This window comes from Scyliorhinus torazame, chromosome 3 (assembly GCF_047496885.1).
Source record: "Scyliorhinus torazame isolate Kashiwa2021f chromosome 3, sScyTor2.1, whole genome shotgun sequence".
NCBI lineage: Eukaryota > Metazoa > Chordata > Chondrichthyes > Carcharhiniformes > Scyliorhinidae > Scyliorhinus > Scyliorhinus torazame.
In genome coordinates, this window is record NC_092709.1 from 257,952,664 (window position 1) to 258,024,752 (window position 72,089).

General features: G+C 46.6%; 1 long non-coding RNA gene across 1 annotated transcript; it reads right to left on the minus strand.

Annotated features, from left to right (window-relative positions):
* Positions 1 to 20,293: 20,293 nt before the first annotated feature.
* Positions 20,294 to 48,871, minus strand: LOC140409596 (uncharacterized). The gene is made up of 3 exons (XR_011940417.1): positions 48,748 to 48,871; positions 23,128 to 23,191; positions 20,294 to 21,236 (listed from the first exon to the last, which is right to left on the minus strand). It is a non-coding gene; the product is annotated as an uncharacterized lncRNA (long non-coding RNA).
* Between the last annotated feature and the right edge of the window lie 23,218 nt (positions 48,872 to 72,089).

Below are 72,089 nucleotides of genomic sequence, written 5' to 3' on the forward strand. Positions count from 1 at the left end.
ATCCCCGCTCATCCTTCTAAACTCCAACGTGTACAGACCCAGTGTTCTTAACTGCTCTTCATATGACAAACCCTTCATTCCCGGGATGATTCTTGTGAACCTCCTCTGAACCCCTTCTAAGGCCAGCACATCCTTGGGGCCCAATACTGCTCACAATATTCCAAATGGGGTCTGACAAGAGCATTATACAGCCTCAGCAGTACATCCCTGCTCTTGTATTCTATCCCTCTCTACATGAATGCTAGCATTGCATTTGCCTTCCTAACTGCCAACTGAACCTGCACATTAACCTTAAGAGAATCCTGAACTTGGACTCTTAAGTCCCTTTGTGCTTCTGATTTCTGAAGTCTTTCCCCATTTAGAAAATTGTCTATGCTTCTACTCTTCTGACCAAGTGCAATACCTCACACTTTTCCACATTGTATCCCATCTGCCAGTTCTTTGCCCTCTCCCCTCGTCTGTCCAAGTCCTTCTGCAGCCCGCCTGCTTCCTCAGCACTACCTGTCCCTCTACAGATCTTTGTATCATCTGCATATTTAGCAACAGTGTCCTAATTTCCTTTCTTCCAGATCGTTAATGTATATAGTAAAGAGTTGTGGTCCCAACACAGATCCCTGAGGCACATCATTAGTCACCACCGGCTGCCATCCTGAAAATTATCCTTTTATCCCCACACTATGCCTTCTGCCAGTCAACCAATACTCTATCCATGCCAGTATCTTGCCTCTCATGCAATGGGCTCTCATCTTATTAGCAGCTTCCTGAATGCCACCTTGTCAAAGGCCTTCTGTAATACAAATAGATCATGTCCACTGTCTCTCCTTTGTCTAACTTCTTCATTAAATCCTCAAAGAATTCTAACAGATTTGTTCAGGCATGCCCTCCCCTTGACAAAGCTGTACTGACTCAGTCCTATTGCACCATGCACTTTCAAGTACTCTACAATCTCATCCTTAATAATAGACTCTAAAATCTTACCAATGTCAGGCTAACTGGCCTATAATTTCCCATCTTCTGCCTCTCCTTCTTAAACACAGTGTTGCATTAGTCATTTTCCAGTCCTCTGCGATGCTCCCTGACTCCAGTGATTCCTGAAAGATCACCGCCAATGCCTCCACAATCTCCTCAGCTTTTAGGACCCTGGGATTCATCCAGTCCAGGTGATTTATTCACCTTCAGACCTTTCAGCTTCCTCAACACCTTTCATTTGTGATGGCCACTACACTCACCTCTGCCCCCTGACCCTCTTGAAGTTCTGGTATGCCACTGGTGCCTTCCAGCATGAAGGCTGATGCAAAGTAACTATTCAGTTCCTCTACCATTTTCCTGTTTCCCATTACTGTAGTGATCTCTGTATATGCATATACATAATGGGTTGATGTGTAGTCAGTACAGTCAGATGATCACTAGAGGGCAACACTAATAGAGGGTATAAATACAAGCTCAATTTGTTTCCCCGCTCTCTTTGGGTGTGTTGTGAAGAGAGAACAGAAGTGTATGGTTAGTTCAGAGTGCAAGTATAATATTCATAGTTAATCCAATTCTATCTTGTTTAATTCAGCTGCTAGTAAAGTATTGAAGAATTGAACTCACAAGTTAATTGATTAGTTACTCAATAAATTAGTTGTAATCACTGGACGACTTTGAGTATTCATCATCATCAAAGTTGAGAACTTCTTGGCATAAACAAATGAGTAACATTTACTTTAAGTCATATAACAATTATTACTTCTCCAGTCTTATTTTCCACTGGTCCAATGCCCATTCTCGCCTCTGTCTTACTTTTTATATATCTCAACAAACTCTTGCAATCTTATTTTATATTACTAGCTAGCCTACACTCATATTTCATCTTCTCCCCCCTTATTGCTTTTTTAGTTGTCCTCTGCTTGCTTTTAAAGGCTCCCAATCCTATGGCTTCCCACTAATCCTCGCCACAATGTATGCTTTTATTTTTCTTTTACGCTGCCCTGAATAGACATTTTCACATTAAAATAATTAAATTGGTGTGGGAAGATTCTGCTACGAGGAAACACATATTGAATGAACCGAACAACTTATTGATTCAAACAAAGCATTTCTTGGACATAGCAAATGAGGCACATATATCTCTTTAAGGCCTGCAGTACAGTTCTTCTTAGTATTATCCTCAATACATTCTCTTATCAAAAATCGATAAGGAGCCTGTCGTAAAGAACAAAAAATAAATCAACTCAATCAGTTGCTTTTGAGAGAGCCCCTTTCAAAATCAGAACATTGTTCTCCCAGGATCGAAACATTTAAAACATTTGAATCTAGTTAATCAGTTGACATTAGTACTGAAGCTTGAATTTAAAAATAAATCTCTGATCTTTCTTGTGCACTGTGGTGTCTGTATCGATATGTTCAAGGTGACACTGATAAATTATTCTTGATAGATTGTAAAAATTAAGGCCAGACTAAGTACATTAAAAAAAATCGAAGGCAGTTAGGAGCTGACTGATAGCAGTGCTAGATTTTAAACTAAGTCATGCAGACATGGATACTGAACTGCTTATTTCTCTCCCTTGCATCTTCTGTAGATTGCTATCGTGCTAAGTTTGCTATGAGACATTTCTAATCTTTATGCCATTGTTTGTATCAAGTCAGTCAGAAGTGCTTCAGCAGTAGTGTTATTTACTGATAGCCTGGTATCTGCTATTGGACTGATATGGCTATCAATATCAGCGTAAGGAAGCATAAGCAAAATTAGGAGAAAGTAGACTGCTTATGAAGCACCACTCCATCCTACTACTGAGTTTAAATTGTTTGTATGATCAGTGCCATTGTAGTACAACAAAGACTGTGGGAGAAAAACCTGTGAGTGACTGGACATTCTTAAGATGAGGATTCAATTTTCTTTCTGTCCTCGAGTTATTTCAATGAAATTGCTTTCACGCAAGTTCTACTGCAGGGATAAACATTGTCCCAGGGATTCAATTGTGCCTGAATGAGGATGATGCTCTATTGGGTTCTACAACAAGCACAGGACGATATTAAGGTTGTTAAATTGTTTTGATATGTGCCTGTGCCATCAAGAACACGCCTTTTTGAAAGCCTGCATTTAGTAAACAATTCTGGCTCTAATTGTTGACTGGCATAATTTGAATTGGCCTGGATCTGCTAAAAGAGAGAAACTGCAGGTTTAATACTCAAGTGTGGACCAGATGGAATTTTATCAAACATTATGGGCTGGATTTTATTGGAAGAGATGGGTAGGTTGAGCCAGGAAACTCTCTAATTCCACAGATGCATTTCCTTGAAAAAGGCTCCCTGCCAAGAGTAGCATTGAGTTGGGCACACCACCTTCTGAGGCAGGTTCGAAGTGACGAAGGAGGCAGGCAGACGGTGAGGCTCACAGGCTGGAATACCTGCCTCTGTTCACTGGGACATCAACTGACTTGTGATGATCAACGTCAGGCCCTCAAACTTCCACCTCTCACCCACCCTACATACTCTCCATTCCCCTTATATCCCACATGCCCTTCATGCCCTCTCATACTCCTATTCCCTCTCCTTCATGCTCCCTCGTGCTCCCTATCTACTTCTAGGCCCCTCATAAACTGCATACCCCCTCAAGGGATGACACTTTGTCAAAGCTTGTTCATTCACTTCTTAAAACTGTCACTAAAAACATGATTACAGACCCCTAAAATAAGTGATTCAAAAGTTATTGAAACTCAGCCAAGAATTCATAAGGGCTGTCAAAACAAACCCTGGGAAATGGAATTTATTGAAACGGGCTATCCAGATGGTCATTTTTGCTCAAAGCAATCTAGGAGCATGTTTATTTCCTCTAAGTGAATGCTGCTGAAGATATTTTTAATTTAAAAGGATTCTGGACATTGAAAATACTTCAGAATAGACACTAGAGATCCCATACAGTGCTTTCTGCAATTCTTCATAAATAAGAGCACTTTTTCAAATGGGAGATGTACTATAATGCAAACCAGCATTTCCATAATGCTGATCAGTATAATGGTGAACTGAGCTTTGCAGGAGAGAGCCCTATAATCAATTCATGCAGCAAAAACACATCTAAATTATAGCACAGCATCTAACTACTGAAACTAAAAGAACATTATTTTCTTTTGCATTTTAAAGCCAGACAATTAAATAATTCCAGGAGCAGGTGAATTATTTATTTTCCTTCTCAACTTAACACTAGATTTCACACATTGTATGAGAGATTGTGAACCAAGTTTACATGTCGAAGTGGCCTGACTCAAATAGTATAATGTGTGGGATTTTGAATTGCCCACCCCAGCCATGGAGCCACAAGGAATGACTGCCCGCACTTTTATCATGCGCTGACAGAAATTGCCTCAAATTGGGATAGGGACTGGAATCCCTGCATCAGGTCCAACCCCTCCAAACCCCCAGACTTAATGAGCTCCCGAGTGGGCCCGACTCAGCAGAAATCCAGGCCTATATGTTGGCAGCTCCTCACACACACTTCAAGTGAAGGTATGGTGTGTTCTGGCAGGCACAAAATGGAGCATTGTGGGCTGGAAGAGGGACCAAAGGAGAGACAGCATGCAGATTTTCAGGAGCTGCACTGGTAGCCCTTGTGGAAGAGGTCCAGCGGAGGAGGACTTTGTGTCAGCAGTGTGTCCTCCTCTCCATCCTATCCTTCTCCCCATGCAGCAGCTGATTTTTTCTTTCATGGGATGTGGGCTTCACTGGCAAGGCCAGCAGTTGTTGCCCATCCCTAATTTCCCTTGAACTGAGTGACTTGCCACACCTTTGCAGAGGATCATTAAGCGTCAACTATCTTTCTGTGGGAGGTCATGAAGTGCAGAGGGTAGTGTCCTTGCCTCTGAGCCAGAAGCTTTGGGTTTGAGTCCCATCCCAGGACTTGGCCACATTCACAATGTGGTCAAACAGATTGAGTGCATCAACCTGCAAATCCTTCCAAACACCCTAATGGCTGACGTTAAGAATGGGACAGACTCCTAGCCAGCCATGCTTGATGTGGAATGGCGCGCCTCAAGCTATTAGTCCCTGATGACAGACGAGAGACCTACTCCAGGAGTTTCCAACTATGGAAACAAACAAAGGTCTGCCTTAGTGCACCAAAAAGTGCAGGAAGAGAATTGGAAAATTACTGTGAGTCTGGAGTCACATGTAGGCCAGGCCAGGAAAGGACAGCATTCATTCCATAAAGGGCTTTATTTGCCAAATATGCTTTTGGCAATCAGCACTGGTTTCATGGTCACCATTACTGAGCAGCCTTCTCCATTCCAGGTTATTACTTGATTTCAAATTCTACCACCCTAGGCTGGGAGGTGCGGGATCCTCTACAGGGGTGAGCGCCATGGGAGGGTGGGTGAGGGAGGCGCGGGGGGGGGGGGGGGGGGGGGGCAACCACTTGCGACTCTACCATACCAACCTCTGGATCATGTTTATCTGTTCCAGATAACTCTTGTCTCTACCCATCTGCCCCACCGATAACCCGTAACCCCCACCAACTGCCGAGGCCTCTGGCCGTGTGGCTGAAGGCTATTGCTAATAGAGAATTGGCAATTGTGGTTAAGTGAGCACTTCACACAACCCAAGTGGATTCCCTGTGGGTGGGTGGGCCATGTAGCATGTGGGAGTCATTGCCTAGCATCCCAATCAGATGCCTGGACAGTGTACCTGAACACTGCGGAAGGCAACACCACACACGCAGCAGCCAACTTCCAAACACCCAGGGGATGGGACACAGCTCCGGGGACATGTCCACAGCCGGCGGTTGGGTGGGTGCCATGGAGAGTGGACCAGCGCCCGATGTTATGAGCGTGTTCCCGGGGTAAAAGGTCTGGGATCCAGTGAGGGGAACCTGCTGCGGCCAGGAGTGCAGGGGGCGATCCGAGTAGAGGGGTGGAGGGGGTCTCATTGGGGGGAATGGAGGGTCCCAGGGTGGGAGCCACCGCTGTTTGTCAGTCTAGCACCTTCTCCCAATGCCGTACAGATATTGAACGCTATGGCAGGGATTTTAGACCCAGCAGAACTTACCATAGTGGTGCTGCTGCTGGTCCAGGTGGCCAGATGCGGAGACGGCGGCAGCACCATTAGCAGATGCTCGAGGCGGTGCCGCATGTGCTGGAACTAGCCCCACACCCCGAGGACCCAGCCGCCCATCAGGTCAGGGAGGGACCCAGAAGGGGAGTCGCGCATGGCCCAGGGTGTACAGGTGTCACTGGTCATTTAAACAGATGATGGACAGCACGCTCCGCCTCAACAAGGAGATGGTGCAGCATTTGTGCCATATCCTTGCGGACTTGGCACCATGTGGAGGAGGGTGACACCCGCTCCCGGTAACCATCAAGGTCACTGCAGCCCTGAACATTTACGCCTCAGAATCATTCCAGGGATCGAGCAGGGACCTGTGAGGCATCTCGGAGGCATCTGCCCACATGTGTATCCGAGAGGTCATGGATGCCCTATTTGCCCGGGCGGAAAACTGCATCATCTCTGACATGGACCAAGCCCAGCAAGATGTCTGGGCAGCAGGTTTCACTGCCATCGCCGGGATGCCATAGGTTCAAGGGGTAATGGATGGCATGCATGTGCTCACTGGGCCATCTGTGAGATACTTACATTAGCCGGAAAGGATTCCACTCCCTGAACATACAGCTCGTGTGCGAATACCAGATGAAGATCATGCATGTGTGTGCCCGCTTCCCGGGAAGCGTCCATGACAGCTACATCCTGGGGCAGTTGGTCATCCTGCCTTCTTCGAGGATCACCCCAGGATGGGAGGCTGACTCTTGGGGGATAAGGAGTACCCGCTTAGGACCTGGCTAATGAAGCCAGTGCGGAGGCCGGAGACTGAAGCGGAGACCTGCTACAACGAGGCCCGAACTGTCATTGAGTGGTGCATCACACTCCTCAAGTTGCAGTTCCGATGCCTCGACCGCTCCAGTGGTGCACTCAGTACACCCCCCCAGAGGGTTGCCCTCTTTGTGGACATCTACTGTGTCCTCCACACCTCGCACAGCAGTGGGACGACGAGACGAAGGTTGGTGATAAGTAACATGTGGCCACCTCCGAAGAGGATGAGGGCAAGGACAAGGATAATGAGGCAGTGGTGGACCAGTAGGGGCAGGAGGACAAGCCCAGGGAGGAACCAGAGGACCAGCTGGAGCCTGCAGGACTGGCGGCAGGGGTGAGTGTCCGGCAGATCCAGAAGGCCAGGCAGGCCCTCAAACTCACCTGATTCACTTAGGACATGGCCTGGTCCATCATCACTACCTTACCCACCCCCCACCTCCATCTCCCACCCTCCCAGGCTATGTCACTGCCATCCTGTCCCATGTGTTGGCTCAAGACATGGCCTCATCCGAGGGGTGAAACCTGGGCGAGCTGGTGGCCACTAACACCCCTCTATGGGACGGTCCGGGTAGCCACCCGCCTGATGCCCATAGGGTCCTGGCGTTCACCTTGCAACGGAGGGGCAGCTAGTATGAGGCCCGGCTGCCTCTGCATCATCTGGCTCTGCCAACCTTTGAGATTCCACATGCCCTGCAGCACAGTGTTGACGCCCTCGGCAATGCCCACCTGTGACAAGCTCTGCAACGCCTTGGCCATTTCCATCTGAGAGCGGGACATGTTCTGCAGAACCTCATCCAAGGTCAGCCTGGTACTGGGTAAAATTCCCCAGCAAGTCGGACATACTGCCGAAACCCTCAGCCATGCCCTTCATCAACTGCGCGATGCCTTTGTGACCTTTGTGGTGTTCTCTGCCTTGCTCTAACCTGATGGCTTTGATGTACAGTGTTGATCAGAGAACAGCGAGTCTTGTAAACTGACAAAACTATTTATTCAACACTACAATTGGATTCAACACTTATCCGTAAGAACTAACAATTGATGAAACACACATTAGCTATATTCATCTAACATCTAACTCACTAACTCATTAACTACTCTTTTGCTCTCTCACTATCTTCAGTACTCCTAGCTCAGCTCCTGCTCCTAGCACCTACTGCAATCTTCTGTCCCACAAGGCTCAGCGTCATCCCTTATATACCTCTAGGATGAGCTCCCTCTGGTGACTGTCTGTACACATTTCAGTAACCCTTACATTACCTACATTTTTTTTAGAAATATTTTATTGAGGCATTTATAATTTTAACAATTTTAAACATCAATTTTCAACAAAAACAAAAACACAATAATATACCCAACAAACCCCCTTGGGCACAAACCCCAGTCAACTTGGCTTACACAAACAATGCCACCTTCCCCAACCACCTCCCATGCCTCCCCTTTTCTCCCCCTACCCACCCACCCCACCCCCCCCGCCCCGCTGCTGACAGCTTAATTTTTCGCAAAGAAGTTGATGAACAGCTGCCACCTCCGAGCAAACTCATGCAACGAACCCATCAAGGCGAATTTAATTTTTTCGAGTCTGAGATATCCCGCCATGTCACTAACCCACAGTCCCGACTTCGGGGGCTCCAAGTCCCTCCACCCTAGTAAGGATCCATCTCTGGGCCACCAGGGAGGCAAAGGCCAGGACATCGGCCTCTCTTTAACCCCAGGGCTCTCGGGTCTTTCGACACATCGAAGATCGCCACCTCTGGACTCAGAACCACCCTCACTTGTAAGACCTCTGACATGACGTCAGCAAACCCCTGCTTGAAAAGCCTCGGCTTCGGACAAGCCCAAAACATATGGACAAGGTTTGCAGGACACCCCGCTCAGCGCCTATCCTCCACCTCCTCAAAGAGAACCTGCTCAGCCAGGCCACAGTCATGCGCGCCCTGTGGACCACTTTAAACTGTATCAGGCTGAGCCTAGTGCACGACGAGGATGCATTAATTCTCCTCACCGCCTCCTCCCGCAATCCGGCCGCCAACACCCCCCCCCAAGCTCCTCTTCTCACTTGAAATGAATGAAAATCGCTTATTGTCACAAGTAGGCTTCAAATGAAGTTACTGTGAAAAGCCCCTAGTCGTCACATTCCGGCGCCTGTTCGGGGAGGCTGGTACGGGAATTGAATCGTGCTGCTGGCCTGCCTTGGTCTGCTTTAAAAGTCAGCTATTTAGGCACTTTATTTTCACCTCCCCTATCGGGGCCCCCTCCCACTCCATCAGCTCCTTATAGATCTCTGAGACCTTCCCCTCTCCTATTCCTGTTCTCAACACCACCTTATCCAGTAGCCCCTGGGGCGGCAGGTACGGGAAGGTCGAAACCTGCCTCCGCACAAAATCCCTCACCTGCAGGTACCGGAACCCATTCCCCCCCGGCAACTCAAACTCCTCCTCCATCTCCGGGAAACCCTCATCAATAAGAAATCCTCAAATCTCTCGTTCCCTGCTTGCACCCAACCCCGAAATCCCCCGTCCAGCCTCCCTGGAGCGAATCAGTGATTATCACATATTGGTGCCCACACCGACCCCCTCTCTAACCCCATGTGCTGCCTCCACTGTCTCCACACCCTCAGGGCTGCCACTACCACCTGGCCTGTGGAGTACCAAGCCGGCGAGAACCATTGCATTACCTTCATGTATGATAATACCACAAACATCACTCATGGTGCCGACGCCGTGCACCAGGCTTTCCACTGTGGTTGCCAACCTAGCAGTGTTGGCCTAGTGTCACACATTGCCGGCGACATCACCTGCACCCATAGCATCTGGGACTTCTCTAATTAGCCATGGATCTGCGGGAGTGTCGCTGAAATCTCTCTCTGACTGTCCTGATCTCTCCCTATCACCTCCATCAGCTCCGAGAGTACCTCCTTCATAGGCTCAGCAGGGTGGGGATGACAGCTGTGATGCTTCGATCGTGTCTTCCTTGGAGCTCCCTGCTGAGGTGGTCCAGGGGAGGCAGGAGAGGGTGCCGCCTGGGATGGGCCGCGCCATCGGCTGGAGGACCTGTGTGAGAATGGACAGGTGGTCGGTGGGAGGGATGAGTCAGTCAGTAAGTCAATCACTACTCACATTTGACAGTCCTCCGGGTGGAGCCTGGTGGTTCCTCATCTCTGCGGCGTCCACCAACCTCCGCTTGGGTGACCACCCCAGTCACCTCCGGGGGCCGCTCCTCAAAGGAGTTGAGCTTTCTGACGTCTGGCACTCCACCGCCAATCTGGGCCCTCTCCCAGCGATTGTGGGAGAGCTTTTCCTGAGGAGACACAGAGAGGGCATCGTTAGCCACATGCATGGTTCAGAATGGTGGGACTGAGGGGGTCTGTGAAGGAAGGATTGGGGGGGTGTTGAAGGGAGAGGGGGGTGAAGGGAGGGTTGGGGGTAGCATGGAGATTTTGGGGGTTGGATGCTTGTGTGGGGCAGAAAGATCTCAAAGGGGGGAGAGGCATTCGTGTCTACACGCCCATGCGGTGTAGGTCGTTGAACCTTTTTCGGCACTGGAGGCCTATCCTCCTGGTCACACTCCCGGAGCTCACAGCTGCCGCTACCTCATCCCAGGCAGCACTGGCTGCCCTATGGCTCAACCTCTGGGGCCCTCAGGGACCAGGAAATCTCTCCTGACCTCCACTGCGTCTTGGAGCCTCCCCAGATCTGCACCCCAGAATCTTGATGCCGGTCTCCTGGGTGCCGTTGTTGCGAGCTGCCTGGGGTTGGCTGAGCAAGTGCTGCTTAAGTGCTGGCGACCTTGTTAGCGGGAGACTGGCTAGTGCAGTGCCAGCGAATTGGCTGGCAAACCTTCATCTGCGGCGAGAAGCCATGGGGCCTCATTAAATGCAATTAATGTTGAATAGCATGCCAGCCTCGCTGGGCCGAGCGCTGGGAAGCTCGTGGTAGTTCCCACTCCCTACCAATCTTTCCGGAGAACCGTGCCCAAGGAGACCAAAACTGTACACAATACTCCAAGGTTCTCCCCAAGGTTCTATAGAATTACAGCAAGACATTTTATTTCTACATTCAAACTCCCTTTTGATGAAGGCCAAAAACTATTTGCCTTCCTTAATTGCATGTTGCACCTGCCGGCTGGCTTTTAGTGACACATGAACAAGGACACCCAGACCTTAAGCATCAACACTTCCCAACTCCAGTCATTGAAGGGGTGTTAAAATCCACTAAATATGCCAGCAGTCTCTTCTGGAATTGATGAAGGATGAAGCAATACCACATACTCAGGGGATGAATTTGTGCCCGTGTTCACCACGAGCACACAGAGTGATGTGAGCGCAAAAGTTTGCAATAACCTACATTGGGCAGCGCGGGTGAGTAGACACGAACGCCCTCCACCGCCCCCTCCACCTCCCACCTTGCCAGTGAGATTTTCTCTGCGCCAGCGATGTAACAAGATTTCAGGAACCTCCTTTAAATATATTTTAATAAATTTAAATTCAGGGGGAATGTTGGGTTGGGTGCTCTGGGGAGTTCTCCTGGTCTTGTGGGTGGGTGGGGGGATTTCCCGCCATTAAAGGAGAGCGGTCCCTGTGCCCATGGCAGGTGGGAGAGCACCAAGAAACATGCGGCTAAACGCGTGCGCTCGGGGACTTTGTTTCCTTTCAGAACTGTTACGTCCAAAGTCATTTTTCGGGTGAATCGCGCCCAACAAATCTGATGGTTTTAAGCTGCTTTGATTGTGGTTAAAGGGATCTTTGTAGAATTAATTCATTCAATGAACTGTGCCACATTAATTTAATATGAATTAGTAGTGGGTTTTCTTCACATTTAAAAATGCAACCATACAAACCGGGTGAGATTCGACAGAAATGAAATGAAGTCCTATGTCGGGTGCATTTAGCTGGATGTAACCCGGCATTGGCAGTGCTGAGAATGGCTCCACTATTCCACTATTAAATGGGACTCTGCTTAATTCCTGGACTTCAGTAAGGAATTCTCTGCTGAAGCCGTAATTAGTCCCATTTCCTACACTAATGAGCGCCATTCACGAGTGCGAGAAGAGATCGGGGTGCCATTTAAAAATGGCGCCCCAAACTCTGAATCCCCCCACCATGGCCTCCAGATCCCCCAACACCCCAACTCACAAATGAAGTGCCACATGGACATCCTAGCAGTGCTAGGCTGGCATCTGTGTGGCACTGCCAGAGTGCCAGGGGACAGTGCCACGGTGCCTGGGTGGCATAGAGGGTGCCATGGGTCCATCCTGCCCACAGCCTGATCAGCCAGGGGCCTCCGATTGCCTGGGAGACTCTCCAATGCTAGTACGCCCAGTCCACATTGTAGGAGACCAGTGCTAAGCGGGGCTCACTCGGGGTATCTGTGGCGCGGGCATTAAATCCCGCGCCTTGGGTAACTCCGCGCGAACATATTCAAGTGAGTCTGACTGCACACATGTGGGCGGGATCCAATTTGCGACGCCTCGCAAGATCTCTTTTGATCTTACAAGGTGCAATGAGGCTGTTAAATCTCGTGAGTGGCCTCCTGAGTCGGGCACAATGCGGACACCGTCAGTTCACATTTTATACTCGGTGTATAAGTCATTTTAGGAAGGACCTTTGGCGGTTTCAAAGGTTGAATTGTATGCCGGTAAGTTCAGTTTTATAAATTAATTATCTGTGGGTTCAAGTCCCAGTCCAGGATTTGAGCATAAAATTCCAAGCTGACACTGAGGTCCAGTACTAAAGGAGTGCTGCACTGATGGAGGCTCTGTCTTTAGGATAAGACGTTAAACCAAGATCCTGTCTGCCCTATCTGGTTGGTGTGAAAGGTCGAATTGCACTATTTCAATGAAGAGCAGAGTCTTGTCCAATATTGATCCCTCATTCAACATCAAAACAACCAGAATATCTGGTTTTTATCACATTGCTGTATCTGGGAGCTTGTTGTGCGTAGATTGTTTTGAGACTGTGGACTATACCATCCTCTTCCAGTACCTCTTCCCTGTCATTCAGATGGGAGAGACTGCGCTTGCTTGATTCCATTCATATCTGATCATAGCACCTGCAATGTTTTCTCTTCCTGCTCCCACAACGTTAACTTTGGTGTCCTCCAAGAATCTAACCTGGGCCCCCTGCTACTTCTGATGTAAATGTTGCCCCTTGCCAACATGATCGGAAAACAGAGTGTTAATTTCCACAATGTGGGTCGATGACACACAGCCCGACCTCTTTTAACTCCTTCACTGTGTCAAAATTATCAGAGTTCTCGTCTGACATCCAGTACTGCATGAACAGAAATCTCCTCTGGTGAACTACTGGGGAGAAGTATTGGGAAGACCGAAGCCATTATTTTCAATCTCTGCTACAAGCTCTGTTCCCTCAATTTTTATTACTCTCCTTGGTAACTGTCTTAAAAGAACCAGATTGTTTGCAACCTTGGTGTCATATCTTGTCAAGATCGGTTTCTGATCACAAAGTCCATTTATTTCCACCTCTGTAACACCACCTGACTCTTTCCTGCCTCACCTTATCTGCTGCTGCAGCCCTCATTCATGTCTTTGCTACCTCTACACTCGACTATTCCAATACACTCCTCACACACATCCCACATTCTACCCTCCATAAAAATGAGGTCATCCAAAGCTCTGCTCCCCCTATCCTAGTACATAGCAAATCCCATTCACCCATTGCTCTTGTGCTCACTAATCTATATTTGTTCCTGGTTAAGCAAAGACTCCGTTTTAAAATTCCCATATTATTTTTAAAACATCCTCGTCTTTTGCCTATCTCTCTAGTTTCCTCCAGCCCCAAAACTCTCCTTGATCCCTGTATTCCCCTAATGTTGGCTTCTTCAGCATCTGTGATTTTAATCATTCCATTACTGGCGACAATGCCTTCAGTTACCAGACCCTAAGATCTGGAATTTCCTTCATAAACCTCTCCATCTCAGGACCTCGCCTTCCTCTTTTAAGACACTCCTTAAAACCTTAACCAAGTTTTTGATGACCTGCCCTCCTTTTCTCTCCTTCTGTGGTTCAGTGTTAAATTTTACTTTATAGTGTTCCGATAAAGTGCCTTGGGACATTTCGTTACATTGAATCCACTATATAGAAAGAAGTTGTTAATGTCTGGATCTGGGGGTATTTGTGCACAAATTGTTGAAGGTGACAGAACAAGTTGAGAAAATGGTTAACAAGACGTTGGCGGGGCGGGGGGGCGGGGGGGGGGGGGGGGAGGAAGACAAGGGAAGACATGCAAGTTAGCTAGGAAGGACCTAGAGAGAGCTAAGATGAGCCAGGAGGGGACATGAGAAGTCTTTGGCAGGTAGGATCAAGGATAATCCTAAAGCTTTCTATAGATATGTCAGGAATAAAAGAGTAACTAGGGTAAGAGTAGGGCCAGTCAAGGACAGTAGTGGGGAGTTGTGCTTGGAGTCCGAGGAGATAGGAGAGGTGCTAAATGAATATTTTTTGTCAGTATTCACACTGTCACACTGGAAAAAGATAGTGTTGTTGAGGAGATTACTGAGACTCAGGCTACTAGACTAGAAGGGCTTGAGGTTCATAAGGAGGAGATGTTAGCAATACTGGAAAGTGTGAAAATAGATAAGTCCCCTGGGCCAGATGGGATTTATCCTAGGATTCTAGCATTCTCTGGGAAGCTAGGGAGGAAATTGCTGAGCCTTTGGCTTTGATTTCTAAGTCATCTTTGTCTACAGGAATAGTGCCAGAAGACTGGAGGATAGCAAATGTTGTCCCCTTGTTCAAGAAGGGAAGTAGAGACAACCCCGGTAACTATAGACCAGTGAGCCTTACTTCTGTTGTGGGCAAAATCTTGGAAAGGTTTATGATAGGATGTATAATCATCTGGAAAGGAATAATTTGATTAGAGATAGTCACCACAGTTTTGTGAAGGGTAGGTCGTGCCTCACAAACCTTATTGAGTTCTTTGAGAAGGTGACCAAACAGGTGGATGAGGGTAAAGCAGTTGATGTGGTGTATATGGATTTCAGTAAAGCGTTTGATAAGGTTCCCCACGGTAGGATACTGCAGAAAATACGGAGGCATGGGATTCAGGGTGATTTAGCAGTTTGGATCAGAAATTGGCTAGCTGGAAGAAGAAAAAGGGTGGTGGTTGATGGGAAATGTTCAGACTGGAGTGCGGTGTGTTAGCTTTTATTGGCAGAGAGATTGAGTTTCGGAACCTTGAGGTCATGTTGCAACTGTACAAAACTCTGGTGCGGCCGCATTTGGGGTAATGCGTGCAATTCTGGTCGCCGTATTATAGGAAGGATGTGTAAGCATTGGAGCGGGTGCAGAGGAGATTTACCAGAATGTTGCCTGGTATGGAGGGAAGATCTTATGAGGAAAGGCTGAGGGACTTGAAGCTGTTTTCGTTAGAGAGAAGAAGGTTAAGAGGTGACTTAATTGAGGCATACAAGATGATCAGAGGATTGGATAGGGTGGACAGTGAGAGCCTTTTTTCTTGGATGGTGATGTCTAGCACGAGGGGACATAGCTTTAAATTGAGGGGAGATCGATGCAGGACAGATGTCAGAGGTAGGTTCTTTACTCAGAGAGTAGTAAGGGCGTGGAATGCCCTGCCTGCAACAGTAGTGGACTCGCCAACACTAAAGGCATTCAAATGGTCATTGGATAGACATATGGATGATAAGGGAATAGTGTGGTTTTACAGGTCGGCGCAACATCGAGGGCCGAAGGGCCTGTACTGCGCTGTAATGTTCCATGTCCATGTCCATGTCCATGTATGTACAAAACTAACAATGAAAAACAAATAAAAGTGTAATTCCATATTCCAAATATAATTTCATATTTTGTATTCATTATGGATTTCACCACATGATATAAATGCAAAACAGATCAAATTTGAAGTGTCCTTTCCTTCAATCTCTAAACTCTTTATAATAAATCAATAGTAGCAGAATAAAGTGCAAATCTCTTTAAAAGATGGACATAGCCTATTAAATGAATGATCAATAATTTTATCTATGCTATTAGAGGCTTACAATTTGACTGTTTGTTCCTCAGAAACACCAGGATTAAAATTCACTTAGTAATTTGCACATTGCATATGTATAACCAGTCTTTATACTTGACCTTCTTGATCAATAGATTAGGGAGCAGGTAAAGGCACATGGCAACTCGGTGGGATTAAGAAATCAGACTCCGTTCTAATTTTAAGTCTAATTACATTAACTGTTGCGATCCTATCCACTGCTCTTTCTTTGTCTTCCTGTTTCTCATCAGAGAATGAGTTAGAAATACCATTTGAATAACAGTAATTACACCAACTCACACTGGGACATTGAGCGGAATGAAACATCCTAGCATGCTTAACAAGAGTGATAAACAGTAATAGCATTGAGACATTTTTAAAATCAAGGTGTTGTCAGTCTGGGAAGCAGTGAAAGTCAGCATGCATGGGTGTTGTGTGAATAAAATTTGGAGGAGATTATTATGGTCTGGATTCCCCACCACCCACCACCGGCAGCGGGGTTCCTCATGCGGAGAATCGGGGTCCGGGGTCAAAAGGGGCCTTTATGATGCTCTGGACCGTGCTGGCGGCAGGATCAGGGTTCGCGCCCGCGTGCCAGTGGGAGGATGCAAATGGGTGTTAATGACTCATGTGCATCCACTTAGTGGGCCAGGCACCATACTCTCCGCGGGTCCGAGTGTTTCTCCGGTCCTCTGGGCCGGCAATCACGTGGGTGGGACCTACTGTTGGTATTTCCCAATTATGGCCCTGACATGGTGAACTTCATGGTGAGCCAAGGGGGTAACCCCTTAAGAGAGTTCCCCCCAAAACCATCCGAGGGTCACCATTCCCCCACCACAACATAATGCCAGGCCTGCCCCCCTCCCCCCTCGGAACCTCCCCCCACACACACACACCCCTAAATAAAGAGACCCCCCCAAAGACCCCATAAATAGGGGGATCTGCTAAAAAGAGCGAACCCCCACAGAGACCCACTAAATAAAGGGACCTCCCCCCCAAAACAAAATGCTGCATGGAAGCTAGAGAGCAGTTTAGAAAGAGGCAGTGAAAAAAAATCACTGTTGTAACACTCTGTGAATACACCTACTGGCTCAGACAGAGGAACCACAATGTGTCAATTCCTGGAAATAGAAAGCAGTGTTTGAGCTGCAAGCCATTCATTCATTTCCTTTAGTGGGCTGCAATTGGCAGCTTGCACATACACACAACTGTGAGCCTTGCTTCATTCATCTTCTGTCATGGTTCAGTAACTCTAGTAATTCTGACCACAATATTTACAAACATCAACCATTTCAAAGAGAGTTAAGTGCTGCCACTTTCCAGTTGAGCATTTCAAAATTACTCATGTTTGTGTGTCTGTGTGTGTGTGTGGCATGATTGGAAGGCACTTAACGTCTCTTTGAAGTGGTTGATGTGTTTGTCCAATGGAGCAGCATGTGGCTGCAGAGAGGACAAATGCTCACTGTGTTGTTCTTGTGCATCCTGCAAGATCTGCAAAACTGAGGAATTCTGTGAGCTCGCTGTTACAGAACGATAGGCTAAAATAGCACTTACTTGATATTAAACTTATTTAAATATATGACTTGGCACCTTCACATGGACTTCCACTAGTTCCCAATGTCAGTGACACATTTGACTCTGAAATGAGCTTCCTGCCTCAAATTCATGCAATCTCTAAGACCACCTATTTTGCACGTCACCCTGACAGGATGACCCCTATCTCAGCTCATTTGCTGCTGAATCCGTCATTTATATCTTTGTCACACTTGACTATTCCAATGCATCCTGCCTGGTCCTCCACATTCTACCCACCATGAGCTTGAGGTCTTCCAAAACTCTGCTATCTGTGTCTTAACTCACACCAAGTCCACCACCCCTGTGCTCATTATACTCTGATTTTAAAATCTTTGTCCTTGTTTTCAAATCCCACTATGACCTTGCCCCTCCCGATTTCTGTAATCTCCTTTAGCCACATAACCTTTTGAGATACCTGTGCTGCTCTAATTATGGTTGTTTGAGCATCCCTGATTTTAAATATCATTGGTGGCCATGCCTCCAAGGGAGATGTTGGCATAGTGCTGATGTTCATGGACTAGTAATCCAAAGGCTCAGGCTAATGATCTGAGCACATGGGTTCAAATCACACCACGGAAGCTGGTGGAATTTGAATTCAATTGATTAATCAAAAATCACTTAGTTCTTCTGGAATTAAGAACTAGTGTTAGTGGTGGTGACCATAAAACTACTATCTATTAAAATGCATCGAGTTCATAAAAGTGTAGGGAGATAGATCAAGGTATGGTATGAAGATAAGGGCTTCACCATTATCACAATTATCTGAATACAGCAAATGGGAAAAAAGCATAGCTGGGGGAAACTTCATTGAAGGGAATAAGTGTCATCACTCCTCAGCCATGTCTTTGCCAAAGGCATGACGTCAATGTGGTTATCCACAATAATATCATGGAGCGCAACAAGGACTTTATTCACAAGTGAACACACAGTTTGGAGGGAGATCTGGAGAGAGGGGATGATAGTCAATCCACTGGCAGAGTCCACAAGATCAGAGGTGGAATCGTGGAGACGTGAAGGAGATTAGCCCCTGGGGAATTGAAGACAGAATGGGTGAAGAGAGAAAAGGACAGGACAAATCAGATTGTTCCTTGTTATCTCCGCCTCCTGGTGGAGAACATCATCACTGCTGAAGATGGTGACCAGTCCTTGTAGGCCATGACATTATCTCATCCCAGTAATGCTCACAACAAAGTAGAAATACCAACGTTTCTGCTTGTATAAAGTTAAAGACAGTTAAAAAGATATGTATGGGGGTATTTGCTGTCGTCCCGATCTCTGAGACATAGCTGACTTCTTGGGTCGATGTGTGTAACATACAGCTTAATTCTGCCATATTGCCCACTCCCAGCTGGAAATAAAACAGACATGATTTCCTTTAAACCCGGACAATATTAAACACAGAACATGAACAGATAAGTTGCTTTATTAAATGGACTACAACACTCACAAGAAAATAAAGCTACATGTATGTATTGAAATGAAACAAAAGCAAAATACTGTGGATGCTGGAAATCCAAATAAAAACAGTACTCAGCAGGGCAGGCAACATCCGTGGAGAGAATCATTGGCTCAGTGTCGATGTTGGGTGCATTGAGGGGCCTGTGAAGGTTTCTGCATCCCAACCATTTTGCCATTTTTCAGCTGGGATTGGAGGCCTCACACACATCCATCGGAAAGGCCATCAGTTGCAAGAACAGGTGGACAAAGAGAGGACATGCCCCCTAATCACAACAGATAGCTGTCACATTCAGGTAAATTTTTCAATGTCCACATCTTTCGGTAGGTCAGAAAGTGTATGGGTGGTTGAGTATAGTGAGTTGGGTGAGTGGATGAGGTGGGTGAGGTAGATGAGTGGGTGCTCGGATGGGGAGTAGTTGGAATGGGGGGTTAATTGGTAGAGGATCAGCTGTAGTGCTCAGTTCACTTACATTGGTTAATCACTGAGTTAGCCCAGGTATTGACCAGCTTACCATTTTCAGGGTAGGTAGGCGTGTAAATCCCACTTATCTGGCCCAAGTTTTCACCTGCAGCTCATGATTGGAGACATTCATGGAAGGTCCCGTGCAGCGGATAACAGCCCATTGAAGGTTTGAACCTCCCGAGCAATTTTGGAGCACGTGCCATGATCTCCCTAGGGTTCTGACACTCATCATGGATGCCGGCTCCACAGATGTTGTCTGACCTGCTGAGCACGTACAGCATTTTCTATATTTAGACGGAAATCTGGTCATTATAATATGTGGCAGCACTGAAAATAAGCAGGCAAAGGTTTTTCTGAATTGTTCAATCGCATTTTTAAAAATGTTAGCAATCAAAAGTTTGAGAAAGGTAAGGAGCATGAAGAGAATGTCTGAAGAGGCAATTCATTATTAAAAGGAGCAGAAGGTGAGGTATGTTGAACAACAGGGATTGGAATTTAAAACCTAGGCGATTTCAGGGGTTCCACGGTTTTCAGCTCCAGTGAAAGAACAAAGTAAGAAACCACTTAACCTGCAAGAAATACTATAAGATATTATTAACTTTTGACAAACCTGAGGAACCATGATATAAATCCTTCATATTTTTGCAGGATTACCTGTGAGTATGGTGGTGGTGTGGTGTGTATTACCCCAGATGTTGACGTAGTGTGTCCAGAAACCAAATTAGGTAGTAAAATTTGATGATATTGTTGAGTTTATTATATTTAACAAGATGAAAATATTTGGAGATAGTTGAAATTTATGGACCTATTGTTACAATATTGCAGAAAAGTGTGTTGCCCTTGTACTGTCAGAGTCAATGGGACAGATGTTTTGCATAAATTATCATATTTTATTTGTTGTGTAAAATTGTCCTGTTACAGTTCAATAAAATGCTTCTAGGCTTTTGCAATTCACCGGGGATGAGTAATTTCATATTTCTTTATTGTTTTCTTTGCAACAAAAAAAGATAACAAGTTGGTTTTAAAAGCTCACCATATTTCACAACTTCAGGGGTTGTTCTTCAAAATGAGAAGCTGGCAAATCTCAGCTTAATCTGGAAAACAACCTTTATGGCAATACGGTTGCAGTGCAGTCATCCTTCTAGTTACGTCAATACCAAAATCTTATGTGGCCATTGCGCACTGTGAGGCCTCTTTTTTGGCAAAAAGGAGCAAATTTGATATTGATTGGTACTCCTCTGACACTGGATTTGCCTTTTCTGCTTCTGAAGTTAGTCCATGGTCTATGTAACACTTTCTCAAGCACTCCATACTTCATCATCAAATTGAAAGTTACCTGAAGCCTCAGATGACCACACTATTTAAATCATTCAATTGATCTGTCTGTTCTGATCATAGCTGAAAGGTGCATAGTTCACTTGGTAAAAATGTGGATGGATTTTCAAACAAGTGTAATGTTATCAGCAATTGACATTTCTGGAATTCATAAAATGTACAATTGCTGAGGGCAAATGTGAGCGGCCAGAGGGGCCCGGCCAATCACACCCACATGTTTTGGGCTTGACCCAAACTTGCTGAGTTCTGTACAGCCTTCTCCCAGGCAATGTTCAAGGTTGTAGGGGTGAGGGTGAAACCATGCCCAAATGTGACAATCTTCAGGGTATCGGAGCAGGCAGAGTTACACATTTTTCGTTTCCCTAATCGTACGCCGGAGAATCCTGCTCGGCTGGCGATCGGCAGCACCACCCACGGCTGCAGACTGGCTCGCTGACCTCTCGGAATTTCTCCGCCTGGAGAAGATTAAGTACACCATCCGAGGGCCAGAGGAAGGCTTCCTGGATACTTGGGGGCAGATTGTCGGCCTATTCCAAAACGTGTTCGAGGCCAGCAACGAGGAGTAAGCTAAGAATAAAAAAACAAGATAGATGAGGAACCAAAGGTTGGCGCAACCCGACAGGGGGTAAAGGGGGGGGGGGGGGGAGCAGGCGGAAGGAAGGTGGGGAAACCACAAGAGAAGAGGAGGGGTGCTGAAGTCAAAGGGTGGGGGGAAGGGAGAGGGGGGGCAGGGAAAGGGGGGACAGGGAAGAGGGGGAACCATAAACCGATCCAGAGGGCAATGAAATGTAGGTACAGTTAGGTAAATGAAGGACAAAGTAGTCCTCTCTGTACAATAAAGTAAATTAGCACGGGCAAGAAAAATGTAATATTTATACATTATCTCCCCCCCTATCCCACTTGTACTGCAATTTCCAAATTATTCAAACCCCATCACTGTCTCCAGCCTTTCACCGTGCTCAATTCATCCAGCACCTCAGCCCTTGCAGATCTACATCACTGCCTGAAATGAGTAAATTCAAAAGCCTCATCCCCACATCCTTCTACCATTTTCTTTGTAAATATGAGAAATGCCAATAAAAAGATTTCCAAAATAAAAAGTACAATTGCTGGCAAAACAAAAACCTTATTTGTTTTACAGGAGGTCAAGTTCCAGAACACTCCGTGGAGGAGAACAGGGCTGCCTCCGAGTCTTTGGAGAGGTGAGCAAGGCCAGAGTGGAAGTGGTATGTTTTGAAAGGGCATTTGAAGGTGAGATGAAAGCAAAGATTTGGGGAGGTATTTCAAATGGAAGGATTCAAAATTCAGAGATGGCAAGTGTTTCATCGGAAGCCAAAGTTCGAGGACTGAAGGTCGCCGAAGGGCTGTGAGTCTGGGCAGGAATGGTATAAGGATGTGGAGATGAGGCTTTTGAATTTACTCATTTCAGGCAGTGATGTAGATTTTATGCAAGGGCAAAGACAGAAAATATTGCTATGCTAGAAGTCGATGGTTTTGGTAAAGTTTTGCAATGTTGCAAGTTTAGTTGTGGGCCAAATGTAATGTGACATTGTACAGAATCTTGTTCCCTTTAAATGTACTTGAGGACCAAGCCAATTTTCACGTCTGGACCTGATATTTGATGGCAACGCGCGCACTGGCACAATCATCTGGGAGGCAGCTAACTGGCTGCCTTTGGGTCTGCTGTACAATTAAGACCAGCGAGTGGGTTCTCAAGGCAGCAGACCCAATCAGAGGGCCTGTAGCTTGGAAGGATGCCACCCCATCACCAGAGGTGGGCCCTGTAACTGTCAAACAGGGAAATACGAGGAGGCTACCAGCTTGAGGCAGCTGCAGACGATGTTTGAATTTTTTGCGAAAAGTCTCTGGAAACAGCTCCCAGACGACACCAGTGAGGAGGAAACCGCAAATCAATTTGCAGAAAGGTGCCTCTAGATAGCTGCCATGGCCCTCTGTGGGAGACACATCTGCTATCAGGAAGATCCAGGCTGCAGGCTCAATCAGCCCACAAATGGGCTTTTAATTATGCAAACCTACTGTTGCCAGGTGGATAGATTCTGTCAACAATGTCCCAGCTTCCGGAAGATGATCTGGAGGAAGGAACATGTCCTTTTAGGATTGCTGACCTTGCACCAGGATCACTGACCTTGCACCAGGATGCCTGAATTTTTACTCCCAGTCTTGCCTTCAAGCCCATCCATGTGGAATTGGGAAGGCTCAGCCTTATGGCAGTTAAATGGCTGCAGGAGAAGCCGGCCAACATTTTTGCCAGGGAGCAGGGACTCCATCCCCAGTGTCAAATCCTGGCCATGATTTCAAAGTGCTCAGCTCCATTCACAACACCTCGAATAATGAAGCCGCCAGTGTCTATTTGCAGAGACCTGGACAACACTAACTCTTGGGCTGAGATGCGGCAATTAACAATACGGCTCCAACAAGCGTAATTCAACAATCTCACCTTGACACACAATGGCACTACCATCGCCGAATCCACTTCCATAGAGTCATTAGCCACATACGTCCTGTGGTTACAAGAGCAGAGTCAAGATAAGTTTCTGTGAGTGACTCATCTTCTGACACCCCAAAGCCTTTCAAGCATTTACATATTCTAAGTGAGGAGTGTGATGGAATACTGTCCACTTGTCTGGCTGAGCACAGCTTCATTAACACTCAAGAAAAGTGACACCATCCAAGGCAAAGTAACCCATTTGAATGGCACTCCATTCACCATCTTAAATATTCACTCCCTCAACACAGACCCACAATGGCAGCAGTGTGTAACATCTACATAATGTGCTGCAGCAACACACCAAGGCTCCTTTGATAGCAGCTCATAAATTTGTGATGAATGCTGGAAATTTTTATATTTATTGTATTATGTGTATGTTGCAGTCATATTATTAAAATAACTTAGGTTAAGGTATCCAGATGTCTGCTAAAGCTATGATTAAGAGGTTAACAGCTAGGCAGGCTGCAATGTCACTCATGATAGGAGCTGGGTCTGTTTTAGTTTCCGTTTTCAGCTCTGCCCCGTGTTGTTAGTTTCATTTTTAGAGTTCTGCTCTGGATTCTGAGAAAAGGAAGTGTCTTTCTCAGTCTGACTTCTGAAAGCTTCTCTCCCAAGGACTTTGTGCGTAAATCTGTAAGCCACTGAGTGTGAACTGTATTAATAAGTGGCATGTGGCCTTTGTGGATTTTGCTCAATTGGGACAGTAATCAGAAAGACTTTTCTTTATTTTTTTTACAAGAACTGTTTAACCTTGGATGTTAATGGGGTTAACCCTGTGTTAATAATAAAGTTTGTTTTAATATAAAAGATCCTAAGTGTCAGTAGAATCAATCCTCGAGCGAAGTATCCTTTCCTCACAGATTACAAATTGAAACATTGTTGGGGTCTCATCTGGTTCCTGACTATAAATTGGAGTCCGGTCTAGGTACTGTGACAAATCCATGACCCCTATCACCTAAAAGGACAAGGACAGCAGGTGCATTATATCGCCACCACATTCAAAGTCCCTGGGTAGCCGGCGAAATACACTGGAGGCATCCAGCAGTAAACAAAAGGGGTATATTGATGAAAGGCAAAGGCAGATAGACAGCAAGCAAAAAACACTATACATAGGTCTTTACTTTTGTAGTACCGTCAATATGACGCAAGGCAGGTTGAGGTAATGTCAATTGAAGGCTTTATTAAGCAGAACTTTATCCCCAGCAGCGTGGTTACAGAATGCAGCTGCTGAGGGAAATGGAGGGAAAAGCTGGGTTCTTATACCGGCATTTCTGGGTGGAGTCCAGTAGGTGGCAGATCCTATCAGGACCTGGCATCCCTCCACCAATAGCCTGTCGACACGTGGTGTACCGTATTACCCCTAATACATACCACCACAACTTTTTATCTCCCTGGTCCACACTGCCCGGGGTCCTGCTCCCAAAGTCCCGTGCAAATTCTCCATTGGCAGGGGTTCATGCACACCCGCACAATTGGCCCCGATCTGGCCACATGGTCAGTGGATCTCGCCCTCTTAAAGAGGCCATATTATCAGGGGCCTACATGTCACACACCAACTTGACTTGGAAATATATTGTTGTTCCTTTGTCGTCATTGGGTCAAAACTCTGGGACTCTCTTCCTAACAGTCCTTCACCGCACTGGCTGCAGTTTTTCAAGAAGGTGGCTTGCCATCATTTTCGAGCAATTAGGGATGGGCAATAAATGCTGGACTTGCCGAAGTTTGCACATATCATAAAAGAAGTATAAAACAAGAGATGTTGGAGAATTATCCAATCCACAAAACAAATTACTAATTAAGCTCCGTGATGTTTAGTGTTTGTTGAAAGACGTAGACAGCTACAGCCGTGAATATTGTAAGTTCTTTCAAGAATAACATTAATATTGCACAAGGGTAGAGGGGTAGAAACTTAAATCTATGGAAAGACACTGATAGATGTGTAAGGTAATGAAGAATGGAGACTAGCAGGATAGCATTGATCATGGACTGTCTGCAACTCCGACTCATTATAACAAGCAGCTTTAATCATCTAAATCTCTGCTCTTCGTCCACTAATTTGTAAATACCTTTGAAATTAATCACTTGAAAAGCTATTCTTTTAAGTATTTATTTTTGTTACGTGTGTCTAACTTTGAGCTGCTGAGTGTATGAAATCAAGAGAAATAAAATCCAAAAACAATATAACACAAGACGAACAGTGGTTTCGTAAAAATTGATGTCAAGAATTCTTGCTAATTAGTTTGCAGACAATGTCACAACAGCGGTCGATAATTTCTCAGCTGCAAAAGACAGCATTATTGCCTGATTTATGTCTTTCCTTGATCCTTGTCCCTCTGGGTTAATTGTCTGCTATTGACAGCAGTTTAGGTAAATGCAGCAGGGGAAAATGTGAATTACATTGTAATACAATAGGAATGATTACGCACAAAGTGCAGACAAAGGACATGGGCCTGCATGCTAAATTGTCAGTATGTACACAGATAAGTCTGGATCAGGATTTGGCTTTACATCAAGACTTCAATTTTATTTAAGGGATGACAAGACCAGTGAATGGATCCTCGCTTATAAAGCATGTGGTGACCACGAGTAAAAAATATTAAATTTTTGTCAAGCTGATTATATGGTACACAGAGGTACTCTGGGTCTTTGTCAATCTTTCTCCTGTTCGCTACACTTCATGGCACTGGTGATACAGAGGAGCAAGTGAAGCAAAGCACTGTCCATTGAGAGGTGTGGGCTTTCATGTATGTTATTAGAACAATTTGAATAAACCAGTTCAAAGACAAGTGACTCGATGCACAAGTGTACAATATGCTTTAGATGAGCAATATAAACTAGCAAGATCCCTGGGTTGTCTGTGTCTTTGACTTCAGTGCCATAGGACTAAAAAGCAGAAAATTGCTTCAAGATCGTTAGCCATAACCTTTTCTTCTGTGTTCGGCAAAGATTAGTTCTTCAGAAACATACTAATGCTTGGAGAATGGCACTCGGATGAGATATCAAAGGAATGATGGCAGAGATGAGCCCTTACTTCAGCTGTAAGGTGAGATCCCACATTCAGGAGAGCAAGGGAACAAAATGAAAACATGTTGCTTGGAAGCAGCACAGAAAACAATGAGGCTATCTACCAAAGGAATTAAACAGTCAAGCCTTCCGATTTACAAAGGAAGTGTCTGGCTCTTTTGTTTTAAACTTCTCTACAAACGTGCAAGGTGATGATACAGATTTGAAATCCAAAGTCGAATTTGATCAGTGTCTCATGATCATAGCCGTAGTGATGATAGCAGCATTCAAAGGAGCCTTGAATGGCTCAGAAGCGGGAGAAGTGTAAACACAGGTCAGTTTGATATGGAGACAAAGGATGCTATCGCTCAATGGGAATCCGAAGCGAACGAAAGCAGCAGACCTTCAACATGAACACAGATCCCTGATATTGTTGCTCTTTTGTAAATTTTTAGGCATCCTGGAAAAATTATAAATACAGTTAGAATCGAACCAAACTATTTGTGATTGGTTCAACATCTCCAGTGATCAATTGAAGATTAATTCTGAATAGTGATTACTTAGCAAAAGCACATTGTTTGCAATGTGGCTGCTTGGCCACTGTCTGAACAAAGTAATTTATCACTTTAAAAACAGTCCAGAGAAAGTGCATAATTTTTGTTCTTTTGTTGTTTTACATTATTTATTCATTCTCTCCTCATTGAAAGGTGCAGTGTTGCTATTGCATAACTTGTGCGCTACATACTAAATTTCATTGGCTGCCTATACAGACTCAGCCCAGCAGTAACAGATTTATTGAGCTTCACTCTATAGTGCCTTATTGAATTGGTGTGCCGGCAAGCCGCATTAGAACAAGAGATAATCAAATTGGGTAAAAGCAAAATACTGTGAATGCTGGAGATCTGAAATACAAACCGGAACTGGTGGGAAAACGGAGCAGGTCTGGCAGCATCTGTGGAGAGAGGAACATCGTACCATGGCAGAAGAGGGGGAAGTGGGGGGGCTAGTTCCCCAAATATGTGTTGGGGGAACTTCCTCCCAACTCTGGAAGTCCCCACCTAAGGATTGCACAGCAATTGCCTGCAAGGTTCAAACTCCTGTTGGATAATTGTCCTGCAAGAGGTACCATCTGAATTTTTGATTTAAATTGCAAATGACAGATGATTCTGACTGTCTTGTTGAAATACTTTCCAGAAAAAGTTTTAAGAATGGAAACCACTTCTAACTTCTGGTTAATTATAGTCCTGACCCACCCTGGCACCCCAAGGGACATCCCCAAACCCCAACTACCTCACACTACTCCCTGACCCTATCCGGCATTCTCTGAGTATCCCCACCACCCTCGACTACTCCCCACCCCTTGGAATACCCCACAACCCCACACAGGATGCCCCTCGTACCCAAACCGCCATGAAAACCCTCGACTGACTCTCACTCTCCCAACTACCCTCCATCCCCCAATTACCCCACAATCTCTCCACAGGACACCTCCCAATCTGACCCGACAACTCTCCCACACCAGTCCAAATGCCCGCTTACTCCTCAGATTACACCCCCACCCTCCTGGCTACCCACCACAATTCCGAACTACACCCCCACCCTCATGGCTACAACCTCTGACCCTCCCCTCCCCCCTGACTACACTCCAACCTCCAACCCCTCACCCTGACTGACAGCCCAGCCCCCCACAGACTAACCAATTCCAACACTAATCAACCCCTCCCACTGACCCCCTGCCACTGACCACCCACCCAACAGACCACCTCACTATTGACCAACCCTCAACCACGACTACCCAAGCCCCTAACCTCGACCCACCATACCCCATCCTACCCACTTACCTTACACACGCCTTCTTCATGGCTTCTTATAGTGGATGGACATTTAAATCCACCTAGTGCCGCAAAAAGGGGACATCTCTTTCTCACCTTTGACTCAGCTGCCTGCGACACAAGGCCTCAGGAACCCACTGCACTATATCTTTCTCACCCAGCCTCAGTCAGAATGTCAGGCAAGAAAGGTGCGACTGTATTTCAGGGTCAGTAACTATGAGCCGAGTGCCAATCCAACTATGATTGCTGCTCCAGGAAGTTACAGTTAATGTTTCAAGTGCAATATGCCTCTTTCTCAGAACTTTAATAAAATTAGTCCTCATTGCTGTTTTAATTGTTGGAGGAGATAGAGTGGCAGAGCTTGCACTATGATCCTTCACAGGTTGCAGCAACAGGTTTCGTAAAGAGGAAATAAGCACCAAGCAACTTATGGCATTCACCATAACAGTCACAATATATGGGGGCTGGTTTAGCTCAGTTGGCTGACAGCTGGTTTGTGATGCGCAGCAAGGCCAACGGTACAGGTGCAATTCCTGTTCTGGATGAGATTATTCATGAAGGTCCCACCTTCTCAACCTTACCCCTTGCCTGAGATGTGGTGATCTTCCAGTTAAATCACCACAAGTCAGCTCTCCCACTCATAGGGGAAAGCAGCCCATGGTTATCTGGGACTATGGCGACTTTACTTAACAATATTCACCAACACTATTGTGGTCTGTGACATTAGTGATAATAGTAACAACATCCACTAATCAGGGGCGAAATTCTCCCGAAACGGCGCGATGTCCGCCGACAGGCACCCAAAACGGCGCCAATCAGACGGGCATTGCGCCGCCCCAAAGGTGCGGAATGCTCCGCATCTTTGGGGGCCGAGCCCCAACATTGAGGGGCTAGGCTGACGCCGGAGGAATTTCCACCCCGCCAGCTGGCGGAAACGGCCTTTGTTGCCCCGCCAGCTGGCGCGGAAATTACTTGTCGGGGCATGCGCGGGAGCGTCAGCGGCTGCTGAAAGTTTCCCGCGCATGCGCAGTGGAGGGAGTCTCTTCCGCCTCCGCCATGGTGGAGACCGTGGCGGAGGCGGAAGGGAAAGAGTGCCCCCACGGCACAGGCCCGCCCACGGATCGGTGGGCCCCGATCGTGGGCCAGGCCACCGTGGGGGCACCCCCCGGGGTCAGATCGCCCCCCCCCCAGGACCGCGGAGCCCGCCCGCGCCGCCTTGTCCCGCTGGTAAATAGGTGCTTTAATTTACGCCGGCGGGACAGGCAATTTATCGGCGGGACTTCGACCCATCCGGGCCGGAGAATCGAGCGGGGGGGGGGGGCCGGCAACCGGCGCGGCGCGATTCCCGCCCCCGCCGAATCTCCGGTGCCGGAGACTTCGGCAACCGGCGGGGGCGGGATTCATGGCAGCCCCCGGCGATTCTCCGACCCGGCAGGGGGTCGGAGAATGACGCCCAAGGTAATTAAATGCTCATAGATACAGACACTGCCCTGGAGGAAATACTTGTCACATTTTGTACTTTTTTGGGACTGAACTGCTATTGTATGCAGTGTATTTAATTGGACAAAGCTCTTTGATTTTTAATAACATTTTTCTTTTGAAATTCTTTTATGCCAGCAAAACTTTGAAGAAAAATCTCTGGGATTTAACAGTTTTTGTCTTTTTTATTTGAAAATGAAAGAAAATGTGGCCTGATCTCAAAATTTCATTTTCTAATTCCTCAGTTCTGAACTACAAACCAAATCCTAACAGTTTGGGTGTACAACATGGGGCAGTCTTTGTTGCTGTGAGTTCATATTCTCTGAGTAATGGGTTGAGATCAATTGCATCTGTTAGTACATTTTTGCGCAAACTCTCATTTCATGCTGGGTTCCCCTGAGGATCTGAGCCATGCATTAAAATTCAGCAACCGGAGAGCTGTCTTTAGGGATGTGGAGCAGTGTCATCTTTTCTCTGTCTGACCTTTTATTTTAACTAGGATTGTCCTTGGGTTGTAAAAGGAAATCACACCAGAGATGCATCATTTGATTCATAACTGACAGAGCTGGTTGATGCAACTCATTCTGCATAAACACATATATATCTGAATAATAATTTACACGCAGTCTTAATACAGTGAAAAGATTGAACATAATGTCGTACAAAACGACACCTGGGTTTCAGCAAAATAACTCAACCATACTTTAATGATATGTTTGGCTCACACTGTGTTTTTTCCTTATTCATGCAATCAATAATATTCAGTATCTGGAAATTGCCCTAATGCTGAACCCAATGTAATTTGATGCAATCGGCTTTTATAAAACATAGACTTAAGTATTGAAAATAAATTTGGCAATTAAAAAGTAATAAAGAAGCCACTAGGGTCAGTGGTGACTGAAGATGGAAGTTTGGAAATGGAAATTAAGCAAGAGATTAGCTCTGTTTTGGAATAATTGGAATAAGAGCAGTGGAATGTTACATTATAGAGAAATGCCAGCTGAACCTGAAAGGTAGAATCTACAAAACAATTGTGACACCAGTCTTGTTGTTTAGTGCAGAAACTTGGGCAAGATTTAGAAGTGAGGAATGACTTTTGGATACTAATGAGATGTGGATGCTGATATTGGTGCGCGGGGTAACGAGAAAGGACAAAATCAGGAACCAGCATACCAGGAAGTCAGTGAAGATTGTGGGAACAACAAAGAAAGTAGGTGAGAAGAAATTGAAATAGTACAGTCATCCAGTGTGGAGAGAGAAATAGTACAGTCATCCAGTGTGGAGAGAGAGAGATGAAATGTGGTGAGGGAGTGGTGGAGACGGGCCTGTCATGAGCAAGGGGAAGAGGAAAGCCAAAGATTAACTGGAAAGATGCAGTGGTGAGAGAATTAAATGCAGTGGGATTGGAAGAGGAATGGATGGTTGACAGGAGGAGATGGAGGAGGATAATCAACTAGCATTGTGGACAAGTTGGAAAATAAAGAAGAGTGTGAAGCATAAATTAGTCAATTGATACAATAGTCCTCCATATTGACTTTTGAATATTCATGCGTGTATTGCGTTCACAGGGCCTTTAACTTTATTCAGACTTCGCCCCACATACATATTTGCTTAGTGCATTGTGCTTAATCAAATGCGATCACTTTCTTTTTATTTAATAATAACCTGCAACAACGGTACAAGTTAACAACTGCAACAGCATTTCACCTTTCAGTTCTCAGCACATTGATAAAAAGAAAATAATTAACTGTCTTCTCATGACACCTCTCACAAACTCAAGTCATCACAAAGCACTTTCAGCCAATTAAGTACTTTTGAAATGTTGGGCGAGATCTGCCAGCCCCGTTGCAGAATCAGAATCCCTCCCAAAGAGGGCGTGACCAGGTGGCATGAACCGAAGTACGTTTTAAGCCTACTTAGGTGAGCTTACTCGGGATCTACCAGCCTCCCCAGCGAGGCTGCAGTCTGGCTCCTTCAGTACTGGTCCACACCAATGTGGACAAGGCAAAACGGCACCCGGGGGGGTCTCCCAGGCCAAAGGACGCCCCTGGATAGCCAGGGAAAGTGCATGATGGCTCCTTGCCCACCTTCCTTGAACACAGGCACCTTGGGACTGCCATGCTGGCACTGCCAAGGTGCCTGTGTGGCACTGCCAAGCTGGCAGTAGCTGCCAGGGTGTCAGGGTGTCAGTGGAAGGGTACCAGTATGCCACTGCCAAGGCCAGGGTCTGAGGCGGGCCATGTCCATGAAAGGAGGGTGGAGGGGGGTTGAAGGGTGGTGGGGTGCAGGGCAGGCAGCCCGATCTCTGAGTTAAAAAAGTGACTAAATGTCGTTTGATAACAGTGGGTTACTGGCTGGCAGAGCTGGCAGGAAATTCACTGCAAAACCTGCCACAAATGAACTTAGAAATGTTTCCGTTAAATTTCGGCCACAGTACTGGTTGTAATGTTGGAAAGCATGCAACAGAAAGATCCCACAAACGGCAATGTGATAATGACCAAGCCATCTGTTTTAGTACTGTTATTTGTGGGATAAATATTAAACAGGGAGAATGCACCTGCTTCACTTTGAAATAGTGGTATGGGACATTTTATATCCACCATAGAAGGCAGACTGGGTCTCGGTTTAATTTCTCATCCAGAAGGAGGCGCCACTGATTCAATAAGGGGCCGCACAAAAGGTAAATAGGCAAGATAAGGGCTCATGGGGTTTGGGATAATATATTATCATGGATAGAGGACTGGTTAATGGACAGGAAGCAGAACATACGCCTAAATAGAGAATTTTAAAGTTGGCAATCTTTAACTAGTGGAGTGCCACAAGGCACCTCAGCTATTTACAATCTATAATAATGACAGATGAACAGACAGAGAATATTGTATCTATGTTTGCTAATGTTACAAAGCTAGGTAGAAAGGTAAGCTGTAGGGAGGACATGGAATATAAGGTGAAGCTATAGTCATGGCACCCTGGGCTAGTGCATGGTCAATTCCAGTCCAACTTAATCCGGAGTCACAACACAGGTGAAATTAGATTTTGTTTAATTTAAATACCCGAGGTTGAGCTCAATAAACTACAATCACCATGTTTGTAACTTTAAAACACAAGTAACCGTTAATTATGATCATTATTATAAGTAAATGGACAGAAAATGTAACTGACTATCTACCACTGCTTTCCCAACACACACCCTTGCTAACTTGCCCAATCTCTGCTGCACACACACGCAGACAAATAACACTGAGGGGAAAGGATGGTGGAAACAGAAATAAAATATTAATAAAAATAAAAGGATAAAGATCATTGATGCACGACAATGACTTCCAGCCGATATCTTTTTGAAGTTCAGGCTTTCGTTTCGGGACTTCTTCCTTTAAGGCTTGAAATGTTTTTTTCTGGCAAAGCTTTCTATTTTCTCTGCAGATTCAGCATAATTTCAGGTTTACAGGAAATTATCTGCCAGGCACTCACTACTTTCAGAACAATATTTCACTTCAGCAAGCAGGATAGAGAGAGAGAGAGAGTGAGAGCGAGAGCGAGAGAGAGTGAGAAAGAGAGAGAGAGCGCGTTCCTTTCACTTCCAAGGACAAAACACTCCTGCTAAGTTCTCTCAGAATACATTACGCAGTAACCAATCACTGGCCATTATCCGGCAGAACACTATCCCTGGCGAACCCAACGGTTTCCAGTTAACCAGTCAAACAGACTCCCTCCACAACCAGTTCCTAAGGTTCACCCGATGCGGAAGAGTCTGGCTTCTTCTCTCAAACTCCGAACCTGGGAACACAAACTCGAGCAAGCGGGCTGTTTCAACTTTGAGTCTTCTGCTTAAAGGCACATCTCGATTATGAGTCCACGAACCAAAATAAAAATGAGAACAAAGGAAATAAACAGGAAGAACTCTTTCCAAATATGTGAAGTGATTTACTTTGGTCATAAGAATAGAAAAGCAGAATATTTTTCAAAGGTGAGAAACATGTAATTATTGACGTTCAACGAGATTTTCGTGCTCTGGAACAAGAATCGCAGAAAAGCAAGCGCAGCAAGCAATTAGGAAAGCAAATGGCGCTTTGATCTTTATTGTAAGAGAATTGGAACAAAGGAATAAATAAGTCTTGCTACAATTGTACAGGTTTTGGTGAGACTGCACCTGGAGTACTGTGGGCAGTTTTAGTCTCCAAATTTAAGAAAGCGGATCCTTGTATTGGAGGTGGTATAGCAAGGTTCTTGAGGTGAGTGGGTTGTTTATGATGAGAGGTTGCATAAATTGGGCATATATTCTCTGGAGTTCACCAATGAGAGGTGATCTCATTGAAACATTCAAGCTTCACTCACCTGGTGAAGGAGCTATGGAAAGAGGGATTCCATTTAATGGGGCATTGGCATCAGTACTGGGGCAGGAGGGACCTGTACCGTTGGGACGGTCTTCACCTGAACCATTTTGGGACCAGTGTCCTAGAGAATAGGATAAATAGGTTGGTCACAAGGACTTTAAACTAGCAAGTTGGGGGGAAGGGAAGGGTAAAGCTATGGACAGTATAATGGATAATGGAGAGCAAGGCAGCAGGTTACGTGACAGGTTATTATGTAGAGATATGGGTTCAAAAACAAGGAAAATTAGGAGAAAGGGTAAGAGGAAAAATAATGTGCGAAAAGTTACTGATCAAGGTGTTAGGATTCATAACAAAGACATAAAAAACAGCATAAGTGTACTTTACCTGAATGCTCGTAGTATACGGAATAAGGCGAATGAGTTGATGGCGCAAATAATCGTGAATGACTATGATTTAATGGCCATTACTGAAACATGGTTAAACGATGTCCATGACTGGGAGTTAAATATCCAAGGGTATCAAACTATACGAAAGGATAGAATGGATGGTAAGGGCGGTGGTGTAGCTTTGTTGTTTAAGGATGGCATCCGGGCAATAGTAAGGGATGATATTGGTGCTATGGAGGACAAGGTTGAATTAATTTGGGTGGAAATCAGGAATAGTAAGGCGAAAAGGTCACTGATAGGAGTAGTCTATAGGCCACCAAATAGTAACAGGATGGTAGGGCAGGCAATAAGCAAAGAAATAACGGATGCATGTAGAAATGGTACAGCAGTTATCATGGGGGATTTTAATCTACATATCGATTGGTTTAATCAGGTTGGTAAAGGCAGCCTTGAGGAGGAGTTTATAGAATGTGTCCGGGATAATTTCCTGGAACAGTATGTAATGGAACCTATCAGGGAACAAGCGGTCCTAGATCTGGTCCTGTGTAATGAGGCAGGATTGATTAATGATCTCATAGTTCGGGATCCTCTTGGAAGGAGCGACCACAATATGGTGGAATTTAAAATACAGTTGGGGGATGACAAGGTAAAATCAAACACTAGTGTTTTGTGCTTAAACAAAGGCAATTACAATGGGATGAGAGAAGAACTAGCTAAGGTAGACTGGGAGCAAAGACTTCATGGTGAAGCAGTTGAGGAACAGTGGAGAACCTTCCGAGCGATCTTTCACAGTGTTCAGAAAAGGTTCATACCGACAAAAAAGAAAGACGGTAGAAAGGGGAAAAATCGACCGTGGATATCTAAGGAGGTGAGGGAGAGTATCAGATTGAAGGAAAAAACATACAAAGTGGCAAAAATTAGTGGGAGACTAGAGGACTGGGAAGTCTTTAGGGGACAACAGAAAGCTACTAAAAAAGCTATAAAGAAGAGTAAGGTAGACTATGAAAGTAAACTTGCTCAGAACATTAAAGCAGATAGTAAAAGCTTCTACAAATATATAAGACAAAAAAGAGTGGCTAAGGTAAATATTGGTCCTTTGGAAGATGAGAAGGGAGATTTAATAATAGGAGATGGGGAAATGGCTGAGGAGCTGAACAGGTTTTTTGGTTCAGTCTTCACAGTGGAGGTCACAAATAACATGCCAGTGACTGATGGAAATAAAGATATGATAGGTGAGGCCCTTGAGATGATTGTAATCACTAAGGAGGCAGTATTGGGCAAGCTAATGGGGCTAAAGGTAGACAAGTCTGCTGGCCCTGATGGGATGCATCCCAGAGTGTTAAAAGAGATGGCTAGGGAAATTGTAAACGCACTAGTGATAATTTATCAAAATTCACTAGACTCTGGGGTGGTCCCAGAGGATTGGAAAGTAACAAACATGCCACCACTGTTTAAAAAAAGAGGTCGGCAGAAAGCGGGTAATTATGGGCCGGTAAGCTTAACTTCGGTTGTAGGGAAAGTGCTGGAATCTATCATTAAGGAGGAAATAGCGGGGCACCTGGAGGGAAATTGTCCCATTGGGCAGACGCAGCATGGGTTCACAAAGGGTAGGTTGTGTCTGACTAATTTGGTAGAATTTTTTGAGGCCGTTACCAGTGCAGTAGATAACGGGGAGCCAATGGATGTGGTATATCTGGATTTACAGAAAGCTTTTGACAAGGTGCCACACAAAAGGTTGCTGCATAAACCAAAGATGCATGGCATTGAGGGTAAAGTGGTAGCATGGGTAGAGGATTGGTTAACCAACAGAAAGCAGAGAGTGGGGCTAAATGGGTGTTTCTCTGGTTGGCAACCTGTAACTAGTGGGGTCCCTCAAGGATCAGTGTTGGGACCGCAGTTGTTCACAATATACATAGACGATTTGGAGTTGGGGACCAAGTGCAATGTATCAAAGTTCGCAGATGACACTAAGATGAGTGGTAAAGCAAAAAGTGCAGAGGATACCGGAAGTCTGCAGAAGGATTTGGATAGGTTAGGTGAATGGGCTTGGGTCTGGCAGATGGAATTCAATGTTGCCAAGTGTGAGGCTATCCATTTTGGGAGGAATAACAGCAGAATGGATTATTATTTAAACGGTAAGATGTTAAAACATGCTGCTGTGCAGAGAGACCTGGGTGTGCTAGTGCACGAGTCACAAAAAGTTGGTGTGCAGGTGCAACAGGTGATTAAGAAGGCTAATCGAGTTTTGTCTGTCATTGCTAGAGGGATGGAGTTCAAGACTAGTGAGGTTATGCTGCAATTGTATAAGGTGTTGGTGAGGCCGCATCTGGAGTATTGTGTTCAGTTTTGGTCTCCTTACCTGAGAATGGACATATTGGCACTGGAGGGAGTGCAGAGGAGATTCACTAGGTTGATCCCAGAGTTGAGGGGATTAGATTATGACGAGAGGTTGAGTAGACTGGGACCGTACTCATTGGAGTTTAGAAGGATGCGGGGGGATCTTATTGAGACATATAAAATTATCAAGGGAATAGATAGGATAGATGCGGGCAGGTTGTTTCCACTGGTCGGGGAAAGCAGAACTAGGGGGCATAGCCTCAAAATAAGGGGAGGTAGATTTAGGACGGAGTGTAGGAGGAACGTCTTCACCCAAAGAGATGTGAATCTCTGGAATTCCTTGCCCACTGAAGCAGTTGAGGCTCCTTCTTTAAACGTTCTTAAGAAAAAGATAGATGCCTTTCTAAAGAATAAAGGGATTCGGGGATATGGTGTACGGGCCGGAGAGTGGAGCTGAGTCCACAAAGATCAGCCATGATCTCATTGAATGGCGGAGCAGGCTCGAGGGGCCAGATGGCCTACTCCTGTTCCTAATTCTTATGTTCTTATGGATACAAGAGCACATTGGAGGTTAGATATTCTGAAATGTGAACTGCCTCTCCTGCCTCCTCAAAGCCCATCCACATCTAACTGGCAGAAGTCAGGAACATGATAGAATAATCTTTACTTTTCTGGATGAATGTGGTTCCAACAACACGAAAGAAGCTTAACAGCAACCAGGACCCTAAGAGCTCACTTGATTGGCAGTCCATCCTCCACCACCAGCATACCACGTCTGCAGTGTGTACCAGCTACAAGATTCATTACAGCCAAAGGCTCTTTGACAGCAACTTCCAAATCCGTCACCTCTGGCACCACAAGGGCAGCAGGTGAATGGGAAAACCATAAGATCTCCTCCAAGTAATACACCATCCTGACTTGAAACTATGGGTGCGATTCTCCAACCCCCACCGGGTCGGAGAATCGCCGGGGGCTGGCGTGAATCCTGCCCCCGCTGTGTCCCGAATTCTCCGCAACCAGAGATTCGGCAGGGGCGGGAATCGTGCCACGCCGGTCGGCGAGGGCGGGACTCGTGCCGCGCCTGTTGGCGGGCCCATCCCCGGCGATTCTCCGGCGCGCGATGGGCCGAAGTTCCGCCGCTGTCAACCCTCTCCCGCCGGCGTGGATTAAACCACCTTTTGAATGGTGGGACAAGGCAGCACGGGCAGCCTCTGGGGTCCTGGGGGGGGCGCGGGGCGATCTGGCCCCGGGGAGTGCCCCCACGGTGGCCTGACCCACGATCGGGGCCCACCGATCCGCGGGCGGGCCTGTGCCATGGGGGCACTCTTTTTCTTCCGCCTTCGCCATGGTCTTCACTATGGATGAGGCGGAAGAGACCCCCTCCCCTGCGCATGCGCGGGGATGACGTCAGCAGTCATTGACGCTCCCGCGCATGCGTCGCCCAGCGAAGACCTTTCGGCGCTGGCTGGCGTGGTGCCAAAGGCCTTTCCCACCAGCCGGCGGAGCGGAAACCACTCCGGCGCAGGCCTAGCCCCTCAAGGTGAGGGCTTGGCCCGTAAAGGTGACCACTCCATTACGGCGCAACCCCCTGCCCCGCCGGGTAGGGGAGTATCGCGCACTATATCACCATTCCTTCATCATTGCTGGGCCAAAATCCTGAAACTACTGCCATCAGTGCACTGTGGGTGTACTGACAACATACCAACTGCAGAGAAGGCAGCTCAGCACCACCTCCTCAAGGGCAGTCACGTGTAGAAAATAAATGCTTGTCTTTCCAGCAATGCTCAGGCCATGACTGAATAAAAAGGCAGAAAGGAAAATCATATTTGTTATTTTTCAATCTATTAACCTCATTGCTTGCTGACAAGGAACTACTGTCAAGGTGATAACAACTCCAGTGAGAGAAGAATTCAGAAGGAACAGAAAACCTCTGAAAATTATTTTTCAGAAGACTTGTTGAAAGTGTTCTTCGCTGAATCCCACTTCTTTCTCTTGGTAATGAGATTTGATCTTTACGTTTATAAGATTGGATCTTTTCAACAACCTAGCTGGTCTCCAGCATTCTCATTGTACTATGGAGGTCACACACTTTAGTGGATTCTTTTTCCCTGAGTGCAACAACCCAAATGTAATTTACTGTGAGATTTTTCAGTTTGTTTTTCTTTGCTCTGGTGCATTTTGTACAGATAGCAGCTTTTGTCTTTTTCGATTTGAATTGAAATCAACACTGAGCATGTTTAACTCATTAACCGATCACCGATTCAGTGAAAATAATAGACAAAAAATAAACAGGTGTAAAACAAAATTCAACACAGAATCAGAATATTGTCAGCAGAATTTGTGGCAATGCAGAAATATAACTTATACTTTATTTGCTGAGATAACAGCAGCCTCTCATTCCGGCGATCTATAAGACTGCTTCATGAGGTTGAATGGTCTGGGTATATGAGGTGGCTAATTCAGCAACATACTCCATTAACATTTCTTTAATACATTGGCTGAGAATGGTGTCAGTTAGAGCTTCCACAATGCCACGTGGAACATTTCCTACCAGAGTGTTGGGTTCTGTTTCAGTAATACTTTGTGGCGAATTCATCTATGTATAACCATGGACTCTGTTTCTTGCTGTTTTTCCCATTTGCTCTGAGAAAGTAAGCATCGTTGGCCAGGCCAGCATTTATTGCCCTTGAGCAGGTGGTTGTGACATAAAGTAGAATGTGTAGTATATAAAGGGTTAATGTAATATCATAATTGACCACTAGATGGAGCTGGGAACAGACCTACAAAAAGGACTGACTCTCAGGCTTCTGGGAGAGTGTAGGGGAGAGTGTAAAGAGTGGAGGAAATAGCAGAGTACAGTTTAAGAAAGAGTGCATGAGAAGTATTAGTATAGTGTAGATTGTAGTTTAAAAGATCATTGTTTGCTACAGAAGTAAGTGGTCGAGCTGTATATTAAGTAGTGTAATAAATGTTAGCTTTGTTATTGAACTTAGCTTGTGTGGTCTTTGTGAACACTACAACATCCATTCTAAGTATAAGAAACACAAAGAACACCTTAGTGATGATGGGTTTCTTACAACTGAGTGGCTTATTACACCATTTCAGAGGGCACTTAATCACATTGCTGTGAGTTTGATATCGCATGTAGCACAGACCAGGTAAATACGAAGTCTTACAACACCAGGTTAAAGTCCAACAGGTTTGTTTCGATGTCACTAGCTTTCGGAGCGCTGCTCGTTCCTCAGGTGAATGAAGAGGTATGTTCCAGAAACATATATATAGACAAATTCAAAGCTGCCAGACAATGCTTGGAATGCCAAATTGCCCCTTAATTGGTAAAAATTAATTGGCTACTTTAAATTATTTTTTAAAAAATTTTAATTTAAAAATGTTTTCAGATCATTAGCTGGGCCCCTGAATCACTGGTGCAGTAACATTATTACTGCTCTACCGTGTCCAAAAATAATATATTGGCACCATCCTTTCACAAATCGTCGAATTTGGAGAATTCTTGAAAGAAGCAACAAATATTGACCAATTACATAAGCAGTCACCGGAAAAAATGTATCTAAGCGTGAAATATGGAACGGAATTCTCCGGGCCTCAGGATTCACTTTTCCCGCCGGCAGCGCAACTCCTCCAATGGGTTTCCCAGTGGCGCTGAGGGGTTATAATGGGAAATCCCATTGATTAGGGCTTGTTTAGTTCAGTGAGCTAGACAGCTGATTTGTGATGCAGAACATGGCCAGCAAGGCGGGTTCAATTCCCGTGCCAGCTTACCCGAATAGGCGCCGGAATGTGACGACTAGGGGCTTTTCACAGTAACTTCATACTTGTGACAATAAATAAAAGGTTAGGAATATAGAATCCCGCTGCCAGTGAATGGCGCACGGCCGAGAAATACACAGCTGGAGGACCACAAAATCCCGCACATGGAATTTCATTTTCATTGATATGAACTCCAAAGACCATTGCCAAAATTACTTTATATATACAAGACTATCACAAGTCTTTTAAAAAAAAGTTTGAAAATGCCTGGAGAGTGTCCCCACCCTTTCACGATCGATTAAACATAATTCAAAATTCTTGATTCAACACCCGAAGCAGCCCCCATCCCGATACAGCTTGACACAGCTCAAAAGGAGAACTCAAAGCTATTGTTTCGGTGATACAATGATTAACCCAATTGTTGATTAATGTCAATGTCAGGTGGAAGACAACATCAGCCAAACCAAAGCCCCTGACTGAGAAAATCATTACATTTTTCCATCTGTTTTCTACACACTCTCTAATGCCTGCACATTTCTCTTTAACTGTGGTGCCCAGAATTGTACACAATAAAACCAATGGTTTATACAGTTTAACATTGCTCTTGCCCATATTGATAAGGCCCAGGATACTGTTTGCTTTATTAATGGCTCTCCGAAACTGTCTTGCCACCTTCAATGACTTATGTACAAATACACCCAGATTTCCTGATGATAAAAAGATAGATGAGAAAGCAAGCTGTGAGGAAGACACAAAAAGTCTGCAAAGGGATATAGATAGGTGAATTGAGTTATCAAACATTTGGCAGATAGGATATAACATGGGAAAATGTGTCCACTTAGGCAAAAAGAATAGAAAAGCAGAATATTATTTGAATGGAGAGAGATTGCGGAATGCTGTGGTACAGAGGGATGTGTGTCCTTGTGCATGAATCACAGAAATTAGCATGAAGATACAGAAAGTATCTTGGACGGGCCAATCGAAGGACGGGGGGCCTCATCCGGGACCAGGATATTTTTGGGCGGGTGGTCTGGGTTGCGTGCACGACAGATTGGGGGCACTATTTAGGAGGTCCAACTCCACAGCCTGAGCCTGTCATGGAGCACAGCGTGGCCGCTGGAGTCCGCCGGCATGCGCATGCGCGGCCTCTGTCCCGGAAGTGTGGGGGCCCATAATTGCTGCTAAAGCTGCGAGCTTCCTGACAAGTCCCTGCTAGCCCCCTGCAGGGCTATGAATATGTGGCCTTTTCACGCCAGTTTTTCAGGCGTGAAAGGCCACAGTTTTTACGACGGCGTGGGGACATAGTTCCTGAAACGGAGAATACAACCCCAGGTTAAGTTGAGGAAGGGATGGGTGGGGCAAGTATTTCACTCGGGATTTGACTCAAAGTTGCGTGGGGCCATTTTGTTGAACAAAAGAAAGGGGTTTGTGCGGGACAAGGAAGTGTGGGACCCGGGCGGAAGGTATGTGATAGTGAGGTGCTGGAGGGAATGACTGTGGTGCTAGTCATAGAATCATAGAATTGACAATGTGTATGCGCTGAATTCGGATGATGTGGGGTTTGTGAAGGGTTTGCTGGGAGTGATCCCAGACAAAGAACAAAGAACAAAGAAATGTACAGCACAGGAACAGGCCCTTCGGCCCTCCAAGCCCGTGCCGACCATGCTGCCCGACTAAACTACAATCTTCTACACTTCCTGGGTCCGTATCCTTCTATTCCCATCCTATTCATATATTTGTCAAGATGCCCCTTAAATGTCCCTATCGTCCCTGCTTCCACTACCTCCTCCGGTAGCGAGTTCCAGGCACCCACTACCCTCTGCGTAAAAAACTTGCCTCGTACATCTACTCTAAACCTTGCCCCTCTCACCTTAAACCTAAGCCCCCTAGTAATTGACCCCTCTACCCTGGGGAAAAGCCTCATACTCAGCAATTAATTATTGGTGGAGATTTTAACTGCGTGATGGAACCGAGGGTGGACAGGTTGAGCCCCTGGTCAATGGGAAGGGTGAGGATTTTGAAGGAGTTGCGAGGGTTTATGGAGCATATGGGGATGGTTGATTCATGGCGGTTTAAGAACCCGGGAGGTTGCGGGGCGGGGGGGGGGGGGGGGGGGGGCGGCGGTCGTGATGTGTGTAAGGTCTACTAGAGAATCGTGGTGAGCAGAGCGGTGTTGTCAGGGGTGAGAGGCGGAGTATACGGGGATTGTGATATCCAATCATGCACGCATTGGCTGGAGGTAAGGCTGAATGCGGGGCAAGTGCAGAGGCCGGGATGAAGGCTAGAGTTGGGTCTGTTGGCGGATAAGAGATTTTGTGAAAAGGTGAGGTTGGCAATCGGGGTGAACGCAGAGATTAATCAGAACAGGGAGGTATTGGCGGCTACGTTCTGGGAGGTGTTGAAGGTGGTGATCATCTTGTTTGGGTTGGTTTGGATTGGATCTGTTTATTGTCACGTGTACCGAGGTACAGTGAAAAGTATTTTTCTGCGAGCAGCTCAACAGATCATTAAGTACATGAGAAGAAAAGGGAATGAAAGAAAATACATAATAGGGCAACACAAGGTATACAATGTAACTACATAAGCACTGGCATCGGATGAAGCATACAGGGGTGTAGTGTTAATGAGGTCAGTCCATAAGAGGGTCATTTAGGAGTCTGGTGACAGTGGGGAAGAAGCTGTTTTTGAATCTGTTCGTGCGTGTTCTCAGACTTCTGTATCTCCTGCCCGATGGAAGAAGTTGGAAGAGTGAGTAAGCCGGATGGGAGGGATCTTTGATTATGCTGCCTGCTTTTCCCAGGCAGCGGGATGTGTAGATGGAGTCAATGGATGGGAGGCAGGTTCGTGTGATGGACTGGGCGGTGTTCACGCCTCTCTGAAGTTTCTTGCGGTCCTTGGCCGAGCAGTTGCCATACCAGGTTGTGATGCAGCCCATTAGGATGCTTTCTATGGTGCATCTGTAAAAGTTGGTAAGGGTTAATGTGGACATGCCAAATTTCCTTAGTTTCCTGAGGAAGTATAGGCGCTGTTCTGCTTTCTTGAGGGGTTGCAGGGGCAGTTTGATAGGTTGATGATGGAAAGGGTAGTGGGGCAGCTACGGAGGGTGAGGGGGTTGCAATAGGAATATGGGGAGAAAACGAGCCGTACGCTGGCCCACTGGCTGAGGATGCAGTCTACATCCAGGAAATGTTAAAGGTACAAGCAGAGAAGGGGGAGGTGGTGTTAGAGATGGGGAGGATAAATGAGGTGCTCAGTGGAATACTACGAAAAGCTGCAGAGGGCGGAGCTGGATGGAGTAGAAGGGGCTATGGGATGATTCCTGGATGGATTGGAGTTTCGAAGGTTGGAGGGAGAGAGGAGTCAGGCATTGGAGGAGCCGGTGGGACTGACAGCATTAGGGGGATGAAGTAGGGGAAAGCTCCAGGGCCGGATGGATTACCGGCGGAGTTTTCGTGATACAGTTGGAACCTCATTTGTTGGGGATATTTATTGGGGCATTGGAGAAGGGGGAGCTGCCAAAGACACCGACACATACATTGAGCCTGTAGAACCTGAAGAAGGGGAAGGATCGGTCAGCGTATGGGTATTGTAGGCCCATTTCATTGCTGAACACAGAGGTGAAAGTGCTGGCTAAATTGGTGGCGGGGATGATAGAGGGATGTGTGCCAGGGGTGGTCGTTGAGGATCATACACGTTTTGTAAAGGGCAGGCAGCTCTCCAGTAACATCAGGAGGCTGGTAAATGTGGTTATGTCACCATCAGTGTGGCGGGTGCAGTAGGTTATTGTCTCTGTGGATGCAGAGAAGGCTTTTGATTGGGTGAAGTGGAGATATTTATTTAAGATCTTGGTTAGGTTTGGGTTTCGCCCGAAGTTTGTGGCGTGGGTGCACTTGTTATATGTAGCCCCGGTGGCAAGTATGTGTACAAATGGAATGAGGTGATGGAGTTTGGGCTGCATATGGGGAACAAGGCAGGGGTGTCTGCTGTTGTCGTTGTTGTCTGTGCTGACGAGTGAGCCCTTGGCGATGGCCTTTAGGGGGATGGTGGAGTGGCAAGGGATTGTGAGGGGGAGCAGGGAGCACTGGATGTTGTCTGCTGGCGACCTGTCGTTTTTCATGTTGGCCGTTGGAGTGTATGGGTAGGATTATGGGAATATTGGAGAGGTTGAGGTCTTCTCTGGGTATAAGTTAAGTGTCAGGAAGAGCGAGGTGTTTCCGGTGATTGTAGCAGTGTGGGGGGGCCAACTTGGAGATGTTGCCATTTGAGTTATCCAGGGGAAGGTTCAGGTATTTGGCGATTCAGGTGACGAGGGAATAGGCTACAATGCACAGGTGGAATTTGACATCGTTGGTAGAGGAGATTTGGGAGGATTTTACACCTGACACTGGTACATTACACCAGAGAGTGGCAGGGAGGGTGCAGGTTTTAAAACTGAATGTGCTGCCAAGATTCCTGTTTATTTTCCAGACTCTCCCAATCTATCTCCCAAAGGCCTTCTTCCGGAAATTTGAGACAGTGATTTTGGAGTTTATTGATGCACGATCAATCACTACTGAAGCAAGATTGTAGTCCAATTGAAGGCTTTAATGAACAAGTAGTTACCCCAGAACTACTTGTTCTGTAGCTCCGGTACAGAATGACTGCTGTGGGTGAAACACAGACTCTTATGCTCCGCCTGCTGGGCGGAACCAGCAGGCAGGTTCTACCACTCATACTACAGTACAAGGTACATCCCACCTAGGTACCGCGATACCCCTAATATAGCCTACCACATTTATATGGGCAGGGAAGGTGCCGAGGGTAAGGAGGGCCTGCTCTCAAGTCAGGAGCAGAATGGGAGTTGGCGCTCCCGAGCTTATTGGGCAGGGAATGTGGAGAAGGTGAAACGATGGAGGAGGAGACCTGTAGGGGTTCCAGTTTCAGGGCTCTGGTGACAGCTCCACTGCCACTAGCTACAGGGAAGTATTTGGGGAGTCCGGTGGTACAATCGACGGTCAAGGTGTGAAATCAGCTGCGAAGACACTTTAAGTTGATGGGGATGTTGGTGTTGACACCACTGTGCAGGAACCACAGGTTTAAGCTTGGGGTCATGGGTGGGATGTATGGGATGTGGAAGGAGGCGGGACTGGTGAGTGTGAGGGACTTGTATCCGGAAGGTCAGTTTGCAGGTCTGGATGAGTTGCAGGAGAGGTTTGAGTTGCTGAGGGGGAATGAATTTAGATATATGCAGATAAGGGACATTGTACTAAAGGAGTGGAGGACATTTCCCGGATTCCGGTGCACACCCCATTGGAGAACCAGCTGCTCCCGGATGAGTCGGGAGAGGGTAGGATTGGGGACATGTATGGGTGGTTGGGGGTGCAGGGTGTGATGCAAGTGTTGATGATCAAGAACAAATGGGAAGAGGAGTTGGGGGGAAATAGGCAAGGAATTGTGGTGCGAGGCGATGTGTAGGGTGAATTCAACCTCGGCCTGCGCGAGGATAAGCTTAATTCATGATATGGAGATGCGGGTGTTGGATTGGGGTGAGCACAGTAAGAAGTCTTACAACACCAGGTTAAAGTCCAACAGGTTTATTTGGAATCATTAGCTTTCAGAGCACAGCTCCTTCATCAGTGATTCCAAATAAACCTGTTGGACTTTAACCTGGTGTTGTAAGACTTCTTACTGAGCTTAATTCAGTTCAAGGTGGTTTACAGGGTGCTTATGACACAGGTGAGGATGAGTGGGTTCTTCCAAAGGGTGGCCCATGAGTGTGAGAAATGTGGGCGAGGGCCAGCGAATCATGCACACATGCTCCAGGGTTGTGAGAAGCTGGAGAGTTACTGGGAAGCGGTATTTGGGACATTTTCTAAAATCGTGGCGTTGGAGGTCAGGCCGGACCCGATGGTGATGATCTTTGGGGTATTGGAAATGCTGGAGCTGCTGGTGGTGAAGGGTGCTGTTGTTGTGGCAGTCGCCTCTCTCATTGCCCAGTCAAGGATCTTTCTAAATTGGAAGTCAGAGATGCCGCAGGGAGTGCAGTCTGGCTTGGGGACCTTTAGGACTTTCTTTGGTTGGAAAATATCAAATTTGAGTTGAGGGGGTTGGTGGAGGGCTTCGAGACACGGTGGGAGTTGTTCATGATAATGCTTGAGGAACTGTTCGTTGCATGGGGTGAGAAAGGGGGTACAGGATAAAAGGGGGAAAATTGTACAAACTGGACTGTGAGGTGGTGGAGTGTGGTGTTGTGTATGTTATTGTCTTTTATACACGTTTGGAATAAAATAAATTATTTAAAAAAGGCAAATTGAATGTTCGCCTTTATTGCAAGGGGAATTGAGTATAAAAGAAGGGAAATCTTGTTACTGCTGTACAGGCCACCAGTGGGACCACACCTAGAGTATTGTGTGCAGTTTAGATCTCCTTAATTAAAGAGGACATACTTGCTATATTGGAAGCAATTCGGAGAAGTTTCGCTTGGCTGATTCCTTGGTTGAAGGGGTTGTCTTCTCAGGAAGAGTTGAGCAGGTTGAGCGTAATTTGATTTGAATTTAGAGAAATGGGAATCTTATTGAAACGTATAAAGTTCTGAGGGGCCTTGACGGGGAAATGCTGAAAGCATGTTTACCATTGTGGGGGAATCTAAAACTTTGGGCACAGTTTCAAAATAAGTAGGCTATCTATTTAAAAGAGAGATGAGGAGGGATTTTTTCTCTCAAAGGGCCTTCAGTGTTTAGAATAAAGAACAGAGAACAAAGAAAAGTACAGCACAGGAACAGGCCCTACGGCCCTCCAAGCCTCGTCAACCATGCTGCCCGTCTAAACTAAAATCATCTACACTTCTGGGGTCCGTATCCTTCTATTCCCATCCTATTCATGTATTTGTCAAGATGCCCCTTAATCGTCACTATCGTCCCTGCTTCCACCACTTCTTTCGGCAACGAGTTCCAGGCATCCATTACCCTCTGTGTAAAAAACTTGTCTCGTACATCTCCTCTAAACCTTGCCCCTCGCACCTTAAACCTATGCCCCCTAGTAATTGACCCCTCTACCCTGGGAAAAGGTCTCTGGCTGTCCACTCTGTCTATGCCCCTCCTAATTTTGTAGACCTCTACCTCCATCGTTCCAGTGAGAACAAACCGAGTTTATTCAACCTCTCTTCCTTCGCGAGCAGTGGAGATTGGGGTAATTGAATATAAATTTTCATTCAATTCTCAAAGTTACAAAGACAATATGCAGAATGGACAACAAACCCTCCATCCATCTCATTGCTTGCTCCAAAAAATAAGTCAAATTAAATTGAATCCAAATCCTAGCCCCCCACAAAAGAGATATACAAGATCCAAGCTGACAAGAAAAGGCATTACACCTCATCTTGGGCTTGATCTGACACTTGATCTTAGCTTTTGATCTACAAGGAGTTAAGGATTATTAGGGTTAGGCAGGAAAATTGGGTTCAGGCCAAAAATCAAATCAGCTATGATCTTATTGAATGGCAGGGCAGGCTCAAGTGACCAGATGGCCTACTCCTGCTCCAATTTCTCATGATCTTATGTTTTTACACAGATGCAATATAAAATAAAGTGCAAAATGTTAAAGGAGATGCAGGAATGTAAGACCTGGGGGTATGAATGAACAAGTTATTGAATGTGACAGGACAGTTTGAGAAAGTGATAAGGCATATGGGATCCTGAGCTTCATTAATAGAGGCTTGGATTCCAAAGCATTGCAGTTTTGAGGAAGTTGTATCAAACTCTGGTTTTGTGTCAACTGGAGCACTGTGGCCAATTCTAGGCATCACACTTTAGTAAGGGTATAAAGGCTTCAGAGAGGGTACAGAAACAATTGACAAGAATGGTTCCATGGATAAAGGAGTTCAGTTATGTGGATAGTTTGGAGGAGTTTGGTTTGCTTTCCTTAGAGAATAAAAGGTTGAGAGGCGATTTGATAGAGGTGTTCAAAACCATGAAGTGTCTGGACAGAGTAAATAGAGAGAAACTGTTCCCATTGGTGGAAGAGTTGAGAACCAAGGGGCATCGGTTTAAGATTGGAAAAAGAACCAAGAGCGACATGCGGAAAAATGATATTACGTAGCTCAGATCAGGGATGCACTGCATGAGAGTGTGATGGAAGCAAATACAATCAGGACTTTTAAAAGAGACTTTTAAAATTGGATAATCACCTAAAGAAAAAGAAAGGGATTCACTGAGTTCATCTTGTATAGAGCTGACATGGACATAATAGGCAAAATGGCCTCCTTATGTTCTGCAAAAATGTTTCAATCTTTATTAGAGCAAAGTCCAACTGTAAGTTGCGACATTGAAACTAAGTCAAAATGCTTCGCCATAGGGTACTCAGTAATTGTTCCCCCTGAATTTAAAAAAAAATTAATTCTTAGTATGTGAGTGTTTCTTGCTAGGCCAGCATTTATTGCCCATCCATAGTTACCTTTGAGAAGGTGGTGGTGAGCTGCCATCCCGAACCGCTGCAGTCCCTGAGGTGTAGGTACACTCCCGAGGTATTAGGTGTCGTGTTATTCACCCTGGGGTAACACAGACAGCAACAGGATGCAGATGAACTGTAAAACATACACCAAACGTAGGCATTGGTTCAATACAATTTATTGAACTTCTGTAACAATGCACACAGCTGGCTGTGAGTTGACACTCTTACTACTCTAAGTGTACTAACTCTAACTTACTAGACCAGGCTAGCTCTGATCCACGTGTAGAAGGTACTGACTGAAATATACACCCTGACTGTCACTACAGTTGTCACCAGTGGAAAAGAGATGGAGTGCTGATGCCTCGTGTGTTTTATAGTTGGAAGCCCCCCTCTGGTGTTCTGTCTGGTGATTGGTTGTGTTTTGTCCTGTATATTGATTGGCTAACCTGTGTGTCTGTCACTGCCTGTTTTCACCTCATGATGTGCATGGGGGCATATTATGACATTAGGGACTGAGTTCCAGGACTTTGACCCAGCAGCAGTGAAGGAACGGCAATATAGTTCCAAGTCAGGGTGGTGAGTCACTCAGAGGGGAATTTCCAAGTGTTGGTATCCCCAGGTGTCTGCTACTGTTGTCCTTCTAGATGGTAGTGGTCGAGGGTTTGGAAGGTGCTGCCGAAGGAGCCTTGGTGAGTTACTGAAGTGCACCTTGTAGATGGTACACACGGCTGCCTTTGTGCTTCGGTGGTGGGAGGAGTGAATGTTGTGGGTGGGGTGCAAATCAAGTAGGCTGTTTTGTCCTGGATGGTATCAAGCTTCTTCAGTGTTGTTGGAGCTGCACTCATGCAGGCAGGTAAGAGCAGGCTCATGTGACCATTACACTGCTGACTTGTGCTTTGGACATGGTGTACAGGCTTTGGGGAGTCATGCGGCAACAGTGTTACAGCGGCATTGTCACTGTACCAGTAATCCAGAGACCCAGGAAACCCGGCTTCAAATACAACCATGGCAGCCGGTGAAATTTAAATTCAATTAAAAAAATCTGGAACTGAAAGTCTAATGACAACCGTGAAACCATCTGTCCTTTGGGGAAGGAAATCTGCCATCCTTACCGAGTCTGGCCTAAATCTGACCTCTGATGGGCAATAAATGCGGGCCCAGCTAGCAATGCCTACATCCCGTAAATGAATTTTTAAAAATTAGGTGAGTTACAGGATTGCCAGCCTCTGACTTGCTCTTGTAGCCACAGTATTGATAATGGCTAGTCCAGTTCAGTTTCTGGCCAATGGGGACACCCAAGATGTAGATAGTCACACACCATTCTGGAATTATTTCATTGCCACTGATTTAAAATCCTGTGCAAGGAGAACAAGGGCAGCAGGCGCATGGGAACATCACAAACTGCAAGTTGCCCTCAAGTCATACACCATCCTGACTTGTACATTTAGGAGGAAATTCTTCCTTTGGAAGCGGCATTGCACCCAAAAGGCAGCTGAGCACTGCTGTTAGATGCCAGGAGATCCCCCATTGTGGGCGGCATCACTATTTTGCAAATCTGCATATTAGAGTGAGGCAGTTAGTCGCACTCTAATATGCTCTCCCATGATCTATCCTTCGCCTCAGAGCCTTTGGGCAAGCACCGTTCAGTGCTGGTGTCCAAAAACAGGTACCAGACAGAATGGCACTTGTGGCTATCTCCCAGGGGATCAAAGCCCCCAAGTACTTGCCTTCTGGGCAGGGTTATACCCTGGCACTGATGGTGCTACTCAGGGACCCAAGCACTGCCAGGCTGTCACCCTGGCAGTGCCAGCTGGATGCCAGCAAGGCAGTGCACAGCTGGCACAGACAGCTAGCAGGGGCACTGCCAGTTTGACAGGGCTGAGGTGCCAGGCTGGCATTTTTTCTGTGATGGGGAATGGGCCTGGGGGTGCCCTGTGTGGGTGGGGTGGGGCATGATGATTCCCTTATAGGTGAGTTGGTGCCTTGTGGGGGTTCAGGGGTTGGGTTGGGGGGGTCGAGAGATCGGGTCGGGATTGGTGCAGGGCCAAATAGCATCCCGATCTCCTCCTGCACTGAGGAGTCCTGGCCAGTGGAGTCCCAGTAGGTAGCATGCCAAAACGCGGCTAAACGCGCTCATTACGGGATTCTGTTCCCATTCAGTTAGATCGCGCCCGAAGCATTGATGCTGATACTGAATTTTGTGCGGTTCATGTTCCCGTTGGGTGTGCCATTTCTGCAGCAATTGAGGACATGTTAATGGGCCAGCACTGTGCCCACGTGAATTGAGAGCAATTCTCATTTCCACCGGTGTCAGATTCCCTGGTGCCAGAATTGGCGCGGGCTTGACACCTGATAAGCACTCCACTCCCCACACACTCTCTTCCCAGCCAAGAAAATGGGCAGAGAAGAGCAGCACCGCGCTTCACGGACATGGAGCTCGATAGCATGTTGGATGCGGTGGAGGAGAGGGGGGCGGGGACACCTGCTTCCGCAGGGTGAGCAGGAGGCTCCCGCCAGGGCCATCAACCTGCCTGGGTGGAGATGGCCGAGGAGGCCAGTGCAGTGAGCCTCACCAGGAGGACTGGCATGCATCGTTGTAAGAAGATGAACGACCTCCTTAGGGCAGATCCGGTGAGCCACGACCTCTGTTCCCTTGGAATCACTTCTGTCCCTCACTCCTTGCATCACATCCCACTCTTAGAGGGGGCATCCCGGATTTCAGGGCTGTCACCACCACTGAGCAGAATGCAATGGAATTACCTGGGGAGGTGCAGGAGAGGGAAATCTCTGAGATAGAGATCTCCATGCAACAAACAAGTGAGCCCCAAAGCAAAACGTTGTCCCTATTGAAAATGAGTCACCCCTCTCCCCCAGGCCACGCCTTCCCAAGGTCTCATCATGTGCCTTGTCTTTTGTCTTGGAGGACCACCATCAGACCATGCCAGCCCGACTGGGGTACCTCGGCCCCAGCCACAACCCCAGCACATCTCGGAGGACCAGTCTGGGCATGACACCGACTTCTCGGCAGTGCATTCATCTGCACCCTCCACCATCACTGAGACTATCACCTCAGTGGGGCATTTTAGTGAAGAGGATCCTGGGTCACTTTCTAGTATGCACGCCACACATGCTGCAGCACATCAGATGGAGGTAGGACTCCCGAGGAAGGAGACAGTCAGAGAACAAACAATCCCAGGATCCAGCTGTTGGGCAAGCCGATATCGCAGCCATGTACCAGGCCCTCATAGACATTACAGCAGTGTTCCAGAGTTTGACCCAGTCATAAAAGCTGAGGACTTTGAGAGCATTGCTCGGGCAGTGACTGACCTGGGTCAGTCACAGATGGACATCAGAAGCAGCAGGGAATGGGGCCAGAGTATGAGGCTGTCTTACAGGACAGCTTACCCAGTGAGTGACCCATCGCCGCTCACCATCTCCGTTCTTCCTCCTCCTCCAGCCCCACCAGAGCGGTCCAGGCATCGGAAGCACGTCTTGAGGACGCCGGTGCACCGCTCAATGACGCTCCTGAGGGAGCGCCTCAAAGGTGCTGGGGACTGACAAATACGCCAGGATGTATGCAATGTGCAAGCTGCCTGGGTATCGGGTGCAGACGCGTTTGATGGGCTGCTGGTGGTCACACTTCAACTGCACATTCAGAGAATGGAACACCTTTCGATTGATGAAGGGTACCACTTTTGATGAGTCAGCTCTCGTCGGAGATATGTGTGCCATCAATCACTCCCTGGACCTGGGGCATATCAGCGATTGCAGCAAGTCCTGCTGCCAGGCATCCTGGTGTCCTGATCTAGACTGAAGTTTATATAGACCACTGCCCGGGTGCATAGGTCTATATAAACATCACATGACCCTGCACAAGTAGAGCCTGCCCCAGCAGAGCAGGGGCCAGCTGGTGAGGCTCGAGTGTTAGTCGTCCAAAAAGCCGAGGGGCACCTGTGTACGGATGTCTGAGAGATCCAAGACTGTTCCCCGTTCAGCCCCTGGAGAGATCCAGAAGCATAAAAGTTCAGGGCAACTGTCACCTTGATGGCCTCTGGGAGGGGTATCCTCCTTCAAACCCTTGCAGTGCCAGGTGCACCATCATTTGGCACAGGTGCGCAGGGTTTCCCTAGTTAGCTGAAGTCTTTGGTGGCATACACCGTCTGGCAGCTCCTTGAAGGACAGGCGCTGACGGTTTACATGTGGCCTGATGCAACGCTACCTTCGCACCTCCCCCTCGGCCTTTTGGACGTCTCACACTCAAGCCTCACCAGTTGGCCCCTGCTTTCCTGGGGCAGGCTCTTCTTGTGCAGGGTCCTCCCCGAGCAGTCCCTGTCCTTCCAACCTTCATGTGTCCGTAATGGCAGCTTCGGCCAGGTAGATAGTGAGCATCCCTGGCTGTACTCCGAAGTTCATTCTCTGCAGGAGGGAGGGGGAAGAAGAGAAGACATGTTAGCAAGATGAGTATTCCCTTGCCCATCCAAATCCAACAGGGTACATGGTGATCCTGAGTTACAGTTCAGCTCCGCTCTCCACATATCCCCCCTAAACTCACCCCACCCCTCAGTCATTCCCCCCTGATACGTTGCCTTCCGCACTGCACCCCTGACTCTATCCTCAGTGAGTCTCTATCCTCACCACCCATCCCTGTCAACAGGGGTACTGATGGCTACCGCAACCCGTGTCAGCGATAGGTTCTGTGGCCCCGGTCCTGCCTCCCCAGTGGGTTCTACTGTTGGTATCATCATTGAGTAGGCCATGTATTATCTAGGCATCAGGGTGGCACCTGCTTGTGTGGTGGAGAAGGTCACCGAGTACCACCAATCGCTTCCAAGCTTAGAGTCTTGTGTGTGGGAAGCTCCTACAGATGGTTAGCAGGCAGGAAAGTATGCATCTGCTGGGAACATAGCTACAGTGAAATGTGGGCCCTGGGTATAACACACAAGTTGTGACAACCTACCGAGGTAGGTTGGATGGGAGAAGGGGCACAGGTGGCAGGCAGGGCTTGGAGACAGCTGGTGGTTCTGTGGAATGGGCTAGCTGATAGTGTAACTGTTGAGGCCTCTGCCCTGAGTGAGGTAGTGTACCAGGGAGGGTGCCAAAGGCCAGGGTGCTTGTGTCCTTTATTTGGGGTGAGCTCTGCTATTCCCCTGCTTCCCCTGCAGTGAGGCTGCGCTTCTGATGAGTGCACTGAGGAGTGACAGTGTCTGGTGTGCCAGATTGAGCTTGGCCATGCCCATCCCATGAATGGGTCAGCTGGGGTCTGAGGGTTTCCAGAGGGGTGGCCTTGGTTGTCTCCCAAATGACTAGAGGCTCTGTGAGAATTTAAAGGACATAGAGAGAAATCAGCAGAGTGAGCAGCCAGGGGCTGTAACTTGTACCAAATGGGTGCATTTAAAACCCATACTGCAGCAATGGCAGCCTGAGCCAGGCCACCCCTATCCCGAGGGAGCCCCCCAAATCCACGGATCTGTCACCAAGTCGCTCCCCGCTACTCCCCCTGACCCTGGCATCACCCAGCAAGTGGTACAATTTTAAAAAGATTTCAAACTTTGCTTACCTTCTCTCTCCCACTCAACAACCATGGCGCCCAGTCCCCCTTTGAAGATACCTGTAGTAAATCACGCCTGCGTGGCTTCCACCTGAGAGGGGCGGAGTATAGTGGAGGCCCAGAGCATAGTGGGTCAAATGTGCTAATCACATTTAAATGAATGCAAATGCCAGTTTTGCATGGGGCACAAACCTTGTTATCGTCACCAGCGAGATACCGAAGCATGGCGCCTGAAATTGGCGACAGGCGTGGACTTTGATTTTGGTCGCATGCCAAATCTCAGACCGATCATGGTTCATGTTTGTGGTGTTGGGAGGAGGATAATTTTGCTTGTGTTACAGTTTCTTCATTGTCTCTGGGTCAAAATCTTGAAACTTACTCCCTAATATAGAATTATAGAATCCCTTCAGTGTAGAACACGGCCATTCGGCCCATCGAGTCTTCAGCAACCCTCTGAAAGAGCACCCCACCTAGGCCCACTCCCCTGCTTAGTCCGGGTTTCTCCATCCGGCTGCACCCATTTTCTGCTGCGGCATGCCCCCGCCGGCAGTGGGATTCTCCGTCCCAATAGCCGGCCAATGGGTTTTGCCGTTGTGGGCACCCCACGCCATCGGGAAATCCCAACGTGAGGATCCCAACGACAGAGAATCCAGTTCCCCACAACCCCAACTAACGTGCACATCTTGGGACACTAAGGGGCAATTTTGAATGACCAATCCACCTAACCTGCACATCTTTGGCTGGCAAAGGTTTAAGAAAGCTGCTCAACATCACATTCTCAAGGGTAATTAAGGAATATCGATAAATTCTGGCTTTACCAGAAATGTCCACATCTTGTGACTGAATAAAAAGAATGCAGCAGAAGGGTTTCCTTCTGCCTGTGTGTGAGATGCAGGACCAAGCTTTTCTAGTACAGTAAGCTTAACGCATTTGAGACTTTTACAAGGCCTACTGTGCATTGAAAGAATGCTTTGAGGATTTTGTTAATGCTTTTAAGATATGCTTCATATCACTGAACAAATGGGATCACATTTGTTTGATAATGTGCTATCGACAGGCAGGTGCGTCAATGGGCAGTGATAAAGAGCTGCCTTCACACAAACAAGCAAAGGCTTGAAGCATAAACAGATAAATCATGGATGCAGCTTTGACACATCAGGCTGAGATAGTGTGGACTGCAGTCAGTAGGCTTTGATAAAACGTTGCAGGTTTCTTCAAATCATATTATTCCTAGTTAACAGTGACCAATTTCATGAGACTTGCTTAAAGTGGTCATGACTAAGCAAATAGCAGATCCTAAATATAATTTTATCAGCTTCTAAAAATGCATGCCAGGTTAAAGGAATTTTTTTGTATAAACAAATGCAGATAAATAGACAGGTAATTTGATTGACCAAAGTCTTTGTCAATTTATCAATGTATACCTTTATCAGATTATAACAGCCAAAGGATCTGTATTCTGCACAATTAAATCTGAATCCATTGTGAGAAATTCTCTAGGTGTAATAGGTTTGGAATCATAGGATGTTCTGATGTACATTAAACATTTTAAAACCTGATATAGTGTTCAATGATGAGTCTGCCCAGCATTCCATGAGGATACAACGGTCCTAATGAAAGGTAATGTCAGGAGCCACATCTTTATTGCACACGGAGACTGGGGTAGATATTTTTGTAAGGTGTATTGTCACTGTGGAGAAATATCCAAAAATGTACCCTCTGGATTTAATTCAACAGGCAACAAAAAGCATATCACAGAATGTTAACAACATGAATTTATAATGGTGAGAAACCTTTTACTTAAACATTTTCAGCCTCATTAAAGTGAGACTTTACTATTGAATCTAAATGCCCATCTTTAGCTTCTATCCCAACTGACGCAAGTACTATTTTAGAATTGTCTTCATCAAATTACAGTGACAATTGCCCGAAGGAAAAATCTGCAGAACAAGGTACACACTCCTGCCTGAATATGTAGCAGTATGCTTCATTGATGATTTGGGGGCTTCAGCTTGTCCCCTAGTTACATGACAATTTAACCAAATTCCCTCAAAACAAACAATTCTTCCCATTATTTAATGGGATTCTGGCATTGCTGCACTGTTTGTGGAGCCACATTGCCCACTTGCACCCTCGATCAGCTTATTTACACACACCTCGGTGGGTATTAATTGTAGTCTAGAGAGGGTCTCACAATCTGTTAATCACTGCACAGACACGTGTCCATAGCAGGACAAGGAAGATTCAGCCGAACTCCCCGGGACAACTGGGGAAGAGGCATCGATGAGGTCTGGATCAAATGCTGAACCTCTGGAATCAGCCTCCCGACTCATGGTGAAGTGTCAGCAAGACACGGGGAAACATCAGGCCCAGTTGTTGGAAGCACTCAACAGTGTGGCCGCGAGCCGGAAGAGTCCGTCCGTCTACTCTCTGATGAAGCGGAGCTCACATGTGCGTGTCCTGAGGTCTCCATGAGGAGGATAATGGACTCCGTGGAGGCACTGTTCCAGCAGAGCATCCAATTTCTGCTGGAGATGCGAGCAAACCTGCACGCCGTTGCCATGGGTGAGTTTATGCAGTGGCAACGCGAGAGGTGACATCCCTCCAAGTGCCTCTTTCCCTCAAGATGTCAGGCCAGGCCTCTCAGGCACATGTAGGGAGGAGCAGCTTGCTAGACACTCCTGGGTCACCCATCCAGGACTATCATAGATTGTCCGCTTCCTCCAAATCCCCTCGGCATGTGATCTCTTCAGCCTCATCCTCTGTCACCACTGAGGGAGCAACTGGCCCACAGCGAGGACAGCCAAAGTCAACCGGGGGCCACCAAGCTAGAACATGGCTGCCCAAGTCATAAAAGCAACAGGGTAAACAACTCCCAGACTGCCTCCACTCCTCCAGACCCATATACTTTCCCCCCTCACCATTACCACCCCTCAGCATCACACTCAACCTTCCCTCCCTTACCCTTCAGCCCTGACCCTTCTTTATTGACCCTTCAACAATTTACAGGTGAACATGTACACACCCTGCCTCCCTTAACACCCCACCCCCATCCACATTGATTTCCCCAGCCTTTTCCTTCCCACTCCAAATCCTCAACAAACATCATCATCGTGCCTTTTGTCAGTACCAAAGCATCCTCAACCCCCCACCCCACTGGCTCCCTCTGCCCCCTCTCCCACACCATTCCTTCCTTCTATGCCTATCCTGAACACTCCCCAGGAGGCAGTCATTGACTCCACAAACCTTACACATTCACCTTCGCTCCTCTGTGTGCCTTCTTCATTATCGCTTCTTTCCCCTTTACTACTTCATCCCTTCATACCCCTTACCATTAAACATTCCTCCTCCTGACAACTTCACACTGGCGAGTTTCCACCCTCTCACGCCCAGCTTCACCAGACCCCCCCACCACCACCACCACCACCACCACCCTCCCCACCAGGACATATTAATTGATCCCCTTCGAGCTTCACCCTCCCTCGGCCACCTTCATGCCTCCTCCCAGCTTTACCCTCCTCTCCTGACACCTTCATTCCTCCCCTCCCAGCTTCACACCACTCCCTAAAACCTTCCTCTCCCATGCATAGCTGACCTTCCTCCCTCCACCCCCACGCATGGCGAAGGCGTGAACATTTTGAAACAAGTCTGAGAAGTCAGCGGAGACCATGGAAGCTACTGCCAGGGCATGGAAGTTCCAAAGCAGGTCCAGAATCAGCGAAGCTACCACATGGAGACTTCCCACCTTCCAAGAGCTGCTTCTCAGCAGCACCATATGCATGAGGAGGCACACACCATGCGATGCACATGTTCCTGCAGGCCCCCATATCTGCAGACCTCCAGCAAAATATTCTCCTTGAATCCCCGTGATCTGAGTAAGGCCCTAATGGTAAGTCCGGACTTCTAATTGACACATCTATCCACAGATGTTCTGGAGAACCGGGCATGAGGGCGAATAATCTCGTTGAGCCTTCATTGGCGTTATTGTGTTGCAAATCAGTTTCACACCTGCCTCCAGGGGATTTCCCGATCGGCCATGGTGGGCTCCAGCGGCACATCCAACAGAAAGTTCACACTGGCATAAAACACATTTTTGGGCCTCCCGCCAAATTCTCCCTCTGCCTCCACCTGCCAATGATCCCACTGAAGGAGAACTCCACCTATGTGTGTACCTTATGAGTCAGGCATACAGTCAAGTAATCAATCCATGTGACTGTTAGGACCCAGGCTAGCTAGATCACGGCCTGTGCAAAGCTATTTATAGTTGTTGCTAATAATAAACTTTATGTAATTGTGTTCAACCAGAACGTTGGTCATTCTCAATATCTTGCTTAGATAACATAGAGACAGATCAATTGAGGTCCACATTGACACCCTCAACGTATCTGGAGGCAGCAGACCACAAGAGACCAAGACACATGTCTTTGAACAAGGGACCCAATACCGGAGTCTGCAAGCAACCCTGTACAGGTTTGTTTGTTATCCTACCACACAGTGTTCTCCCCTGTTTGCTGCTGGGTTAATACCAGCAATCATGGAGTGAAGCTTATAAGTGGACATTAATTGGCCGCAAGTAGCAATGGGCGGGAAAGTAATTAACAGGTCTTCTCACCATGGACATAACTGGGCTGGAGGCAGACATTTGATGGGGTTCCCACCTCCACTTGATTAAATACCCCCCTGCCACCAATCTCACCGTGGGGGATGGATCTGCCCACAATGACAGAGGTGCTAATTATATTGTCAATTATTATTTGAAAATATTTGCTGTTGGATTAGAAGATTCACCTCCAGTGTGCACTAAGAACAATAAGAACACAGCTGTCAGTAAAATTCTAAACATTAGTCGTCAATCCCTTAACTGAAGGGGGGCACGGTAGCACATTGGTTAGCACAGTTGCTTCACAGCTCCTAGGGCCCAGGTTCGATTCCTGGCTTGGGTCACTGTCTGTGCGGAGTTTGCACTTTCTCCCCGTGTCTGCATAGGTTTCCTCCGGGTGCTCCGGTTTCCTCCCACAGTCCAAAGGTTCAGGTGGATTGGTCATGATAAATTGCCAAATAGTGTCCAAATAGGTTAGGTAGGGTTACTGGGTTACAGGGATAGGGTGGAGGTGTGGGCTGAAGTAGAGTGCTCTTTCCAAGGGCCGGTGCAGACTCGATGGGCTGAATGGTCTCCTTCAGATTTATTTAGTATGCGTATTTGTGTAACATAAATTTGTCACATACTCATTCCAAAGACAATAAAATCTACATCAAGTGATGCTTCAGCGGAATTCCTCTTTCGGAGTCAAATATTTGAATGCGTAAAGTGTTCAAATTCATTGAAATTTTAAAAATGCAGGAGTAAGAACTTTTAATTCAAGGAATGAAATGCACAATTCCCCAACTTCGCTTGACACAGAGAAAGATATGATAGATATATTTTGACACAGACATTGACCCGGAATATGTAATTGCAATAATGGTGATACTGTCAGCACTTACTATTATTAATATATACAGTGGATAACAACTCTTGGCATCCACACGTGTGCAGCTAAATACAGAAATTTGGATGTTGCTGTCAGTGGTACCCTGTCCTCCTCAGGGTGCACTGTGGCATAGATTACACAGATTACATAGAATTTGCAGTGCAGAAGGAGGCCATTCGGCCCATCGAGTCTGCACTGGCCCTTGGAAAGAGCACCTTACCTAAGCCCACACCTCCACCCTATCCCCTTAACCCAATAACCCCACCTAACCATTTTGGACATTAAGAGCAATTTAGAATGGCCAATCCACCTAACCTGCACATCTTTGGACTGTGAGAGGAAACCTGAGCACCCTGAGGAAACCCACGCAGGCACAGGTAGAACGTGCAGACTCGCACATACAGTGACCCAATCTGGGAATTGAACATGGGACCCTGGTGCTGTGAAGCAACATTGCTAACCACTGTGCTACCATGCGCCCACAGTCTCCACAGAAGGAATCAACAGAGAATGAATGAATTGGTGTGAACTTGAGCTTTTTCCGTACTGTTCTTATCATTATAAAAATGTTAATTCTTGTCACATGTGGTATAACTGAGTTCTTCACAACATGCTAACTCATAGTTACTCGTCAACTGCCTCTCTGGCCATGAAATCTATTTTTATGTCTGCAGTGACATTCCTTCAGAGGAGTATGTATATATTTCATTTATTTTTCATTAATAAAAGTTATTTTGTAATTTTAAATATTTGTGTGAAATTTCAGCTTCTACCTCACTCACATAGGTATGTCTCAATCTATATTTTGCTTTTAAAAAGAGGATTACAATGTGAATTATAAAATCTGCTTTTTACGACATGCTTTGCTGACTGTGAGAATTCCTCAATCTAATTAATCAGCTTGCCTATTGCCTGCAATGTTGCTGGTCACCACACATGGCGTTAAATTCAAAGTTCCATCAACAGAGAGGAAATCAATTCTCCTGAGCCCTGTAAATCTTTATGGACTGCTTTTCTTAAGGTCATCAGTACTTTACTATTGACCACAAAATCTGAATTAACATACTGTAGCCATACTTCCTTGCTATCACCTAAATAGGTCTCCGTCAAGAATATTTGTGAGATAGTGCAGTTGATGCTGTGCACATAGACATTCAAATAAAATCTAAAGTCAGAATCAAAGACTGCCAGGCATAACTGGAGTTGCGCAACGGGCTAGCTTTAGAGAGGAGACATTTGAGTTCAGTCAAGGGACATCCCTATGAGGGGTAAAGGTAGGGAAACCATTGTCTAAGCTCCCAGGATGATGAAAGAGACAGAAAGTTAAGGTGCATCAGCAAAAGAGTGAGTACGACTGATGTCAGGCTGCTTTACAAGTGAGAAACAGGCTAAATATAAACAATTCAGAGAAGAAGTGAAAGGGAAATATGTGAGGCAAAAAGAGAGTATGAGAAGAGGCAGGCAGCTAGTGGAATGGTCCTCTAGAGTCATATAAATAGTTTAATAGTAGTAGGAGGAGAGGTGTTGCGACCCAAAAAGGAGACCTGAGCAGGAGGTCTGGCCAAGGTACAAAATCAATTGTTTGCCTCTGTCCTCACCAAGGAAAAATATGCTATCAAAGCCACAATGAAAGAGGAGGTAGTTGGGATACTGGATGGGCTAGCAATTGATAAACAGGATGTACTATAAAGGCCGGCTGCACTTTGCTAAGTCACCAAGACTGGATGGAATGCATCTTAAGATGCTTCAGGAAGTAAGCAAATGACAGAGGTACTGGCAATAATCTTCCAGACCTGCTTAGGTGCAGGGTGGTGGCAACAGGTTGGAGAATTTCAAGCATTACATCCTTGTGCAAAGAGGGTTTAAGGATAAATCCTGCAACAGGCCAAGCAATGCAGTCTTGATGATGGGAAAGCTTCTAGAAATGATCATCCAGTTACAAATTAACAGTCACTTGCACAAGTGTGGATTAGTTAAGGAAGGCCAGCATGGATTTGTAAAGTGAATCATACTTAACGAACTTGATTGAGTTTTTGGATGAGGAAAGTAGCACAAAATCTTGATAAGGCCATCTCGTTGATGTGGTGTAAATGGACTTCCAAAAAGTGAAGTTAAAGCCCAAAGGCTAAAAGAGCAAGCATGCAAAGTTGGCTAAGTAAGAGGAAATGGAGAATAATAAATGAGCAGTTGTTTTTCAGACTGGAGGAAGGTGTACAATGGTGAACCCCAGGGATCTGCTTTCCTAAGGTTTAGTGCTGGGATCGCTGTTTTTCTTAATATATTGTCATGCCCAGTATAGGCATGAAGATATTACAAATTTTAAATCCCGGCTTGGGTCACTGTCTGTGCGGAGTCTGCACCTTCTCCCCGTGTGTGCGTGGGTTTCCTCCGAGTGCTCTGGTTTCCTCCCACAGTCCAAAGATGTGCAGATTAGGTGGATTGGCCATGCTAAATTGCCCTTATTGTCCAAAAAAACGTTAGGAGAGGATACGGGGTAGGGGGAAGTGTGGACTTAAGTGGGATGGTCTTTGCAAGGATCTGTGCAGACTCGATGGGCCAATTGGCCTCCTTCTGCACTGTAAAATCTATTTGACCATAAGACATAGGAGCAGAATTAGGCCCTCGGCCCATCAAGTCTGCTCTGCCATTCAATCATGGCTAATATTTTTCTCATCCCCATTCTCCTGCTTTATCCCCAAATCCCATGATCCCCTTATTAATCAAGAACCTAAACTATATATCTCTGTCTTAAAGACATTCAGTGATTTGGCCTCCACAGCCTTCTGCGGCAAAGAGCTCCACAGATTCACCATCCTCTGGCTGAAGAAATTACTCCTCATCTCTGTTTTAAAGGATCGTCCCTTTAGTCTGAGATTGTGTCCACTCCTTATAGTTTTTCCTACAAGTGGAAACATCCTCTACACGTCCACTCTATCCAGGCCTCGCAGTATCCTGTAAGTTTCAATAAGATCCCCCCTTTTCCTTCCAAACTCCAACAAGTACAGACCCAGAGTCCCCAACCATTCCTCATACGACAAGCTTTTCATTCCAGGGATCATTCTTGTGAACCTCCTGTGGACCCTTTCCAAGGCCAGCATATCCTTCCTTAGATATGGGGCCCATAACTGCTCACAAGACTCCAAATGGGGTCTAACCAGAGCCTTATATAGCCTCAGAGGTATATCCCTGGTCTTGTATTCTAGCCCTCTCGACATGAATGCTAACATTGCAATTGTCTTCCTAACTGCCGACTGAACCTGCATGTTAACCTTAAGAGAATCGCGAACAAGGACTCCCAGGCCCCTTTGTGCTTCTGATTTCCTAAGCATCTCCCCATTTAGAGAATAGTCCACGCCTCCATTTCTCCTTCCAAAGGGCATAACCTCACACTTTTCCACATTGTATTCCATCTGCCACTTCTTTGCCCACTCTCATAGCCTGCCCAAGTCCTTCTGCAGCTCACCTGCTTCCTCAATACTATCTGTCCCTCTACAGATCTTTGTATGTAGCAACAGTGCCTTCAGTTCCTTCTTCCAGATCGTTAATATATATTGTGAAAAGTTGTGGTCCCAGCATCGACCCCTGAGGCACACCACTAGTCACCAGCTGCCATCCTGAAAAAGACCCCATTATCCCCACACTCTGCCATCTGCCAGTCAGCCAATCCTCTATCCAAGTCATGATCTTACCCTTAGCACCATGGGCTCTTAAGTTATTTAACAGTCTGCTATGCGGCACCTTGTCAAAGGCCTTCTGGAAATCTAAATAAATCACGTCCACTGGTTCTCCTTTGACTAACTTCCTTGTTACTTCCTCAAAGAACTCTAACAGATTTGTCAGACATGACCTCCCTTTGACGAAGCTGTGCTGACGCAGTCCTATTTTATCATGCACTTCCAAGTACTCTGCGATCTCATCTTTAATAATGGACTCTAAAATCTTACCAATGACCGAAGTCAGGCTAACCGGCCTATAATTTCCCGTCTTCTGCCTCCCTCCTTTCTCAAACAGCGGTGTTACATTAGACACTTTCCAGTCCTCTGGGACCCTTCCTGCTTTATGTTCTAAATTAAGATCAAGCATTCTTCAAAATATCCAATGTTTAATAAGGACATGGGGAGTCCACATTGAGTAAGTATAAAGAATTTTGGATTATTTACAGTTACGTTATATACAACTCCCGGTAGATCCCTACCAGATCTCCTCACGGTAAGTCCCTCACTGGCCGACCTTTTATACAATATGGAGTTCTCCGCCTCTCAGCGGGGGAGCTCGTACTCTGCGAGAACCAAGGGGAAGATAATCATCCCTGTCATGATATGCAGACATGCAGATAATGATATACAGACAGGCACAGACAGGCAGCAAATGAACACAGAGAACAGGACATGACCAATGAGCAGGCAGGACACTCAGGGGTGGTATCGCACTTTAAAAGGCACTCACACTCCGCCTCTTTCCATTGATGAACATCTACAGAGTGAGTCAGGATGTACGTACAGTATCACACCTCCAGCACATCTGGTTCAGTCAGACAGAGTAATCACACTTAGGTTAGCAGAGAGTCGAACTCATAGAGAACTCTGCTAACTGTGCTACTGGTTCAATAAATCAGATTGAACTAACTTCAAAATCTGGAGTATCTTTTGGTTAAAGCTGCATCCAGTTGCAGCCTGTGTTATCCCAGAGTACATAACACATCATGCTACCAGAGACTGCTTAATCAAGGATATTTATCTCAGTCCGTTCCATGACGACCAGCGAATGTATCCCGGCACCATGGAGAAGATTCAGGCTCCTCACCAGCTCAGGACCTCCGGCAATCTCAGTGCCAACTGGCGGATATTCAAGCAAAGGTTTCTGCTGTACATCGAAGCTTCAGACCTCGTGGGTGCGCCTGATGCAAGGAAGATCGCGCTTCTCCTCTCAACATCGGTTGATCAAGCCATCAAACTCTTCAACTCTTCACTTCACCGAAGGCCAGGACAAGACAAAGTTTCAGACCATCCTGGACAAGTTTGACAGTCACTGTGAAGTGGACACCAATGAAATCTTCGAGCGCTACATATTCGAACAGCGTCTACAAGGTAAAGATGAATCTTTCAACTCCTTCTTAACTAACCTCCGCCTGCTAGCGCTGTCATGCAACTTTGGTGATGTTACTGACTCCATGATCAGAGACCAAATCGTTTTTGGAGTTCACTCTGATCCTCTGAGAGAGCAGCTACTGAAAATCAAGCATATGACCCTGCCAGTCGCGATTGAAACATGCACAGTGCATGAGCGCGCCAAAAATCGCTATGCCCAGTACAAATTGGCTGAAAATGAGAAACTTGCCTCCCACGAGGCAGAGAGTGTGCAGACCATCTCCCGGATGCAGCGCCTCAGCATTGATGAAAGCGGCCATTTTGCGTGCTTTTCCCGGGGCCCCACGCATGCGCGATGTGAACGGGATAACAAAGCAGCCGACACCCGCACTGCGCATGTGCGACGACGCGCGGAGCGTCAGGACGCTGACATCATGACGTGCTCGAACTGTGGCAATGCCCACTTAAAGAAACACTGCCCTGTAAGAGGCAGGCAATGTTTAAACTGCGGGAAGCCTGGACACTATGCAGCCTTGTGCAGGTCTGCACCACCAGTCAGGGGCCAGCGCTCCCAATTCCAACGACGACGCATTCAGCGTGTGCAACAACGATTACAGGATTCTGATCCTGGCATCACAACGGATCCAGAGGAAGAATGCCTGGACTCCGCCTACTGTGTGGGCATCATTACTAAATGTGAATATGCCACATCCAACTCATCACAAATTCAATCCATCCTCGCTGTGGATTTTGCGGACAAATGGCGTGCGGTGATGCAGGTCAACCACTGCTCCATTCAGTTTAAGCTGGACACAGGTTATTCTGCCAACCTCCTCTCACAGGCAGATTTCAGACGCATCAAGAAGCCCCCCAAGGTTCTTCCAGCAGCCTGCAGGCTCCTGGACTACAAAGGAAATGCCATCACGGCACTGGGATCCTGTCATCTACTCGTCTCCAACCGGAGCACCCATGCACGGTTACGTTTTGAAATTGTCAAGCCAGACAGGGCATCTCTACTTGGCGCGCATTCTTGCAAGCAGCTGAATCTCGTGCAGCGGGTTTACACAACGACATCCTCCAATGTGGATCTTCAGGCCGGCATTGACGACATCCTCGCTCAGTATCCGGAGGTGTTCGACAGGATGGGCCTGCTGCCATATCAATACAAGATACTGCTATGACTTGATGCTAAGCCAGTGGTCCAAGCACCATGCCGGGTCCCAGTTCCGCTGAGGGAGCGCCTGAAGGTACAGCTCATGGATCTTCAGCAACAGGGCATCATTTCCAAGGGAACCGAACTGACTGACTGGGTCAGCTCGATGGGATGTGTTGGAAAGCCTTCGGGAGACCTGAGCATCTGCATTGATCCCAAGGATCTCAATAAGAATATAATGCATGAACACTACCCCATCCCGAAGCAGGAGGAACTCACCAGTGAGATGGCACACGCATGCCTTTTCACCAAGTTAGATGCGTCACATGGATTTTGGCAAATCCAGCTGGATGGGTCCAGCAGAAGACTCTGCACCTTCAACACACCGTTTCGCAGATACTGCTATAATCGCGTGCCATTTGGCATTGTCTCGGCATCAGAGATCTTCCATCGCATCATGGAGCAGATGATGGAGGGCATTGAAGGGGTTCGTGTGTACGTGGACGACATCATCATTTGGTCCACGACCCCTGAAGAGCATGTCTCCCGTCTCCAGCAGGTATTGCGCCGTGTCCATGCCAATGGCCTGAAGCTGAACAGGTCCAAATTTTACCTTGGCATGTCGACACTCAAGTTCCTAGGTGACCAGATCTCTCAGCAGGGCGTGCGCCCGGACACAGACAAGGTCAAGACCATTGAAGCCACGAAGGTCCTTGAAGTCAAGAAGGCGGTGTTGCGCTTCCTGGGCATGGTCAATTTTCTGGGCAAGTTCATCCCAAACCTGGCCTCACACACCACGGCCCTACGAAACCTGGTGAAAAAGTCCACTGCCTTTGAGTGGGAAGCAGCACATCAGGCAGAGTGGTTGGGGCTGAAAGCCAAGCTCACCACTGCACCCATCTTGGCATTTTTCGACCCAGACAGGGATACGGAGATCTCGACACATGCGAACCAGGGTGGCATCGGTGCGGTGCTGCTTCAACGCGATGCCACTTCATCTGGGCACTGGTAGCCTACGCATCGAGGGCCATGACGCCCACCGAAACAAGGTATGCGCAAATAGAGAGGGGATGCCTGGGTCTTCTCACTGGCATTGTCAAGTTTCACGACTATGTCTACGGCCTGCCAAAATTCACTGTTGAGACGGATCATAGGCCTCTGGTCCACATTATCCACAAGGACCTGAACGACATGACGCCTCGGTTGCAGAATAACCTCCTGAAACTCAGAAGGTACGACTTTGACTTAGTGTACACGCCTGGCAAGGAGCTCATCATCGCTGATGCATTGTCCCGCTCCATCACAAGCTAGTCAGAGTAGGAATGTCAGGATAGAGAGGATGAATACGTGGCTCGAGAGATGGTGCAAGAGGGAGGGATTCAAATTCCTGGGACATTGGAACCGATTCTGGGGGAGGTGGGACCAGTACAAACCGGACGGTCTGCACCTGGGTAGGACTGGAACCGATGTCCTAGGGGGGGTGTTTGCTAGAGCTGTTGGGGAGAGTTTAAACTAATGTGGCAGGGGGATGGGAACCGATGCAGGAAGTTGGAAGGTAGTAAAACAGGGACAGAAATAAAAGGAGGTAAGGGGGAAAGTGTAAGGCAGAGAAGCCATAGTCAAAAATCAAAAAGGGCGACAGTACAAGGTACAGTGACTGAGGGGAGCTCAGTGAATAGGACCAGGAATACTAAAAGAAATAAAACGGGAAGTGAAAACATTAATGGTAAGCGATGCGGCAGGTTGTTACAGGAAGATGTGGGTTCGACGACAAGGAAAATTAGGAGAAAGGTTAAGAGGAAATATAACTTAGGAGAGGTTACTGATCGAGGTGTTAAGATTAAGAACAGAGGTAAAAAAAGCTAACATAAGTGTACTTTACCTGAATGCTCGTAGTATTCGGAATAAGGTAAATGAGTTGATGGCGCAAATCATCGTGAATGACTATGATTTAGTGGCCATTACTGAAACATGGTTAAAGGATGGTCACGACTGGGAGTTAAATATCCGAGGGTATCAAAATTTTCGGAAGGACAGAGTGGATGGTAAGGGAGGTGGTGTAGCTCTTTTATTTAAGGATGACATCCGGGCAACAGTAAGGGATGACATCGGTGCTATGGAGGATAAGGTTGAATCCATTTTGGTGGAAATCAGGAATAGTAAGGCGAAAAAGTCACTGATAGGAGTAATCTATAGGCCACCAAATAGTAACATTATGGTGGGGCAGGCAATAAACAAAGAAATAACAGATGCATGTAGAAATGGTACAGCAGTTATCATGGGGGATTTTAATCTACATGTTGATTGGTTTAACCAGGTCGGTCAAGGCAGCCTTGAGGAGGAGTTTATAGAATGTATCCGCGATAGTTTCCTCGAACAGAATGTAATGGAACCTACGAGGGAACAAGCGGTCCTAGATCTGGTCCTGTGTAATGAGACAGGATTGATTCAGGATCTCATAGTTAGGGATCCTCTCGGAAGGAGCGATCACAATATGGTGAAATTTAAAATACAGATGGAGGGTGAGAAGGTAAAATCAAGCACTAGTGTTTTGTGCTTAAACAAAGGAGATTACAATGGGATGAGAGAAGAACTAGCTAAGGTAGACTGGGAGCAAAGACTTTATGGTGAAACAGTTGAGGAACAGTGGAGAACCTTCCAAGTGATTTTTCACAGTGCCCAGCAAAGGTTTATACCAACAAAAAGGAAGGACGGTAAAAAGAGGGAAAATCGACCGTGGATATCTAAGGAAATAAGGGAGAGTATCAAATTGAAGGAAACAACATACAAAGTAGCAAAGATCAGTGGGAGACTAGAGGACTGGGAAATCTTTAGGGGGCAACAGAAAGCTACTAAAAAAGCTATAAAGAAGAGTAAGATCGATTATGAGAGCAAACTTGCTCAGACTATAAAAACAGATAGAAAAAGTTTCTACAAATACATAAAACAAAAAAGAGTGGCTAAGGTAAATATTGGTCCTTTAGAGGATGAGAAGGGAGATTTAATAATGGGAGATGAGGAAATGGCTGAGGAACTGAACAGGTTTTTTGGGTCGGTCTTCACAGTGGAAGACACAAATAACATGCCAGTGACTGATGGAAATGAGGCTATGACAGGTGAGGACCTTGAGAGGATTGATATCACCAAGGAGGTAGTGATGGGCAAGCTAATGGGGCTAAAGGTAGACAAGTCTCCTGGCCCTGATGGAATGCATCCCAGAGTGCTAAAAGAGATGGCTAGGGAAATTGCAAATGCACTAGTGATAATTTACCAAAATTCACTAGACTCTGGGGTGGTCCCGGCGGATTGGAAATTAGCAAACGTGACACCACTGTTTAAAAAAGGAGGTAGGCAGAAAGTGGGTAATTATAGGCCAGTGAGCTTAACTTCGGTAGTAGGGAAGATGCTGGAATCTATCATCAAGGAAGAAATAGCGAGGCATCTGGATGGAAATTGTCCCATTGGACAGAAGCAGCATGGGTTCATAAAGGGCAGGTCGTGCCTAACTAATTTAGTGGAATTTTTTGAGGACGTTAACAGTGCGGTAGATAATGGGGAGCCAATGGATGTGGTATATCTGGATTTCCAGAAAGCCTTTGACAAGGTGCCACACAAAAGGTTGTTGCATAAGATAAAGATGCATGGCATTAAGGGGAAAGTAGGAGCATGGATAGAGGATTGGTTAATTAATGGAAAGCAAAGAGTGGGGATTAATGGGTGTTTCTCTGGTTGGCAATCAGTAGCTAGTGGTGTCCCTCAGGGATCAGTGTTGGGCCCACAACTGTTCACAATTTACATAGATGATTTGGAGTTGGGGACCAAGGGCAATGTGTCCAAGTTTGCTGACGACACTAAGATAAGTGGTAAAGCAAAAAGTGCAGAGGATACTGGAAGTCTGCAGAGGGATTTGGACAGGCTAAGTGAATGGGCTAGGGTCTGGCAGATGGAATACAATGTTGACAAATGTGAGGTTTTCCATTTTGGTAGGAATAACAGCAAAAGGGATTATTATTTAAATGATAAAATATTAAAACATGCTGCTGTGCAGAGAGACCTGGGTGTGCTCGTGCATGAGTCGCAGAAAGTTGGTTTTCAGGTGCAACAGGTGATTAAGAAGGCAAATGGAATTTTGTCCTTCATTGCTAGAGGGATGGAGTTTAAGACTAGGGAGGTTATGCTGCAATTGTATAAGGTGTTAGTGAGGCCACACCTGGAGTATTGTGTTCAGTTTTGGTCTCCTTACTTGAGAAAGGACGTACTGGCACTGGAGGGTGTGCAGAGGAGATTCACTAGGTTAATCCCAGAGCTGAAGGGGTTGGATTACGAGGAGAGGTTGAGTAGACTGGGACTGTACTCGTTGGAATTTAGAAGGATGAGGGGGGATCTTATAGAAACATATAAGATTATGAAGGGAATCGATAGGATAGATGCGGGCAGGTTGTTTCCACTGGAGGGTGAAAGCAGAACTAGGGGGCATAGCCTCAAAATAAGGGGAAGTAGATTTAGGACTGAGTTTAGGAGGAACTTCTTCACCCAAAGGGTTGTGAATCTATGGAATTCCTTGCCCAGTGAAGCAGTAGAGGCTCCTTCATTAAATGTTTTTAAGATAAAGATAGATAGTTTTTTGAAGAATAAAGGGATTAAGGGTTATGGTGTTCGGGCCGGAAAGTGGAGCTGAGTCCACAAAAGATCAGCCATGATCTCATTGAATGGCGGAGCAGGCTCGAGGGGCCAGATGGCCTACTTCTGCTCCTAGTTCTTTTGTTCTTATGTTCTTTTCACATTGCCTGGTGAACCGCTGGAAATCATCCGGCAGATTGAATCACAGGTGCAGCTGTGTGCTAGCACCCTCCCGGCGTCTGGTGAGAAGGTTGTTTGTATCCGCGAGGAGACAGCCAAAGACCCCCTCTTGCAGCGTGTCATACACCACCTCGCCATTGGCTGGCATAAAGGGCAGTGCCCTCAATTTTACAAAAGGACCACCTGACGGTGATTGATGGTATCCTCCTCAAGCTGGACTGGATTGTCATTCCACTCAGTCTCCAGAGCTTGGTGCTCAGCCAAATCCATGAGGGACACCTGGGCGTTGAGAAGTGCAGACGCAGAGCCAGGCAGGCTGTCTACTGGCCCGGTATTAGCCAGGACATCTCGAACATGATCCTCAACAGTGCGACCTGTCAACGCTTCCAGCCAGCGCAGAGCAAGGAGACACTCCAGCAGCATGAAATCGAGACCTCCCCGTGGTCCAAGGTTGGCATCGACCTCTTTTGTGCGAATGGACGTGACTATGTGTTGATTATTGACTATTTCTCCAATTACCCTGAGGTCGTGAAGCTCTCAGACGTCACATCTCAGACCGTCATCAAGGCCTGTAAGGAGACGTTCTCCAGGCATGGTATCCTATTCATTGTCATGAGTGACAATGGCCTGTGCTTCAACAGCCACGAGTGGTCTATGTTTGTCAAGTCATACCATTTCTAACATGTCACTTCCAGTCCAATGGGAAGGTTGAAAAAGGGGTGCACATTGTGAAACAGCTCATCTGCAAGGCCGCGGATTCTGCTTCTGACATCTACCTCGCGCTGCTTGCGTACAGAGTGACCCCACTGTCCACTGGTATGTCGCTGGCTCAACTCCTGATGAACCTGCGGACGACAGTTCCAGCCATACACTTGCCCAACCTGGATCACCTCCCGGTGCTGCAGAAGGTGCAGCAGCTCCGAAACCAGCTAAAGCAGGGCTATGATGATCATGCCACCAATTTGCCTGTGTATCCCCGGCAGACACTGTCAGGATCAAGATACCGAATGGTGGCTAGTCTGCTCCAGCCATCATTGTTCGACAGGCTGCACCCCGCTCGTATGTTGTACGTATGGCTGATGGTTCTGTTGTGCGACGAAACAGATGGGCACTGCGCAAAGTTACCTGCCCACAACCGCTTTCTTCTCCGTTTCCGTCCGTTGTTTTGCCACCTCCTACGAGGCCACCAGTCAGGCTTCCATCCCGCCCGTCAAGGTGCCATCGTCCCCACCACCACCTCTCCGGCGGTCAACAAGGATCAGACGCAAGCCCCAGAGACTGGACTT